The sequence below is a fragment of the Pinus tabuliformis genome, chromosome 1_1 (assembly GCF_031772625.1).
Source record: "Pinus tabuliformis cultivar Carrire ecotype Pingquan chromosome 1_1, CPIR1, whole genome shotgun sequence".
Classification (NCBI taxonomy): Eukaryota; Viridiplantae; Streptophyta; class Pinopsida; order Pinales; family Pinaceae; genus Pinus; species Pinus tabuliformis.
Window position 1 is genome coordinate 382,571,502 of NC_142297.1, and position 72,089 is coordinate 382,643,590.

Genomic DNA, 72,089 nt, shown 5'->3' on the forward strand with positions numbered 1-72,089 from the left:
GCTTGGGGCATGAAAGCACTCAATGATCTAGGCTCAGAAGGATTAGATGGGGGGCCATAGTAAGCACCAAGTAAAGAGGAATATTTATAGACTCCTAGAGAAATAGACGAGACAATCTTATTTTCATCCATGGAAGAAATGTTGGTCTGAGGCAAAGTCTAGGATTTTGGATCGTAATACGTCAATTGATCGATGGTGACGATCTTTCCATTGTGGGGAAAGCACATCTTATAGTGAACTATAGATGCGACAGCTGACATGGCATAAGTATAACTACAACCCAAAAGGATGTTATAGTCAAGGGGAGCATCAATGACTTTGATGTCAATATAGATAGTCTTGCCAACAACTATGACTAGGAAGTTGCGATATAAGCCAAGGGGTTGTGAGGGGTGACCATCCCATGCATGCAAAGTGATGGTGGACGGAGATAGGTCAAGGGAACCAAGTTTTTTCAAAACACTAGCAGCCATCACGCAGGTGGATGCGCCTTCGCCAATGATACACCACCGGACAGTGGAATTTTTAATGGAGACTAGAATTTGGAAAGCAACAGATGAAGGTAAGGGAGGGTTATCCGACCTGTCAATGTGAAAGACAATCATCTGATCATCTTGAGGATCCATCGCAGCTATAGAAGATATTGGATCTTTCGCTATGATGGGAAAATATAGACAACTTCGAGTGTTGACATGGCAACAGGAGACTGTGCCAAGTCATCTACTATGCTATATGTATGGGTGGATTTGGCTGAAGCAGCATTTCAATGTAATGAACCTTTGGGGATCTTGGGTATGACCTCAACCTTAGGTTGAGGGATCTATAAGGTATTGTTGGGTGTCAATAGAGGCTCAGTAGACCCTTTGGGTTGGGACTTAGTCGCAGACTTAGTAGGTGTCGTGTCATAGTGATGCAATCGAGTCTGGAGGTTGAATTTTTTGGTGTTGACCTCATCAAAATTCATCATCAGAATCTAATAATCATGGTGACCAGACAGAGGAGATGGTTGAGCATCCTGACCTTCTGAAGGCTAGACAGCTATATAACCTTGGTGGGGAAAAGGGTTGGTAAGCACAGCGGGTTGAGGTGAAGCAGGAGGAGGAGGAGGAGTGGAGGATTGTGATCCTTGAGAAGATGCTTGAGCTTCCCATGCTTAGCACATATGAGGAAATAGGGGAATCTCATGAGTAGAATGACCATAGACTCCACAACAAGCACAAGGTTTGTTTGTACGAAGAATCTTGTTCTTTTTGGGATGACCACCCTATTGCTGGGTTTCGGGGTTAGGTGGAGGATGCTAAGGGGCATTGTGTGTAGCACCCTCATTGCCTTGATTACCTTGAGGTTTTTGGTTCCTATTAGCCTTCCCCTTGTTCCATTTCTTAGAATTCATGGGATTGGGACCACCTTATTGACCATAAACTTGTCCTTGTCGAGGAGGTGCTTGCTGCAATAGAGGGGGAAGAAGGCATGGGTGTTGGGGTGCTAGTGTCAAAAGAGGTGGAGCATTAGGTTGTGACTAGAGATAATAGGGAGATGGGGCAACATTCATATAAGGAGGAGTAACAACTCACTGAAGAATCTGTTCATGCAAAGGAGGATATGGATATGGTGTGTTAGGACTTAGATAAGGAGTGCACTAAGGAGGATTTGGGGAGGGATAATTGTACATGGAGTTGGTCCCTCCCTGGGGGTGACCATAATTCATCTGAGGTGGAGCATATGTCTAAGGGTGTGATATGGTTCCAACTATGCCATCACCGACATGATATGCCCTTGCTGCATTAGTAGCACCAGGTTGAGGAAGATCCAAGATGATAGTGTAAACGTAACCTGACTGGGCATAATTTAGTTCAAATTTAGGAGCTAACGTGAGAAGCAACATCTCTCACAATGGGGGCCAACAGGGATCTAAGAAACCAGTACATATAGACTTGGTCTTTGAAGTCAGGTGCTTGACAGATGCTCCTCCTTCAACGTCATTCCTGAACATGGTCGGAAAGGCGAGTGGAAAATTTTTGATGGAATGAAGTCAAAAGTTCAATATCAGTATCATAACAGAGAGGTAACTAGAAATATGAAAGAAAGGTTCTGGAAAGGGTTGCTAAAGTGGAATGCATTGCCCTAGGTTGGTCGACATAAGAATTTGCAGCAACTCTGGTGAGCATGTGTTCGAACAACTAAAGACGAATGGAGTCATTAATAATAGAATTGGATGAACACCACATATGAAAGGAGTGAACATGATTGGTTGGGTCTTCTCCAAGATTACCCTCAAGCATCGGGATGTCTGAAGGGAGTTTTGTAGGAAATGGTGGCCATGTGGGATCGTGGAGAAGGGGATAATTAATAATATGGTTAAAATATGGGAGACTTAGACTAGCAACAAAAGGAAGTAAAGGAGTCGGAGTGACCAGACCAATTGAGGTTCTGCTAGTGGGGGTACCTTGGTTGGCATCGAGGTTTCTGCCCTAGGTTCCTGCACCTGCATTGGTGCCTGACATGATGGCAATATGAGGATGAGGGGATGCAAAATCAAAAGATTTACAAGATGAATTAGCAGAATAAGAATTAGAATCAAAATGATGACTCAATGGAGGACCGTGATGAGCACCAGTATATCAGCAAGGATGTTGCAACTCCTGGGGCTACTGATTTTACTTGATCGACCCGAGCTTCATACAAATTTGGAGGTGACATTGGTGTATATACAAATAGATGTAATTGTTCTACTCTTTGTCACTGCTAAGTTGGGCGATTTACCACCAATGTTTCTCAAACCATCCTTTTATTAACTAGAAGAAGTCTTATTACCAACTTGGAGAAGGGAAATTTACCCTAACTGGAAGAAAATAAATGTTGTATATTACATGAAGGAAATATTGAAAGAAATTCTTTCAAAATAACATGAAATCCTCTATCTACTTTCTACATACTTTTCTTACAAAACAACCCTACTCTAACACTTGTGAGGTTTTAACTATTCTAAGCATGAAATCTAATATAGAAAGTACTATTTGTTGTGTGCATGAATAAATATAAAATAACTTTTTTCCTTTTTATCTTTTTACTTGAAACATGGAAATGCTAATCTTGCTTGGTTCTTTGGTAGCGGAGGTAGGTGTGAAGGAAAAGGAGCAGAATGGTTCACATGGCTGGGAGTGAAAGTAGGGACCTAATACTGGATTTTAGTCATGATTTTTCTAAATTTAGGCTCAAAATAGGCTAGTACAGGTTTTCCTACATGATGCCTATAGGAAGTACTAGTTCACCTATAGGATCCCCTATTTTACTACAACAATAGGCCTAAAGCTTAGGGAGTGGTCTAGAAGGTGGGATAGAGCTAGGAAAAGTTGAATAAAGAGGGAATAGGGCATGGGAGTGGTAGGCACTTACCTAGAACTCAAGCCAAATATTTGAGATGGTTGGATTTAATCACCAGAGATGGCAAGTTTTCCTCATAAGGAAAGAATTCGAATTGAGACCTTAGTGACTTTTGGAAATCATGGGTGGATATGGATTAGCTGAGGATGACGATATGAGGTCTCCCTGCAATTTAGAAACTCTTGCAACAACAAACCTCAGTCTTGGCATTCATACATAAATTCATCAAAGAGAAGAAGGGCTTATTGAAATAGAGGAAGAAAAAGGAGTTGTCACCATTTACTTGTTAAGTTCATGCATGGAAGTGTGTGAAACCAATATGAAAGTGAGATGAGATCAGTGCAGAACCTAAGAGATTGGAAAATACCAATTGCAACTTATCTATGAGGCTGAAACATAATGACCTAATTAACTAGAAAACCCTAGATTACACAAAAAGCAAGAATTTTGTCTTTTTTGGCTGGATGAGAAGTGTTCCTCAAACCATGATCCCTGCAAGGGAGAAATGAGGTGAAAACCACCTAATGTTAGCCTTTTTATAATATCTTCTTATCACTACAATGCTACTATCATAACTATCCACAAATGGAAGAAAAGTAATTAATACTACGAATACCTACAAATTAACAACAACAAAATCATTTTATCTCTAACTATGATGATAACCGAAGCATACATATACAACAAGAGGAACCTATACTACTAGGGTTGGGCCCTAACCCAAGAGCTTCAGCCCTCTGAGTCAACTTAGTGTTGGATCAAGTGAATGCTGCTCATTTTCATTAAAGAAATCATAAATACATAACAGTGATTTGTTACAATGCTTCAACTCGAAAACTGCTTAGCTATCTTGAACAAGAAATCTGAATCCTAATGAGGCTCTAGGCCTCTTGATTTATACAACTAGAGTTACAAATGACTTCCTTAAATTTAGGGAGGCTTGGATCTATGTTATAGACATTTTTGTGCCTTACAGCATTGAGCATGAAATGTCCGTAATCCAAGGGATCCAAAGTCCCTAAAAGAGTTGTTCCTGCCCCTAAAGGAACAAGGTCAACCAATGACAGCTTCTCCCAGAAGTTCTCCACCAAAAACAACTCAAAAGTAGTCAATTCAGGATCAATTCAGAAGCTCTTCTAGGTACCTGCGTTGCAGTGCACCCCAGTACACTAGCTGGGTGTGTTGCAAAGCACCTAAAAGCACTACCAGGGTGCGCTGAGCGGGAAATGACAAATGGAAAACTCATTCAACGAGGTGGAAAGACCCTGGAAGCTTCCAGAATCTTCTCCAATGACACTTGCCTCAATGAATTCGACTAGTGATGAGTAAGAGGCTCTCAACCTCCAAGTGGAAGCAAGAACTGACAGAGAGAAGCCACAAGTCAAAACATAAGCTGACTCATCCTCTCTGCTTACATCTATATATGGATCTCTCACCCAGAGGTTCAAGGGGGCTGGAATTTTGTACTTTGCAGAGAATTGTTGTTGGTTTGAGATTGAGATTAGTACATTGGGTGATTTATGCTTTGTTGGGGGAGAGGAAGGGATTCCTTTGCTGGGAGGTAGATGTTGGATCGAAACTCACTTGGTTGTATCTCCTCTTGGACTTTCTTATTCTATCAATAAACTATTTGAGTTTCTCCTACATGCTGTGTACCAATGATGTTTTGTTATGCTTACATGTTTAGCTTAATCTGATCTTGAGCTTTTTATGAATGTATATCTATATCTTCGTTTAGTTTCTCTCTCTTATGATCTTGCAGGAATTCGGTGAAGCTGGGCCGGTGAAGGAGCAAGGAGCTGAGAGCCACTAAAGAGAGGAGTGATTGGATCAACAAACTAGCGGAAGACACAGGTTAGTTACATCCTTTCTCCTCATTTACATTTCATAAAGAAGAAATACTCGATTAGTTTTCCTTGTTTGTTGCTAAGGCACTATCACACCTTAGAGTGGGATAGGGGCATTCCGAATGGATACTTTTCCCAACAACAAATTGGCGACTCCGCTGGGGATCGTATCTTGTTAGTTTATTTGTGTTTCTATTGTTGTTCTTCTCATAAACTCAGGAGTGCCGAATCGAAATGCATTTGCCATTTTCAAATGAAAAGTAGAGATCTGCCACTCTAGTCCACTCACTGGACCTGTTTTTATGATCTGAACAGCTGATCCACAAGTTCTCTAACAGCCCTTTGTGATAGATCTTAGTCCTCCTTTAAATCATCCTCCTAATTGTACCTAATTGATAGCTTTTATCCGGCCAAAAACTGTAGATTAAACTGCAAACCATGACCCAGAACCCAGAAACAACTCTCGTTTCTGATTCAGCGCAGACTCTGTGAGGAGGTTTTGCATTTCAACGTAGGTCCCGTGAAGTCTACCTACGTTGAAGTTCAGTTTCTCTGTGCTGAGGGTGCGCTGATCAGCCTTTGCCTTGTGCAGCTGTGGTTCCCTGCTTCCTTTTGCTCAGTTTTATCTCTGTTTTTTGCAGCCTATTATCAGTCAGTGTACCTATCTGAAACCCCTTTTCTTTGCCTCAATTCCGCCTCAGTTGTATAAAAAAATTGTATTTGTTCTTTGTGTATTTGTTACATCATTTGGAGTTTCCCATTACAAAAGTAAACTAGTCATACTGTCGCCCTTAGATCTAGACCTGTCGTAAGTGTCGTTTTGATCTTAGGAGTAAGTTTGTTTGTTGTTGACAGTTGATTGCGCTTTTACTTTTGTCTTTTGGTTTGAATTTATGCATTTCTAGTGTCGAAACAAGTGTTTACTTCAAAATCATAAAGTGTCGTAATCGTCTTTTTGTTTTCAAAAAGAAACTTGTTTATGTTTTCACTTGAAATCGAATTCAAATTTGTACAATAGCTTTCTTTTTAGGCATCAATATTAAGAAAGTGAAAACAAATACATGCATATGTGCATTTGCATTTTGACAATTTGTATGTTGATTTAGGAAAAGTGCATTTACAGTGTGCTCTATGCTCTTTGAGAAAAGTTTGTGTCTTTCTTTTCCCCTTGTAGCTAGGATTTTCATTGTTGAAAAGATATAAAAGCTTGCTTATAATCTTTAGACTGCATTTAGGAATTGTATCATACATCTCGTGGTGATCCAAAAAGGCAAACTTCTAAGAAAGATCAACCTAAAATAAATTGAATGAACTTAACAACGCTTTGTAACTTAACGCACAACATAAAGGTCTAGGCTAGAGACGTGTTCCGGCGTCGTAAAACCTGGTGACTGTCGATCTCGCTGATGGTTGGGTGATTCCTCCTGAGAGACGATAAGTGCCAGTACGGATTGTGCTCCCACGTACCATCGAGTATATATTGGGAGACCCTTATAGGCATAAAACCTTTATCCTTAGGAAGCCGTGTCGGCCGCCCTACTGATCGCAATGCACTTAACACAGCATTCAGGAAGATTGACCGCCCGTACCTTAAAAAGTATTCTGCGGTTTTGCGAAAAGTTTGGCACACCATCTACCTAGAACTCCAGAGCAGTTCCTTTTGGCCTTTTTCAGACTCTATAATGGAAAAATTCCATCCAAGCATTTGTCACTTCAGGCTCGTTAAAACATCGAAGGCGACTAGAGTCATCTTTTTCTTTTTCTCGACTCTTTAAAACTGAAAAAGCAAGTTGTGTCTAAAGCGTCTAAAATTCATTTAATTCGGAAACATTTTTCCCCTTTTTGTATTTTGGTTGATCGAGTAATCCGCAATCGTGGGAGAAAGTCAATTGAAACCCCATCGTTCGCGGAGCCTTACGAGTCGACCGTCTTTGTCTCCGGAATCGAAAACAGTACGGACAAAGCGGACTCGTTTAACCGGTTCGAAATCTACTATCAAAGTTAGAACAAGTGTTCCAACAACATATGAGATTCCGGTTACTCCAAACATTTCTGGAAACCCTACCTCTACATAAGAAGTTCAACAGCCACAGAGGGACAGTGATACTGATCCTAGTCTGAGAGCAAACACTTGTGTTACTGAACTAGTTCCATCTGTAACCGGTTCAGAGAGTCTTGTTCCTCAAACATCTGTTGCTGTTGATTCAACCCCTTCTTCGGCACCAGAAATATTTTACGGACCTGACGGTCTTCCCCTTCCACCTGGTTTGATTGTGATAGAAGAAATTGTAGAAGATCCGCAAGCAAGTACTCCAACACATTTTGGAGTCGGGGTCACTCTATTTCCTTCGACATCAGAAGTTAGTCTACCACCAGTGGAAGTTCCTGTAGAATCGCTAGGTAATCTTTTGGATAGACTCAAAATGTCTGAACAACCGTCAACATCTAGGACTGTGTCGACTGACACAGCGACAGCAGAACTCCCTGTCGTCACTCCGACAATGTTTGCCGACATACCATCTGTCCCGACTAGCTCACAACCGCTAGAAGGAGTCCATCCAGGGACTATTTCGACAGTATGGCCCGTTCCCGTTTGTTCCTCCGGAATAATATCCGGAAACTCTTATGTTGAGACTCGCCAAATTGATCCATTTGGAGGTCAATTTGGGCAATCCAGTCCCCAAGGGCAGACAATCCCCTTGAGTTCTGGATTGCCACCATATGGGGGGCAGTATGCCCTTTCATTACCCCCTCTGGGAGGATATCCATACGGGAGTTCACAACAGTATTCAGGTTATACTAGAGTTACATCAAGTGGTTGGGTACCTATACTACCCCAACAACCAAGAGTTGTGTATTCTATGCAACAATGTGTACCTATGTCGAACATCCCGACAACACCAGCTATTGTAACAGTGTCACAAGTTCAAACACTGCCTATTGTATGTCAACCTCAGATTTCTCAGGTTTTAGTGCAACAGCCCATTGACCCTGTGACTCAACCACAATCGCCAACTGGTGGGACAACACAGGTCCAAACGGGTACAATTACCCCACATCTTGGTCCAACGGTTAGTATAGCGCAACAGAGCATGGATTCACAACCGTGGCTGGTGCAATACCAACAACCACAATTCCAACAAGTGTACCAAGGTTCTGAGCAGCAGATCTTTGCGAACAGTGGACAACCGTACATTCAAAACGGTCAAAATCAACCACTTTATGGTGGTCATGTCCACCAACCGTATCAGTCATACCAGCATCAATTACATTATGTTGGTATGCAAAGGCCAACTGCTCAGGCAATTCCATCGTATCCTGGGTATGCTTCACCTAACCTGAATCAACAGTTACCATTCGTGGCAACTTTACAGTTGCCCGATCTACACCGGTTAACAAACGATCCAATTGCTTACGCCCCTTGGTGGCCAATGATTAATCACAAACTTCCTTCAAATATTCCTAAATTTAATGGAAATCCAGGTGAGGACCCATCGAATCATGCGATGACATTTCATCTATGGTGTTCATCAAACACCCTAAACGATGATTCGATAAGGCTTCGCCTTTTTCAGAGGACGTTAACGGGTCCAGCGGAAAAATGGTATATTGAATTGCCTAGATCTTCGTTCGACAATTTCAGCACCTTAGCCACGACTTTCTTAACCCATTTTCAATTACCGATAAGGTATGAAACGGGAACGAAAATCTTAACCAACTTCAAACAGACAACGGCCACTCACATATCTGATCATATACATGAGTGGCGACGTCGTCGTAGGATGGTAAAAACGTACGTTCCTGATCAGCTATTAGCTGAATGGTTTATCAAGTCGTTACTTCCTGCCATAACAGAAGATGTGGCGAAGGGGGGAGTCGTAACGGAAGAGCAAGTTATCGCTCGTGCGCAATATCTAGACTTGGTCTATACTCAGTCTGGCACGCTCTACGACAAAATACCCGACGCCCCTAGACTGGAATTCTCAATTCCTCCTCCTCCTAAATCAAACAATGACTCTCACGCCGGCGATGGCGTGATTGGCACGACAAACGCGAAATCAACAAAGGCTGTCTCCAAGAAAGCCCGTAAGATTTCAGATCAAAATGCAAAAGACGAAATTCTTGCTTCGGAAGTAAATGCCGTATCAGCAGATAAGGGCAAAGAAACCAAACAACCAGGAAGCAATAAGAAGCAAAGCAAAGGGAAGAAGAAGAAACAGGGTGAGTCATCTCCTGAAAAAACTTCTTCAAACCCTCCTAGAAATAGGAAACCACCCTCAACGGGATGTCACATATGTGATGAGGATCATTGGACCTCACAATGTCCATACAAAACTGAGCTTAAAGGATTCTTTAAGAGTTCGCAAACCTCAGCTATGTTAACTGATCCATTTCCAAATCCAGGCACAAATCTGGTTGATAGTGGAAATGCTTCCCCGTCGCAAGTGCTAATGTTGTCGATTTCGAAGCAACAAAATGATGCTTTGATTTCGACAAGAAACAAAGATTACGGGAATCCGCAGCTGTCGAACGACAAAGGTAAAGATCAACCGAGTAGTTCGACAACAACTTCGACAGAAGTTGTACCACCCATCATTCCTGAATTAACAATAAAACTACCAAAGGGAGTAGTACACAAGTTGACATTTAATCCTCGCGCCAGAGCAGCGCAGCATTATAACATAGTGGAAGATTTGGCCCAATCGCCATCCGCTATGTCGACTCTTGAAGTACTACAAAATTTCCCATCCCAAAGGCAGGCTTTGTTATCAGCCATTGGTGGGGTTGATCCTAAAGATTCCAATCTTGTATCCTTTGACCACAAAGGATACGATCCTCAGTTACCAGCTCAACTAGCTTTCCTTATCCAAGTGAAAGCCCTCAACAAAACTGTTCATCGAACAATTATTGATGAGGGGGCATCTACATGTATTATGTCGATGAGTTGCTGGAAAACTTTAGGATCTCCAACCTTGTCGTGATCCTCGACAACATTAAAAGCATTCGACGGAAGGACATATACCCCATATGGTATCCTAAATAACTTGAAGGTTGAACTAGGGGGAAAAACAGTAGAAATAGATGTTGAAGTCATCGATGGGAATCTTGATTACAACATCCTACTAGGAAGACCATGGATATATGCGATGGCAGCTGTTGTGTCGACCTATTTTAGAAATATTGCATTTCCCTTTCGAGGAGGGATTACAATCGTCGATCAACAAAACTTCCTCCCTAATGGTTCTCAAGTTACAGGAAGCATTCCCATGATCCATGGAAGCTCTCATTCGCTTCAGAATATCAGAGTAGGCCTACTAAAAGATCCTATATTAATGGGAACTTTCTCTCTTCCACCTCCAATCAACTTGGCGGAAGTAGCGTTAATAGGTACCTGCAATATGATATCTTCCACGAAGATCTCAAAAGACGATATCAACGTGGATCATGCAATGGTTTTGCCCCCAAGCCCAATAGAAATATTGTAGCAATCAATGTTTCTGGCATGGGAGGCGAACCCAAATCAACGCTCATCAAGCATTTGGGTAGATAGGTCTAGAGAATATGGTACCCCTTTAGATCCTTGGTCGAGAGTGCATGGAACCGACGAAGGAATTCTACAATCAATGTTGATTGAAGGGACACCATGGAATGATTGCCACCATCGTTCCCTTCTTCCAGAATATGAAGAAGATACTCAAGATGACCTTTATCACCCTACAGTTTTTGAATTCCTATCAAATACTGTAAATACGGTGGATTCCGAGCGAAACTTATCCAATATTGAAGAGACTATAGCCATAAATATCTCGACTAAAACAAATGTTGTAGAGAATATTTATGTCGGCAAAGGTTGTGCTCCTTCAGAACTGGAAATATATAACGCTCTTTTTCGCGAGTTCAGAGATGTCTTTGCTTGGTCATATGATGAAATGCCAGGCATTGACTCGAGTATCGTTGAACATGAAATTAAGATGTATCCAGATGTCAAACCAGTACGACAACGGCTCAGGCAGGTGCACCCCAAGAAAGCCGCTGCCATTAAGGCAGAAGTTGAAAAACTTCTCCATGTTGGTTTCATCTACCCGGTTCCTCTAACCGATTGGGTATCGAATATTGTCCCTGTTATGAAGAAACAAGGGACAATTAGAGTGTGTGTCGATTATAGGGATGTAAACCAAGCTTGTCCAAAAGACAACTACCCTACACCCTTCATCGACCAGATAATTGATGAATGCGCCGGATGTGAAATTTTTTCATTCATGGATGGATTTTCCGGGTATAATCAAATAAATATCCGCCCACAGGACCAGTCAAAGACTGCATTCATTTGTCCGTGGGGCACATTCGCATATCGAAAATTACCCTTTGGTTTAAAGAACACAGGGGCGACGTTTCAGAGGGCAATGAATTATGCCTTCCATGACATCAAGAACATCGTTCAACCATACCTCGACGACCTTCCAGCTCATTCGCGAAAGCGGACTGATCATCCGCAACATTTAAGAGCGATATTTCTACGTTTCCGACACTACAAGATACGACTCAATCCGCACAAATGTGTATTTTGCGTCAGTTCTGGTCGTTTACTTGGATTTGTAGTCTCCAAGGATGGGATTCGTCTCGACCCTTGCAAGGTCCAGGCAATCATCAATTTCCCTCCACCTTCGAATTTGCTTCAGATTCAGAAACTCCAAGGGAAAGCAAACTTTCTGAGGAGGTTCATTCCAAATTACGCCGAACTTGCTAAAGGTTATACACGTCTTTTGGAAAAGGAGGTACCCTTCATCTGGGATCAGGTTGCGCAAGTTTCCTTTGATGCTTTAAAGAATTCATTAATAAAAGCATCATTAATGTACGCACCCGATTATCAAAGAGACTTTAACCTGTATCTGGCTGCAGCAGATACGACCATCGCAATGGTTTTAGTTCAAGAAGTCGATGGAATTGAACACCCTATATATTATTTAAGTAAAAACTTAAATGATACAGAAAATAAATATCCTTATGTTGAAAAACTAGTGCTTGCAGCTGTTCAAGCGATACAAAGGTTTCGACACTATGTCCTCTTTCGGAAAACTACCATTTTGTCTGATTGAAACCCCATGACTTATATATTGTCGCGACAGTTGCTGGGGGAAAATATTCAAAATGGATAGCAATCCTTCAAGAGTTTGATCTGGAATTCGTAAAATCCAAATCAAAGAAAGCTCTAGTTTTTGCAGAATTATTATGCGATCTCCCATCGTCGTCCAACGATGAAACATCCGAAGAATCAATCGTGGACGAGAATTTGTTTCTGATATCCACAAGCAATGAGTGGTATGGAGATATAATAATTTATCTCCAAACCCAAAAGTTTAGGCCTAACACCTCTCACTCCGAACAGAAACGTATACGATACCAAGCAAAAGACTACATGATCGTCGGTGATACACTTTACCATCGTGGTATCGATACAATTTTGAGAAGGTGCCTCACCCATGAGGAGGCCGAGAAAGCCCTGAATGAGTGTCATTCAGGAGCTTGTGGGGGGCATCAATCTGGTTATGCTACGGCACAAAAAATATTACGAGCAGGATACTTCTGGCCGACAATGTTCAAGGATTGCATAACCGCAGTCAGAAGTTGCCATGCTTGTCAAGTTTTTGATAGCAAAACTAGAAGACCACCCGCACCTCTACAGCCAATAGTTGTTGTTGGGTCGTTCGCCAAATGGGGCATCGATTTCATGACATGTAACCCCACCTCGATCGGGGGGCATGGGTATATTATAGTCGCCGTTGACTATTTTACCAAATGGGCCGAGGCGATGCCTACATTAGATAACACTGGTGAAACAGCTGCCCTTTTCTTTTTCAATCATGTAGTCGCCAGATTCGGCGTACCACAGGCTATAGTTACGGATCATGGATCGCATTTTCACAATCACATGATGGTTGAATTAGCTGCCAAGCTAGGGCTATCTCACGACAGCTCTACCCCGTATTATCCGCAAGCCAACGGACAAGTTGAAGCGATCAACAACGTCCTGAAGCGTATGTTGCAAAGGATGATCGGAGTTCACAAAAGAAGGTGGCACCTAATCCTGTACTCAGCCTTGTGGGCTTACCGAACATCGGTAAAGAATGCAACCAGGTTCACACCCTTCCAACTGGTATATGGCCTAGAAGCAGTCTTACCAGTCTAGTGTGAAATCTCGTCTCTTAAACTCGCAATTGATCTCCTCCCCGGAACTTCAGAAGAAGCGGCCCGTTTCTTGGAATTAATCCAATTGGATGAAACCCGTCGTGATGCCGCTTTGGCTAACGAAGCCCATAAGAAACGAGTCAAGGCGCAGTTCGAAAAAAGTGTCAAACCCCGTGTCTTCTCAGAAGGTGACTTGGTCTTGCTTTACGACCAAGAATCCGATAAATTGGGAGCAGGTAAATTTAATTCTTTATGGATGGGCCCCTATATTGTTAAACGAGTGTTAGCGAAAGGAGCCTACGAGTTAATGGATTATGATGGAATGCCACTGGCGCAACCCCGTAATGGGTTGTACCTCAAGCGTTACTATGCTTAAATAGTAACCAATATGCTTTTGTTGTATTTTGTTTTCGCTAAAGTGGTTGTTTGGTCGAGTAATCCACCTTTTTACATTTATTGCAGATGTCAAACCTTATGGAGACATGTGTTGGATATGCCGACGGAGCGAGTCGTAGTTTGCGGAACCTGTCCTCCGCAGCCTGGGCCGTTTCTGATCCAAGTGGCGAGTTAGTAAGTTTCAGAGGTGTATGTATTGGACAATCAACGAATAAGATCGCTGAGTATAGCGCGTTGATAGAACTGCTCTCTGATGCCATTACCCACGGTATACGCCGACTAATCGTCATGCTAGACTCACAACTCATAATACTACAACTCAATGGTATATATTCCGTCCGAAATCCAGCCATTTATCACATGTTCCTAAGGGTTAAGATTTTGGAAAGACAATTTGATTTAATTCAATACCAACATATTTCCGGAAACTTAAACACATTAACCGACTCATTAGAAAACTATGTGTTAGACATACATTTGCGACATTTATAAAAAGAAACACATCATCAATGTTGTACATGTGGATCACATAACTCAACCAGAATAAAACCTCGAAAATCAAAATATATATATATATAAGATGTTTATGGTTTACATATAATGTTCTGTAACCAAGACAAAATCGGTTACATGACCCAAAAACTGAAAATGCTAGGGGGCACCCTATTCTAGTGATGCTCGTGATAGCACGTCACAGCCTGTGCGATCATGCATAAGAGAAGAGTCCATCGTCTAGGCACACCAGTAGTATGCCGCTGCAACTGTAAAGGTAACTCGTCGATCCTCACATCTGGAATACCGAGAGTAAGGCTCTCAACCTGCTCCTGCACAGCTGTAAGGGTCTCGGCCACATCAAGGTCACGAAGGATAACCCTCCCGGCGGCCTCTCTTGCTGGGGCAGCGGCTGGCACTCTCAGGCAAACTACTGGACGAACAGGACCAACATCCGCATGCACACATGAGTTTGATTAAAGTCTTGATAGAATAAAGCACAAGGACATTATGAATAAAAATAGTAAACAGTGATATGGTCGAAGATTTTACCAATAGCGCCCCACTGCTCGTCGTCCGGCAGTACTAAATCCGGATCACCCCGGAAGTCCATGCCAACATATGGATAATTGGAATAGACCATCTCCTGATGCTCAAACCACCTGAAGAAGGTATCAGAAAAAGAAATCTGAGATTGACCAGCATGCCTAGACATGTGGTCAACCCATCTCTGCATGCGTGGTTCAGTAGGAGAAGGCAAGTCGAGTGCGATGTACTGTGGCTGCATCAGTGGTATCTTCTCCAAAGCAAAGGCGGTCAAAATAGAACGGAACCCGTACTTCATCTAAAGAAGTACTACATCACACCAGTTGAATATTTTCAGTTGGAGGCACTCCAAGGCATGCTGCATATAGGATCTGTTGGCTACATGAAGAGATGCACTACCGGCCATCCTACCAATAGTGTACAGGATAGACCTAAGGGACCTGTCAGCAACCTCATGGATAATGATCTTGCCGTCTTTACTCGGCTGAGATCCTTCCCTGTAGTACTGGCGGACATAATCTCTCACAAGGTCACTCCCTCAGGCCGAACCTGACAAAGAGATGGGGGCACCCCGCCTCGACAAGCCAGTCAAGAAGTAAATGTCTACTGCAGTCAAGGGGATAGATTTGCCCCTAATCTGGAAAACTTGGTTGATAGGATCCCAAGCATCAAGAAAATACTGCAGTAGGTTGATTTGCTGTCTCATGCTAGAGCTGCGGAAGAACTTCAGCAAACCGCAGTTCCGCAGTGCGTTCACAGTAACTGGATCATGTAGGGAAATCGTGTCCTCTTCTTCATGTTCTCGTTCTTGCCATGTAAGGGTCATTTTGCTCCAATATCTCTGAGATGAGTTAGATCCTGGTTTTGATGAGAAACAGGAAAAAAATTTCATCAAAAACTGTGCAACAAAATCCTTTTCTGCGCCCAACACACCTGCACAGTGTTCCACCTGCATTGAAGGTCAAACTGCCTTCATGCTGCTTGACATTCAGCACAGGTTTCGAGTGCACAAGGTGCGCTGATGGAAGAGCGACCCCATCAAACCCCAGGGGCTCAGAAAAACAGGAAATCAAGCACAGAATGCAGAAAGGAAACCATGAAATAAAAGAGCTCAGGTTTAGCTCCTACCTGGTCCAGATGGCGCCGAGAATCGTCCACAGAATCTCCCGAAATCAGCTGATGAAAATCAAGGGGGAAGAGGCACCTCCAAAGCTCCAACAAACCAAGTTCAAATGAAATGGTAAAATGAGAGGTAAAAACACTTTTTAATTGCTTTTTACGTAGTTCAAAGTGAAATATTAGGGTTTTAATCTCATTTTCAAGCAAATGTTATTCATTTCTAACTAGTTTGATGCAGCAATTGAGGGTACAGTACTATCTTTGAAAAGAGCAAAGCTAGTTATGGTAAAAAATCAAAATTAGACCATGTTATCGAGCAGTTTTAGCGTATAGTTCATGCTCGTTAAAAAATAAACATAAAATCGAGCAGTTTTAGCGTATAGTTCATGCTCGTTAAAAAATAAACATAAAATCGAGCAGTTTTAGCACATAGTTCATGCTCGTTAAAAAATAAACATAAGATCAAGCAAGTGTTTCAACCCGTGTTTAAGCTCGTTAAAAAATGAACTATCCTCCGGTAAATAACCACCGTGAATGTAACATTATCAACCATTAAAAGCCTTGGTCGTGTTTGCACCGTCACCTCCACTTTTCCATTGGCCGATCATTCACCTCCATTTGATTGTTTACCCATTTTGAGGAACAGCTGCGAAGAGTGATTTCACTAGCCATCCTTGTGACACTGCTGTGATTGGAAAATTCCAACCCTTACCTGGAATCAGCTGCTAACCCGTTTTATCACTCGTTCCTCAAAAGACGAGTCTTCTTTAAGCTCTTTTCATCTGACTTGTAAAACATGAAACGATTGCCGAGTTTTGGCCTTCCAGCTCGTTAAAGCGACCGGAAGTGCTATCCCTCCTCTAGATTTTAATATTTTTGGACCTAAGGGATTATTGCACAAAAAGATCGAGCGCTTGTTTTGTTCGGCTCGTTAAAACTATCGAAAACTCATCCCTTCTGTATTGTTTTATACTTTTTCGGACTTAAGGGATTAGATGATGAAAAAGGAACTTTGGAGTTATCTTTACGTACCTTTTCAGACTCTCTAAAAATGAAAAGGGACCGAGTTATCTTTGTCGTTAAACTCATTAAAAAACATTAATAGCGACAAAATTGTCTTTAGACGAGAACGAGTTTCACTATCGCTAGGCTCGTTAAAACATAGCGATGGGTTTTCCCAAAGGGAAAATTATAGAACAAGCATATGTTATCCTCCTCAAGCTTGACAAAAATAAAGAGGTACTGGTCAGCAATGACTGGGGAAAAATTGGGAAGAAACTCAAAGAACTTTATTGGTAGCAAGTCGCTCTTGAACATGACACTTCCACTCCATGCCTGAGTCGGGTTGGGTTGTTTCATTCACCGGTCACATCACCATGGTCTCGCCATACCATCCACCTTTGGGGTAAATGATACCAATCCATCACATAAGTGTCGCCGATATGTTCAAGAGAAGTCATCCAGAGAAGTCAACCGTGTCCCATCCACTACCATACATTATCCTTCATTCTTTCATGACCGCCACCCTGAACCATATATCATCATATTGTTTTCACCTCCATCAAAGTAATTTGCTCCATTCCATGTCACTGATGTGGGATACATTAAGGCCCTCCTTTGACGGATCGCTTCTTGTCGACATCAGCTCATTATCCAAGAAGTTGATCTAGGAACAGCCCCTTCAGTACTTTGAAACTTGCATGCCTCAATGGCAAGTTTCTCACTTCCGGCGACAGGTATACATCAATGACCTTTGACCGAAAGATTTTGCATGGTGTTTGACGCCAATCCTTTTTTCACACCACGTGAATTGTACTGCAGTACCTTGAGGGTTATTATCATTATCGGTGATTCCTCTCACGCTTGTTAACGGTTTACATCATTGACTGATAATCAAGCGATGTCTTTCCATGTTCGACTTCAGAACGTTTCTCACATGGATCGACTTGTACTTAGAGTGAAGATCGGACGAGATTGAAGACCCCAGATCTAGTTTCATCCATCCGGGCTGCGATATATATTCAGGAAAATTAAAGACATTGACATGTACAGCATTGCAGCACAGATAATCATCCTACCAAAAGGATGATGATTTCATCAAAATCATCAGTCTACCATCAGACGATTGTCTGTCCTATGTACATAAAATGAATTTATAAAGCTGAGCATGGGAATGCCCGCCTCAGCTAGATCATGAAAACAGTATGAAAAATAATGTATTGTATTGTATCTTATTACAGGTCTCCTCCCAGCATTGAAAGAACTTCAGATCCTCCTAATAAAGCATTTCACCCGATAAACGGCCTCACACTTTAGGGGGCAACTATTATAGACATTTTTGTGCCTTACAGAATTGAGCATGAAATGTCCATAATCCAAGGGATCCAAAGTCCCTAAAAGAGTTGTTCTTGCCCCTAAAGGAACAAGGTCAACCAATGAAAACTTCTCCTAGAAGTTCTCCACCAAAAACAACTCAAAAGCAGTCAATTCAGGATCAATTCAGAAGCTCTTCTAGCTACCTGTGTTGCAGTGCACCCCAGTACACTAGCTGGGTGCATTGCAACGCACCTAAAAGCACTACCAGGGTGCGCTGAGCGGGAAATGACAAATGGAAAACTCATTCAACGAGGTGGAAAGACCCTGGAAGCTTCCAGAATCTTCTCCAATGACACTTGCCTCAATGAATTCGACTAGTGATGAGTAAGAGGCTCTCAACCTCCAAGTGGAAGCAAGAACTGACAGAGAGAAGCCACAAGTCAAAACATAAGCTGACTCATCCTCTCTACTTACATCTATATATGGATCTCTCACCCAGAGGTTCAAGGGGGCTGGAATTTTGTACTTTGCAGAGAATTGCTGTTGGTTTGAGATTGAGATTAGTACATTGGGTGATTTATGCTTTGTTGGGGGAGAGGAAGGGATTCCTTTGCTGGGAGGTAGATGCTGGATCGGAACTCGCTTGGTTGTATCTCCTCTTGGACTTTCTTATTCTATCAATAAACTATTTGAGTTTCTCCTACATGTTGTGTACCAATGATGTTTTGTTATGCTTACATGTTTAACTTAATCTGATCTTGAGCTTTTTATGAATGTATATCTATATCTTCGTGTAGTTTCTCTCTCTTGTGATCTTGCAGGAATTCGGTGAAGCTGGGCCGGTGAAGGAGCAAGGAGCTGAGAGCCACTGAAGAGAGGAGTGATTGGATCAACAAACTAGCGGAAGACACAGGTTAGTTACATCCTTTCTCCTCATTTACATTTCATAAAGAAGAAGTACTCGATTAGTTTTCCTTGTTTGTTGCTAAGGCACTATCACACCTTAGAGTGGGATAGGGGCATTCCGAATGGATACTTTTCCCAACAACAATCTAGTCTTGAGATCAACTAGTTTTCAACTTTCACTAGCTTGGATGCTAATGAAATTCATGACTCAACTGCTTGCAACTCCGAGCTAATGAGATTTGATTGAGGAATCTTCAAGTGAGTGAGGAGTTAAGAAGGGAGATCATGTCTCCTAGAATTCCTCTTTCTTTTCTCCATCTGAGTACCTTCACTTTAATTAGCAAAAATTTGCTCCAAAACCTGCAATCAATGCAAATCAGACCACTAAACTTGACATCTCATATTTACTCTCCTCATTAAGCAAAACATAATTAAAACATGTAAAGAATGATGAGAAAAGTTTATTTTAGTAAGATAGAGGTGCATTAAGGTCCATAAAATTTACCCATTGATGAGCCTCATCATCACCCCTCTACTAAAAATGTTTCTTATTCTTTGAGAAACTCAATATATGTCCATGTTCTTCATTGATTTGGTGGCCTCCCTGCAATCCCAAGCTCCTGTTGTAGTCTCCTCTTCTTGTGGATAAAACCCTGCATTCCTCTCTATTTCTTCCCATTTCTTCCTTTCTTCTTCTTCCTTTCTCCCCTCTAACATACCTAAAATCAATGGTGGGTTGAGTTTCAATCCAATCCAGTTGACTTTGAGTCTCTGTAATGTTTTATTATACATTCGGACTCTCTCTAGTGCATCCCTCATTCTATAAGGAGAATGATATTCTTTGATGTTTAGTTTGTAGGGTAAGGTGTTCCATCTCCTTTGGCAGGGTTGTTCGCTCTCATCTCCTAGCAATCTTAGCATGTCATAAAAATGAGTGACTTCTTGTTCTTTTACAGCCAAGTATGGTGGTTCAAGCTTGGGATCATTTGTAATGAGGATGTGAGTGTTGATGAAAACCATTAAGTTACATTGTTCTTCTCTGATGAAAAGGGGTTCTACTTCTTCTCTTTCAAATACCCTTTTCATTTCTGCAGCTCTTGTTTCCTCATGACTCATCCAAGATGCCAAATCAATTAGTTCTAAGTCCTCTAACTTTGGATTGCGATGCCACACATTTGAATCTATCAGAGCTAAATTGTGTAGGTAGACCTCAAATATCTTTGCTCTATCCTCCAGGGTGCTTTGATCACAGAGGTCAATGAATTGCCTGTAGTCTTGGAAACGCATAGTTCCTCTTTGAGCTAGGGTTTTTATCTAAAATTGTAGCCATTGTTCTTTGATGTATAAGTCATATGACTTTGCTAGAATCCTCGATTGAATTGTCTGCATGGATAAACTTGCCATAGTTGCCAATTGGCCTTTCTTTTCATGTAGCTTCTTTCTTAGCCATGTGTTCTTAGCCTCTAATTTGGATTTCATGATTCTTTCCCTGTCCCTTATGATACTTTATTCTCTGCCCATTTCTGGTAGCTCCTCTTCCATGTGGCCTACATCTTGCACCCCTTTTGATTTAGCAATTTGCATCCATCGATGTGTCCTTTCTCTTCCCTTTTCAACTTCAAAGAATAGAGGAATGTAAAATTTTTGTGGTATCACCCTACCTCCTTGAATGAATCTATAGTAAGAGCTAAGGTTTGGCTGTGGGCTAGGCTCCTTCAGATCCTGGGCCTCTTCCTCTATTTTTTCTTCAGTAATTTCTTCCTCTTTTCCTTTCCTTTGCCCTTGCAACCTTTCCTGATCTTCTTTTTGTGTTTCCTGTAGCTTTGATAATGTTTCTTGTAGGACTGTTTCTTCTTCCTGTAGGTCTGACTGTGTTTCCTATAGGATACATTTCCCTTTTGTTGAGGTTGACCTGGTGACAGGTCTCCTAACATAGGTGATTGGTGACTTAGGAGAAGCTTGTTTTCATGTTTCTTTTCCTTCCTTATTCCCTAGAGGGACTACTTTCTCTTGTTGTTTTGGTGAGTCCTCTATGACAATTGGAGTTTTAGTAGGGGTTTGAGGTCTCCCTTGTTTAATCTGGATGCTCTCCCTTGTCTTGAAGCAAAGTGGAGTTTTCCTCTGTCCCTTTCCCTTTGATTTGACATGTGTACTTAAGGAAGTTAGAATAGTTGTTTCCTCCTTCTTTGTAGGCTCTAGAGACACCCTTGGTGATTCTCCTTCTTCCCTGCTCTATTTTTCAGAATTTTTTTCATCCTCTTTTTCATCCTCTCTTTCATATTCTTCTTCATCCTCTTTTTCTTCTTCTTCTTCTTCTTCATCCTCTTCTTCTTCTTCTTCTTCTTCTTCTTCATCCTCTTTTTCTTCTTCTTTATGATCCCTTGTTTCTTCTTCTTTTTCATCCTCTATTTCTTCTTCTCCCTCACTAAAAGTAGGGCTTCTGTCATACTCAATGGATCGAATTGCCCCATCTTCCCGCATGTCTGCAAATGTTGACCATGCAATAGGGATTCTTAAATTGTGTAGAGCATCTTCCAAGATGAGTTTGATCAACCCATGATGTGCTAGCTGTTGATGTTTTCCTTCTTCTACCTTGATGCTCATGTCTATTATTGATTGTAAAAGAAAATAAGGTACACTAAGCCTATTATGAGGAGGTGTCTCCTCTCCAAATCTTAGCTCATGGAGGAGTCTAAAGTGGTACCCATACACTACACTATATCTACCTTCATAGGAAATATACTTGATGATGTGGTAACTTACCTAATTCCAACGATATGGAATGATTTCCCTTCTAAACCCATTTTTTGCCTTCGATTGGTTCTTCTCCTTCCAAGAAAAATAAATTCATTGCAAGAGTGTTGTTAGTCTTGTCCTCTTTTCTCCATTGCAATCCTTGGGGGAGTGTAGTTATCCTACTAATACTCTCAAGGGTAATTTATATTGACAAACCCTTCACTACAACAATGGCAATGGCTCTAGTGAGAGGTATGAGTGACATTAAAAATTCTCTAGCCACATCATCATCGTATCCCCTTAGTAGATCAAAGAACCTCACACATTGATGCCTTTTGAAGATTTATACCATAGCGGGATGCTGGTGTTGTTGTGGGGAAAAATGCCTATGCAGGACGATCCTATCCACCTAATGTGTGACAGTGCCTTAGCAACAAACAGAGACAGCTATTCTAGCATTCTTCCTTTATGAATTAAGAATGAAGAGAGAGATAGATGGACTAACCGGTGTCTTCCGTTTGTCCGTCGATCCAGCTTCTCTTCTCTTGGAGAGCTCCCAGCTACTTGCTTTCTCACTCGCCCAGCTTCAAGAGGTTTCTGCAAGATCACAAGAGAAGAACACTACACAAGACATGGATTCATATTCATAACTAGTTCAAGATTAGAAATAAACCAAATACACTAATGCAATCATACATCAAGAATACACCAGCATATAGGAGAAACCAAGATAGCTTTATTGATGAATAACAAGGTTCAGGAAGAGATACAACCCAGAGGGCTCCAATCCAGCATCTCCTTCCCAGCAAATGGAATTCCTATCTTCACCCCCTTCAAAGCATTATGCACCCAATAGTTCCAGTCTCAAACCAACAACAATTCTTTGCAATAACAAAATTCCAGCCTCTAGATCTCATGGAGGAGAGATCCATATATAGATGTTTGGAGAGAGGATGAGACAGCTTGAGATCTGACTAGTGTCCTCTCCCTCTGTCAGTTCTTGAGTCCACTTGGAGGTTCTTGCTTCCACTTGGAGATTTGGAACCTCTTACTCATCACCAGTCGAATTCCCTGAGGCAAGTGTCATTTTGGAAGCTTCCTGGGTTTTGACACCTTGAGAAATGAGCCTGCCACTTGTCCATTCTCGTTCAGCGCAGGTAGCTAGTGTTCCAGTTGACATTCAACGCAGGTAGCTAGTGTTGGCTTTGACATTCAGCGCAAACAGCTAGTGTAGCCACTGAAATGATCCTGATTTGACTTGTTTTGAGTAGTTTTTGGTGGAGAACTTCTGTGAATTGCTGTGGTTTGTTAGCCTTGTTCCTCTAGGGGTAGGAACAACATGTTTAGAGACTTTGGATCCCTTAGATTATGGACATTTCATGCTCAATGTTGTAAGGCACAAAAATGTCTATAACAGTTGCCCCCTAAAGTATGAGGCTGTTTATCGGGTGAAATGCTTTATCAGGGGGATCTGAAGTTCATCTAATGCTGGGAGGAGACCTGTAATAAGATACAATACAATACATTATTTTTCATACTGCTTTCATGATCTAGGTGAGGCGGGCATTCCCATGCTCAGCTTTATAAATTCATTTTTCTGTACATAGAACAGACAATCGTCTGATGGTAGACTGATAATTTTGATGAAATTATCATCCTTTTAGTAGGATGATTATCTGCTGCAATGATGTACATGTCAATGTCTTTATCTTTCCTGAATATATGTCGCAGCCCGGATGGATGAAACTAGATCCAGTGTCTTCAAACTCGTTCGATCTTCACTCTAAGTACAAGTCGATCCATGTGAGAATTGTTCTGAAGTCGAACATGGAAAGACATCGCTTGATTACCGGTCAATGAGGTAAACCATTAACAAGCGCGAGAGGAATCACCGATAATGATAATGACCCTCAAGGTACTGCAGTACAATTCACGTGGTGTGAATAAAGGACTTGGCGTCGAACACCACGCAAAATCTTTCGGTCGGAGGTCATTGATGTATACCTGTCGCCGGAAGTGAGAAACTTGCCATTGAGGCATGCAAGCTTCAAAGTACTGAAGGGGTTGTTCCTAGATCAACTTCTTGGATAATGAGCTGATGTCGACAAGAAGTGATCCGTCAAAGGAGGGCCTTAATGAATCCCACATCAGTGACACGGAATGGAGCTAATGATTTTAATGGAGGTGAAAACGATCTGTGACATATGATTCAGGGTGGCGGTCATGAAAGGATGAAGGATAATGTATGGCAGTGGATGGGACACGGTTGACTTTTCTGAACGACTTCTCTTGAACATGTGGCGACACTAATGCGATGGATCGGTAGCATTACCCCAAATATGGATGGTATGGCGAGACCATGGATGTGACCGGTGAATGAAACAACCCAACCTGATTGTGGTACGGAGGAAAAGTGTCATGTTCAAGAGCGACTTGCTACCATCAAAGTTTTCTTTAGTTTCTCCCAATTTTTCCCCAGTCATTGCTGACCAGTACCTCTTTATTTTTGTCAAGCTTGAGGAGGATAACATATGATTGTTCTATAACCTGCCCTTCGGGCAAGCCCATCGCTATGTTTTAACGAGCCTAGCGATAGTGAAACTCGTTCTCGTCTAAAGACAAGTTTGTCGCTATTTAATGATTTTAACGAGTCTAACGACAAGGATAACTCAGTCCTTTTCATTTTTAGAGAGTCTGAAAAGGTACATAAAGTTAACTCCGAAAGTCCTTTTTCGTCATCTAATCCCTTAAGTCCGAAAAAGTATAAAACAATACAGAAGGGATGAGTTTTCGATAGTTTTAACGAGCCGAATAAAACAAACGCTCGATCGTTTTGTGCAATAATCCCTCAGGTCCAAAAAGATTAAAATCTAGAGGAGGGATAGCTCTTTCGGTCGCTTTAACGAGCTGGAAGGCCAAAACTCGGCAATCTTTTCATATTTTACGAGTCAGATGAAAAAGAGCTTAAAGAAGGCTCGTCTTTTGAGGAACGAGTGATAAACAGGGTTAGCAGCTGATTCCAGGTACAGGTTGGAATTTTCCAATCACGGCAGTGTCACAAGGATGGCTTAGGTGAAATCACTCTTCGCAGCTGTTCCTCAAAATGGGTAAACAAACATATGGAGGTGAACGATCGGCCAATGGAAAAGTGGAGGTGACGGTGCAAACACGACCAAGGCTTTAATGGCTGATGATATTACATTCACAGTGGTTATTTACCGGGATAGTTCATTTTTTAACGAGCTTAAACGCGGGTGGAAACATTTGCTCGATCTTATGTTTATTTTTTAACGAGCATGAACTATGTGCTAAAACAGCTCGGATCTTGTGCTTATTTTTTAACGAGCATGAACTGTGTGCTAAAACTGCTCGACTCTTGCGTTTATTTTTTAACGAGCATGAACTGTGTGCTAAAACTGCTCGATGATAAGCTTGCATGCCCCCAGCATAATAACGCAAATCGAGGTGCATGCCCCCCAAGCTTCATTGCATTCAACTTGGTGGTTGGAATGAAGGTTTACCTTTGAGATTTGGAAACGAGATTGTTTCATTTTTTAATGAGGTTGACACAGTAAACGAACTATCCTCATGACTCCTTGTTTCATTTTTTAACGAGGTTGACACGATATTAGAACCGTCCTCGGAGCCCACTATATTTACAGTATTTGATAGAAAATCGAAAACTGAAGGATGATAAAGGTCATCTTGAGTATCTTCTCCACAATCCAAGAGAAGGGAACGATGGTGGGAATCATTCCATGGTGCCCCGTCAATTACCATTGATTGTACAATTCCTTCGTCGGTTCCATGCACTCGCGACCAAGGATCTGAAGGGGTACCATATTCTCTAGACCTATCTACCCAAATGCTTGATGAGCATTGATTTGGGGTTGCCCCCCAGGCCAAGAAAATTGATTGCTACAATAATTCTAAAATGGCGATGATCCATGCTGACAAAATGTTCAGGAATCTTTGGAATCCAGAGGATTTCATATTGTAGGTTTCCACTGTGGCCACTTCCACATTACTCGCAGGCGGTAAGGCAAAAGTACCCATTAAGGCAGGGTCTTTTAGGAGACCTACTCCAATATTTTGAAGCGAATGATTGCTTCCATGGATCGTTGGAGTGCTTCCCGTAACTTGTGAACTGTCGGGGAGGAAAGTTTGTTGGTCGATGACTGTAATTCCTCCTTGAAAGGGAAATGCAATCTTCCTGAAGTAGGTCGACACAACTACGGCCATGGCATATATCCAGGGCCTTCCCAGTAGGATGTTGTAATCGAGGTTTCCATCAATTACTTCAACATCAATTTCTACTGTTTTGCCCCCTAGTTCAACTTGCAAGTTACTTAAAATCCCGTATGGAGTGTATGATCGTCCATCAAATGCTTTTAATGTCGTTGACGATCTTGACAAGGGTGGTGAGCCTAAATTTTTCTAGCAACTCATCGACATAATAGATGTAGATGCCCCCTCATCAATAATTGTTCGATGAACAGTTTTGTTGAGGGCTTTCACTTGAATAAGGAAAGCTAGTTGAGCTGGTAACTGAGGGTCGTATCCTTTATGATCAAAGGCCACAAGATTGGAATCCATTGGGTCAATCCCACCTATTGCTGATAATAAAGCTTGCTCTTGGGGGAGGCAATTTTGCGGTACCTCAAGTGTCGACATAGCGGACGGCGATTGGGCCATATCCTCTATTATATTATAATTCTGTGCTATTTTTGCACGAGGATTAAATGTCGATTTGTGCACTACTCCCTTTGGCGCCTTTATCATTCGTTCAGGAATGATGGGTGGCACAACTTTGGTCAAAGTTATTGTCGAACTACTAGGTTGATCATTAGCCTTGTTATTCGACACCTGTGGATTCCCGTAATCTTTATTCCTTGCCAAAGCATCATTTTGCTACTTTGAGATAGACAACATAAGCACTTGGGATCGGGGAGCATTTTGATTAGCAACTAGTTTGGTTTCCGGGCTTGGAAACGGATCAGTCAATACTGCTGGGGTTTTTGAACTCTTAAAGAGTTTCTTAACTTTAGCTATATGTGGACAATCTCTCGTCCAATGATCCTCATTGCATATATGACACCCTGTAGGGGGTTTCCTTTTTCTCCCTTCCTTTTTCTTCTTGCCCCCTGGTTGCTTCAGTTGTTTGCCCTTGTCGGTCGACACGGCATTTACTTCCGAGGCAAGAAGTTCCGCATTTGCATTTTGACTAGAAATATTATAGGCCTTTTTAGATGTAGCCTTTGTCGATTTCCTGTCTGTCATGCCAATCACGCCATCGCCGGCGTGAGAGTCATTGTTTGATTGAGGAGGAGGAGGAATTGAGAATTCCGGTCTAGGGGCGTCAGGTATTTTGTCGTAGAGCGTGCCAGACTGAGTATAGACCAAGTCTAGATATTGCGCACGAGCGATAACTTGCTCTTCCGTTACGACTCCCCCCTTTGCCACATCTTCCGTTATGGTAGGAAGTAACGACTTGATAAACCATTCAGCTAATAGCTGATCGGGAACGTACGTTTTTACCATCCTACGACGACGTCGCCACTCATGTATATGATCAGATATGTGAGTGGCCGTTGTCTGTTTGAAGTTGGTTAGGAGTTCCGTTCCCGTTTCATACCTTATCGGTAATTGAAAATGGGTTAAGAAAGTCGTGGCTAAGGTACTGAAGTTGTCGAACGAAGCTCTAGGCAACTCAATATACCATTTTGTCGCTGGACCCGTTAACGTCCTCTGAAAAAGGCGAAGCCTTATCGAATCATTGTTTAGGGTGTTTGACGAACACCATAGATGAAATGTCATCACGTGATTTGATGGATCTTCACCCGGATTTCCATTAAATTTAGGAATGTCCGAAGGAAGTTTGTGAGGAATTGCTGGCCACCAAGGGGCGTAAGCAATTGGATCATTTGTTAATCGGTGTAAATTGGGTAACTCTAAAGTTGCCACGAATGGTAACTGTTGATTCAGGTTAGGTGAAGCATACCCATGATATGATGGGATCGCCTGAGCAGTTGGCCTTTGCATACCAGCATAATGTAATTGATGTTGGTATGACTGATACGGTTGGTGGACTTGACCACTGTAAAGCGGTTGGTTTTGACCGTTTTGAATATACGGTTGTCCACTGTTCGCAAAGATCTGCTGCTCAGAGCCTTGGTACACTTGCTGGAATTGTGGTTGTTGGTATTGCACCAGCCATGGTTGTGAGGCCATGTTCTGTTGTGCTATACTAACCGTTGGACCAAGGTGTGGGGTAATTGTACCCATTTGGACCTGTGTCGCCCCACCAGTAGGCGATTGTGGTTGAGTCACAGGGTCAAGGGGCTGTTGCATTACAACCTGAGAAATCTGAGGTTGGCATACAACAGGCAACGTTTGAACTTGCGACACTGTCACAATAGCCGGTGTGGTCGGGATGTTCGACATAGGTACACATTGTTGCATAGAATACACAACCCTTGGTTGTTGAGGTAGCATAGGTACCCAACCACTTGATGTAACTCCAGTATAACCTGAATACTGTTGTGAACTCCCGTATGGATATCCTCCCGGAGGGGGTAATGAAAGGGCATACTGCCCCCCATACGGTAGCAATCCGGAACTCAAGGGGATTGTTTGTCCTTGGGGACTGGATTGCCCAAATTGACCTCCAAATGGATCAATCTGGCGAGTCTCAACATAAGAGTTGCCGGATATTATTCCTGAGGAACAAACTGGAACTGACCACACTGTCGAAATAGTCCCTGGGTGGACTCCTTCTAGCTGTTGTGAGCTAGTCGGGACAGATGGTGTGCCGGCAAACATTGTCGGAGTGACGGCAGGGAGTTCTGCTGTCGCTGTATCATTCGACACAGTCCTAGATGTTGTCGGTTGCTCAGACATTTTGAGTCTATCCAAGAGATTACCTAGCGATTCTACAGGAACTTCCACTTGTGGTAGACTAACTTCTGATGAAGGAAATAGAGTGACCCCGACTCCAAACTGTGTTGGAGTACTTGCTTGCGGATCCTCTACAATTTCCTCTATCGCAATCAAACCAGGTGGAAGAGGAAGACCGTCAGGTCTGTAAAATATTTCTGGTGCCGAAGAAGGGGTTGAATCGACAGCGACAGTTGTCTGAGGAGCAAGACTCTCTGAATCGGTCACAGATGGAACTGGTTCAGTAACGCAAGTATTTGCCCCCAGTCTAGGATCAGTGTTACTGTCCCTCTGCGGCTGTTGAACTTCTTCTATAGAGGCAGTGTTTCCAGAAATGTTTGGAGTAACCGGAATCTCAGATGTTGTTGGAACACTTGTTCTAACTTTGATAGGAGATTTTGAACCGGTTAAATGAGTTCGCTTTGTTCGTACTGTTTTCGATTCCGGAGACAAAGACGGTTGACTCGTAAGCCTCCGCGAACGACGGGGTTTCAATTGACTTTCTTCCACGATTGCGGATTACTCGATCAACCAAAATACAAAAGGGGAAATTGTGTTTCCGAATTAAATGAATTTTTTAGACGCTTTTAGACACAACTTGCTTTTTCACTTTTAAAGAGTCGAGAAAAAGCTAAAGATGACTCTATTCTCCTTCGATGTTTTAACGAGCCCGAAGTGACAAATGCTCGGATGGACTTTTTCTGTTATAGAGTCTGAAAAAGGCCAAAAGGAACTGCTCTGGAGTTCTAGGCAGAGGGTGTGCCAAACTTTTCGCAAAACTGCAGAATACTTTTTAGGGTACGGGTGGTCGATCTTCCTAAATGCTGTGTTCAGTGCATTGCGATCAGTAGGGCGGCCAACACGGCTTCCTAAGGATAAAGGTTTTATGCCTATAGGGGTCTCCCAATATATACGCGACGGTACGTGGGAGCACAATCCGTACTGGCGCTATCGTCCCTCAGGAGGAATCACCCACCATCCATGAGATCGATAGTCACCAGGCTTAACGACGCCGGAACACGTCTCTAGCCTAGACCTCTATGTTGTGCGTTATGTTGCAAAGCGTTGTTAAGTTCATTCAATTTATTTCAGGTTGATCTTTTTAAAGTTTGCCTTTCAAGGTTCACCACGAGATGTATTATACAAATTCCTAAATGCAGTCTAAAGATGATAAGCAAGCTTTATATCTTTTCAACTTTGAAAATCCTAGCTACTAAGGGAAAAGAAAGACACCATCTTTTCTCAAAGAGCAATCAGCACACTCTAATGCACTTTTCCTAAATCTAACATGCAAACTTATCAAAATGCAAATGCACAATGCAGGTGTTTGTTTTCCGCTTTCTTAGTATTGATGTCTACAAAGAAAGCTTTTTGTACAACTTTGAATTTGCTTTTAAATGATCAATACAAACAAGTTTACTTTTTCGAAATCAGAGAGGGTAGAAGAGATTACAACACTTAACGATTTTCGAAATGAAGACTTGTTTTGACACTTAAAAGAGACAAATTCAAACCAATAAGCAAAAGTAAATGTACAATTAATCTGCAAACAGCCAATGAACTCTCTTCTAAGATCACAATCAACAGATCTGAATCAAGGGCTACAGGATGACTATTTCACTCATGCAAAGGAAAACTGTAAATGACGCCACAAACACATAAAAACACTCACAGTCTTTTTGTACAAAAGGAGGCGGAATGTAAGCAGAGAAAAGGAATTATCAGACTGGTACCTATGCTAGTTACAGGCTGCAAAAATCAGAGATCAAAACAAGGCAAAACAGAGCAGAGAACCCCAGCTGCACAAGGGCAAACTGGTTCAGCGCAACCTCAACACAGGGGTTTTGACATTCAGCACAGGTAGCCTTCACGGGGCCTGCGTTGAAATGCAGAATCCCTTCACTGGGTCTGCGCTGAAGGAGAAACTCTCGTTTCTCACAGGTTCTGGGTCACAGATTGCTATTTAATTCACTGTTTTAGGCCAAATAAAAGCAACAAGCAAGGTACAATCAAAGGGATGCTTTGAGGGGGTACTAAGATCTATCACAAGGATCATCAAATCATTTGTGAGTCCATTGTTCAGGTCATAGACAAGTCCAGTGATTGGATCAAGGCAGCAACTGTCTACTTTGCATCCGGGAAAAGCAGATGCAGTTCGATTGTTGTTGTCAAGTCTATGAAGTAAACAATGATAGAAACACAAATAAAATGACTAAACAGATCTCCCCAGCAGAGTCGCCAATTTGTTGTGGGGAAAAATGCCTATGCAAGACGATCCTATCCACCTAAGGTGTGACAGTGCCTTAGCAACAAACAGAGACAGCTATTCTAGAATTCTTCCTTTATGAATGAAGAATGAAGAGAGAGATAGATGGACTAACCGGTGTCTTCCGTTTGTCCCTCGATCCAGCTTCTCTTCTCTTGGAGAGCTCCCAGCTACTTGCTTTCTCACTCGCCCAGCTTCAAGAGGTTTCTGCAAGATCACAAGAGAAGAACACTACACAAGACATGGATTCATATTCATAACTAGTTCAGGATTAGAAATAAACCAAATACACTAATGCAATCATACATCAAGAATACACCAGCATATAGGAGAAACCAACATAGCTTTATTGATGAATAACAAGGTTCAGGAAGAGATACAACCCAGAGGGCTCCAATCCAGCATCTCCTTCCCAGCAAATGGAATTCCTATCTTCACCCCCTTCAAAGCATTAAGCACCCAATAGTTCCAGTCTCAAACCAACATCAATTCTTTGCAATAACAAAATTCCAGCCTCTAGATCTCATGGAGGAGAGATTCATATATAGATGTTTGGAGAGAGGATGAGTCAGCTTGAGATCTGACTAGTGTCCTCTCCCTCTGTCAGTTCTTGAGTCCACTTGGAGGTTCTTACTTCCACTTGGAGATTTGGAACCTCTTACTCATCACCAGTCGAATTCCCTGAGGAAAGTGTCATTTTGGAAGCTTCCTGGGTTTTGACACCTTGAGAAATGAGCCTGCCACTTGTCCATTCTCGTTCAGCGCAGGTAGCTAGTGTTCCAGTTGACATTCAACGTAGGTAGCCAGTGTTGGCTTTGACATTCAGCGCAAACAGCTAGTGTAGCCACTGAAATGATCCTGATTTGACTTGTTTTGAGTAGTTTTTGGTGGAGAACTTCTGTGAATTGCTGTGGTTTGTTAGCCTTGTTCCTCTAGGGGTAGGAACAACATGTTTAGAGACTTTGGATCCCTTAGATTATGGACATTTCATGCTCAATGCTGTAAGGCACAAAAATGTCTATAACAGGTGTATTTTGGCTATGTTGGTGGTATTTATTTTGTTGAAACCTCTTGTCATATTTTCTGGTAATTCTTGTTTGAGTGAGGTTTGGGTGGCTATAGTTTAAGAAATCTAGTAGGTGATGAGGTTTCTAACTTTATCCTTCATTAACCTTCATAGAATTCTCTCTACCTTTATTTGTAGCAAAAATACTCAAAAGAAAGTAGGATTTCTTATTTTTAGATGAAAATATAGAACATATGGTACCTACCTCCCTTTTCTATGCTTTGGTGATGATAACTCTTTAATTGATTGCCCTCAGTGTCCACTTACAACTTTGTGTGTTAGGTCACTATACTACTAGTGTAAACCCTTATTGTTCTTAGTGCACCCCCCTTATTGTATTATTGTGCCCATATAGTCCCCATGTTGTTATTATTGTAACCCATAGAAGCCCACTATTGTTATTGTTGTGCCCCTACAATATTATTGTTATGTAGGCTCTGATTGTATTGGGACCACTTAGACTCCTATATATAAAGAAGAGGTCTTGTCATTTGTATCATCGAAGAATTGTTCATTTGTGTAATGTAAATGAGGTTTCCCCCTCGAAAAGGCTGATTTCTAAGGTGTTGATCTATCTTTTATATCTTTTGTGAGATGGTTTCATAACATTTGGTATCAAAGCTTTGGATTCTAGGTTTCGCTGCTCCAAACAGGCCATCCTGGAATTCTTTTCTATAACGTTTTCTCTACCATGTTTTAGAAGCTAAAAAAAAAACCCATTTGAGATGAAATCGATCTGAACCTCGGGTCCAAAAGTCAGATCTTGTTTCGCTATATTTTTGGATATATGATCCGCGGAAGTTAGGATTTTTGCAGACTCTCGAATTACATTCAAAACAGGTGGCCTTGGGAAAACCGTCATAACTTTCTCTGCGAGCATCAGATAAAATTTCATAAGAAATTACAGAAGTAGGACGGACTATATTTTATGTGTATACTTTTTAGATCCGAAGGTTGAAATAGTGACACATGGCATGTCGTACAAGTTCATTGTACTAAAAAATTATAAAATCAGGTCATCTTGGGATATTAGGCATAACTCTTTCTTGGAGAATCCAATTTTGATCATACTGGTGGCATTCTAAAGAGGAATCGAAGGGCTACAATAAGAAGAAATTTCACACCTTGGAGATCTACAATTACAGATATACAACAGATTCAATATCGAGGTTCTACAAAGTGAAAAAATGGTTTGTAGTCTTTTTAAAATTTTGCATAAGTTTGGGTTGAAAAATTAGTTTGAAGTTCAAAGGACATAATGAAACATAATTATTATTAATTGATGCCCTGAAGAAAGAAAATGGGAACACCTAGTAAGCAACCTGAAATTTCTAGCATGACTCATGAAGAAGAGGAAGAAATCCAACATGATATATCAATATTATGAGACCAAGTGAAACAAATTTCACTCTCACAAAAGGTAATAGAAGCTAACATTAATGGTTTAAAGAAAGGAATGGAAGCTAAGATAAATGGTGTGGAAGCTAAGGTGAATGGCATCGAAGTTAATATGGAAGGAATGGAAGCTAAGATGGATGGTATGAAAGAAAACATTGAAGATTGGAAGAAAGACATGGAAGGTTGGAAGGAAGGTTTGACAAAGTTGCTACAAGAAAGGCTTCCTAATGGCGAAAAGGTAGTAGAGGAAACTCATAATGAGAACAAAAGAAATGTTGATCATGATTCGAAGAATGACAACATTGAATATTTGAAGAAAGACATGGAAGGTTTCAAGGAAGGTTTGAAAAAGTTTCTATGACAAAGGATTCTTAATGGAAAAAAAGCAGTATAGGAAACTCATGATGAGAACAAAAGAAATGTTAATCATGATTTCATAGCCTCTAATGTTGGAAGAAAGACCCACCACGTTCCAAAGATTGATATGAGGAAGTTTGATGGAAAGGATCCCATAACATGGATACTACAGATGGAGAAATATTTTGATCTACATGATGTGCAATTGTTACAAAAGGTACGTATTGCATCTTTATATTTAGAACCGAATCAATTTATGGTATAGAGGGATTTGTTCTCGTAAACCACTTGTCAGTTGGTCAATTTTCACAAAGGAAATGATAGCACATTATGACGATACAAAGAGAAACACCTTCTTTAGCTAATTGATAAATCTCAAACAAAAGGGTTTAATGGCAGAGCACATTGTGGACTCCCAAAAATTGAATATAAGGGTAAATGATATTCCAGAGAAACAAAGGATTGATGTTTTCATAGGGTATTTGAAGGATAAAATTCAACATGAGGTTCATCTCTAGGAACCTCATTCATTGGAGAAGGCATTCAGGTTGGCAAGGAAAATGGAAAGCAAAATTATGGCAACAAGGAAACCTACCACTCATAACTATAAAAATGGAAGTATTGTTTCCCATATCCTTCCACAACCTACAAGGTTGATACCACAAAAATTGGAAGAAAAAAGAGAAAAAGGGCTTTGTTACAGTTCTAATAGAAAATACACTAAAGGTCATAAGTGTGTTGAGAATAAATCTTTTACATAGATTGTGAAGAGGAGGAAGAAAACGAACAAGAAACATCAAAAGAAGAGGATATACACCAAGAACAAACCCTAGAGAAAGAAGAAATGAATCCAACCATATCTTGTAATTTATTGGCCAAAATTACAACTCCTCAAACTATCAAGATAGAAGGACATATCAAGAAGAAAAAGGTAATAGTGTTGATTGATTCAGGCAGTACCCATAATTTTATTCACTGTAAGATAGCCAAGGAATTGAATTGCTTCCTATATCCAGTACCAGATTTTCAAGTGGTGGTTGCAAGTGGAGGAACCATAAATTTCTCTAGAAAGTGCCATAATATCAAGCTATCGATGGGAGAATATCAATTGAATAGCCCAATGCTTTCCATTCCAATGGGTGGTTTTGATGTTGTAATAGGAGTCCAATGGCTACAATCCTTGGGTACAATAGCTTTTAATATTCAAGAAATTCTCATGAAATGTTTTTCGTAAGGAAAGGAAGTTGAATTAATGGGTATCGCATGGAAACTGGGAAAGATAATCAGCTCTAACGGAATGAAAAATATTCTAAAGAAAAGAAAATGAGACGTAATTGCACAATTATGTTCACTAGAGGTTCCCACATCAAAATCATCTATTTCTCCAGATCTCCAAAAAGTCTTGGACAATCATTCCAAGGTTTTTGAGACTCCTAAAGGCCTCCCACCTATTCGTGATCATGATCATGCTATTCATTTGATTCCAGGAAGTGTTCCTCCAAATATCAGACCTCACCTAATAGGAAGATAATTAAAGGTAAAAAAGGATCATGATAGTCTAAAATACTTTTTAGAAAAAAATTATCTTCAAAAGAATAGTAAAAATGGGTCACAAAGTTGTTGGGTTATGACTTTGAAACCATCTACAAAAAGGGGAGAAAAATGTTGTTGCAGATGCACTCTCAAGAAAGGATGAGGATATGGAAGCATTGTTTTGTGCCATTTCTATTATCCAACTACATTGGATAAATGAAGCAAGGGATGAATGGAACAATGACGAAGAAGTGTATGAACTTATTCAAAAGTTGCTGAAGATCCCAGTTCAAACAATATTTCTAGAACTTGATGAAGAAGGACAAATCATATTGAAACCTGAATTAGTCACAGAAATAAGAAATCGACAACTACGAAATCAATCAATTTCAAAGTATCTCATAAAGTGGAAGAACTTACTCGCTGAAGATTCAACATGGGGGGATGAGAATTTTATACAGGAGCATCTAGAACTACTCAAGCATTGAGGACAACACCTTTTGAAGGAGAGGGGCACGTTAGGTCCATATACTACTACTGTAAAGCCTTACTGTTATTAGTGCAGCCCCCTTATTGTATTATTGTGCCCATATAGTCTCCATGTTGTTATTATTGTACCCCATAGAAGCCCACTATTGTTATTTTTGTGCCCCTACAATATTATTGTTATGTAGGCTCTGATTGTATTGGAACCACTTAAAATCATATATATAGAAAGTAGGTCTTGTCATTTGTATCATCCAAAAATTGTTCATTTCTGTAATGTAAATGAGGTTGTCCCCTCAAAGAGGTTGATTTCTAAGGCATTGGTTTATCTTCTCTATGTTTTCTGAGCTGGTTTCATAACACTGTGTGGTAATTCTCTTTGTATCATGTAGATTTCCTGTAGTTTCCTGTAGGTCCTCTTGTTTGTTGTAGATGTTGACTTCTTCCTGTAGCTTGCCACTATAGGTATGCCAAGAGTAAATTTTTCTTTCAATGACTCCTCGAAGTTGCCTCTGCCTGCAGATTTTAGAAATAACTAATACTTTGCATTGGATTCAATGATTAGTCCTATTTGTGGATAATTTTGTCAGGCGATGTGTTGGCTGGCCGAGTATGAATACCTTATTTTGGACCATTTGTCCCACTACAAGTTCATCATATCACCTTTCCTTGAAATCATGTCCCACTTTTATTCTCCGTAGCTTAAACACTTTTTTGATTCATTGCCCTCTTGCTTTTTATGTGACCTTGCCACGTGTGGAGTTGACTAACCCTTTCTCTTCTCGTTATTTGATCGAGGGTGGCCAAGTTAACAGGCCACTTCTCTTATAAAATAAACTTCTTGCCTCATTCCTACATTTTAGTCATATTCGTACCTATGAGGGAGTGTTGGTGAGATAACATATATGTTGGTCCTTTGCTTTGTTGATGCATGCTAGGCATTGTTGTTAATTCATTGTTCTTTGACCTAGATGCATATTCTTTAACTATGTTTTGTATTCTTCTTTTGTTGATGTGTTGCTCCCTTGATGATGTACAGGTGTTGGTTTTTGTTGCTGCTGATCTCTGGAGGAGGTTCTTCATTCCTGTAGTCCTTATGTTGATCATGGGTTGAAGTTGTTGTCATGTTTTTTGTGGAGTAGGATCCTACAAGAATTCCTATAGGATGGGTTTTGTGTCACCATTTTTCCACTCAACTACCCTTCATATACTTTTTCAAGGCCTCTTGAAGTATTACAGGGAATCCTATAGAAAACACATAATTGCTTAGAATTGGAATCTAGAGATAAGTATGGATGGAAGAAGATGGGGATTATGGAGGAGATGAGATGGATGAAGGAAAACATAGGTTGTGCTAGGGCCTATTGTCCTCTGTCCCCCATGCTCATTATCTTCTTGCAAACCTCCAAGTAGTATTGTAGGCCTAGGTGGCCTCCACCAATCTGTCTGCCCAATCCTCTCTATTGTTGCTAATTACCTTGGTCAAAATGCCTTCCAATGCTCGGTTGGTTACTTCCACTTGCCCATTATAATGTGGGTTGTAAGGAATGGATTTTCTATGATTGATCTTATGTTGTCTTAATAGATTTTAAATCATGTGAGATGAAAATTGACTTCCTTGATCAGTGACCAACTCTCTAGGGTATCCAAACATGTAAAACCATTCTCCCTTAAGAATTCAACCACCTTTCCTTCTATTTCTACCTTGATAGCATTGGCTTCAGCCCATTTTGTTAAGTAGTTGTTGCACACAATGATGTACTTCTCTTGTCTGGATGGAGGGTCAATGGGCCCGATGAAATCCATGCCCCACTTTTGAAATGGCTCGAAAGTCACTTGAGGTTGTAGGGGAATTTCATCCTTGCGGGTAGGATTCCCCATCCTTTGGCACCGATCACACTCGCTGGTATACCTTTTTACATCTTGGTGGAGAGTGGGCCAGTAATAGCCATCTTGTAGTACCTTGAATGTTGTTTTTTTGGCTGGAATGTGACCTCCACAAGGCCCATCATGATAGGCAAGAAGGATGTCAAAGACTTCCTCCTCCCTGACACATCTTCTCAAAATTTTATCTAGACCTATCCTGAAGAGATTTCTCCAAATCCAAGTGAATGGGGTGATTTTTCTTATGATTATGCTCTTTTCCTTGTAGGACAAATTTGGAGGGAACTGTGTAGATACTAAGTAGTTCTGTATGTTAGCAAACCATGGAGAGAGAACTAAAATGGAGAATAAATGTTCATCTAGTAGTTGATCATCAACCATTCCTTCCCCCCCCACAGGCAAAGTCAATTTGAATAAAAAAATCTGCAACTACATTCTCCTTGACAGGCTTATCAATAATAGTTAGATCAAATTGTCGCAATGAAATTAACCATCTAATAATTTTGGCATTTACATCAGGTTTGTTCGTCAAGTATTTAATTGCAGCATGGTCAGTATGTACAAATGTCTATTAACCAGTAATGTAATTTCTAAATTCATTCAATGAATGTACAATAGCTAGGAGCTCTTTTATAGTTACTGTGTAGTTTAACTCGGCTTTCGACATATTCTTACTGATGAAGTAAATGGCATAAGGTAACTTGTCATCTTGTCCTTTAGGGTTTCCAAGGCCTCTTGCCAGCTTTCTGACCATAAAAATTTGGAGTCCTTGGTCAATCACCCATATAAGGGAGAAGCTAACTTACTGAAATATTTTATAAATCTCCTACAATATCCGGATAACCCTAAAAAACTCCTGACATACCTCTACTTCTGTGGATTCGGGACCATTTTGATGATGGCTATCTTATTTGGGTCTAGTTGCAGTCCTTCTTAGGATATTGAGTGAACTAGAACAGTCCCTGCAATCATAACGAACTCACATTTTTTGTTACTAAAGGATAATTTTATTCCAATGCATTTATTTAACACCTTTCCCAAGTTGGAGAGAGCCTGCTAGAAATCACACCCATAGCATGTCAAATCATCCATATAAATTTCTACTGCATAATGTACTACCTCTGGAAAGATACTCTAGACTTCTCTCTAGAAAGTGGCAGGGGCATTGCATAGACCAAAAGGAAGGACCCTATAAGTAAAAGTACCCCAAGGATAGGTGAAGGTGGTTGTATCTTGGTCCTCTGGGCTGATCTAGATTTTCTTGTACCCACTGAATCCATCTAGGAAAGAGAAGAACTTATTTTCTGCCAGACAATCTAATACTTGGTCAATGAAAGGGAGAGGAAAATGGTCCTTCTTTGTGGCTTTGTTGATGTCTTGGTAACTCACACAAATCCTCCACTTTCCAATTTTCTTTGGAACCAGTTGTTAGCCTCCTACTGCAGCAGGTTAATCATCTTTCATGATCAACATTTTTACATGCCAAATATGTCGTACTATGCATGCTGCAATGCTCCATATTTGCTACAGATGGCTAAAGAAGTGTCCATGAGAGTGTGCTAGTCTCAGTGCCACTGCTGTGTTCCAATTTTGATAAGCAATTCATTTTTGGTTTGAGGCAGTTTTTCAGTTGGAGGACTTCAAGCGAGGCATGTCTAACTTCCCCTTCTTCCTCTTTTCCCAAATCACTCACTAACTTCCCCTAAAAGAGGTCAAGATCTGCTTGATACCTCTTAGTTTCATCATTCTCCATATCATTTGCCTTGATGAAGATCTGCTTCACTCCCGAAATGTACACACTTCTTCTATGAGTCATTTCCCCCATTGATAGCCTAAGACATCATACTTAGCGCTTTTTCTCATCATTTTCATATTAACTATTAACTTTACTATGTAGCTCCCTATCTATTTCCCCTTCCCCTACTAAAACTATGTATATTACTCTCCTATATACTTATCCCCTCCCCCTGGTTGAAAGATAACCTTATACATCCTCGGGAATTGCTAAGTTTATCTGAAACTTAGCAAGAGCCCTCAATCACCCCCCTAACTATCTTCCAAATGCATAAGGACTCATTCCTTTGCATAATTCTCCTTCACATGTTTGAAAATCACCCCTTTTACCTTGGTTTGCCTTTAGAAGGCATGAAACCCCTTTTTCCCACTAAACCCCTCTCAAAACCACATCACTTTCCTCCTAAGTGCCTTTGGACTCCTTCCAAGGCATAAGAATACCCAAACCATGTAAAAACCTTCAAAAACTTGAAAAATCCTCCTTTTCGGGCCATCGGACCCCTTCCCATGCCCTAGAGATCCATTCAAAGCACTTTCATCACCCCTCCGAATTCATTTACCTTTGCATTTTAATAAAATGCATGCTCCGATGAGAAAAGGCTCTATTTGTTCCCCCTCCAATGCGATTTCACTATCGGGAGGGGAAAGTGGCATGTAACAAACATATTTGGCATTTCTCCGAAGGCAGGTGCCCTCCCTTCGACGCGATATTGCTGTCGGAGGTCGGGCGATAAAATGTGTTAACTCTAAGGTGCATTGCCAAAAGCCCCAGGCCAGACCCGATTTCAAATAATAAAGGGCCTATATAGCTTTTCGGGTCCGATGGTGTTTCAGCGATTCTATGTGGACGCTCCCATATCCCCGCCGATAGCGAAATGCGACTTAGCGCCGACCGTCGGATCACCCTCCCAGATCAACGGCCCATGTTTGATCGGCGGTCACCCCTTGTGTTTGGCTCCGACCAGCGGAGCCAAAATATTATAAGGGCGAGTTTATAAGGTTTTCGGGTCCGTAAGGGCCCCGTGCGCAGCGAAAATGGTGGCTCCGATATTCTGGAACCGATAATTTATACAGGGCAGTTTTGAAAGGGATTTCGGATCCGTTGGACCCGTTTCAAATGTAAATCCGCCGATATGATGGGTTTCGATGGTTCGGACCCGATCTCCATTAAAAATGGGCACAAAGGCATTTCGGGTCCGCAAGCTATATCGCTCCATCGGAAGTTTTATGTGTTGGGACCAATGGTCCGCCCCGATGCGATTTAGCGTCGGCCGTCAGATCGCCCTCCCAGATCAACGGTCATGATTTGTTCGCGGCTCTCCCCATGTCCTACTGGCGAAGCTGAAATATTATATAGCTTGGCATATAGGGATTTCGGGTCCGAAAGGCCCTTTGTGCAGCTGAGTGGGACTGCTCCGATATGGCGGAGCCGAAATAACATTAAAGCATGGTATATTAGCATTTCGGGTCCGCAAACCAAATTTTTGTAAATCCGCCGATATGACATCGCCGATGGGCCGGACCCGAAATCCATCAAGAAGGAGCCTATAGCATTTCGGGTCCGCGGCATTTCGGAGGCATTGTGTTTTGGGACTGCCAGTTCGCCGATATGCGATTTAGCGCCAACCGTTGGATTGGCCCGTGCCGGATCCAACGGCCAGAATTTAAGGTTTTGAACAGTGTTCGCTAAAAGCACCATTTTTGTTAAAAATCATGTTTTTGATGCGTTCTGCGTATTAAGAGAAGAAGGCAGTATTTCAGTGTTATTCATGCGGTGCCCACGCCCGCCCATGGTATAAAGGAAATGATGGTTTCCTTAACCATTTTGAGATCGCTCCAAACCCTGTTTTTGCTCCAGGGGGCCAGTATCGGCCTCGGCACAGTCGGCAACACTTTTTCCTCCTGTTTGCACCATTTTTCAAAGTTTAAAGCTAGTTTTGATCGGCCAGAGCGCCAATAGCATTCCAAAGGCCACGAGAACCTTTGCAGCAGTTAATTTTGCATTAAAGGGCAGAAAAGGGGCGATTTGACAGCGTAAAGTGTATCAGAGGAAAGAGAAGGCTCAAGTGCATGTCAAAGGGTATCGGGAAAGCGACAGACAGTATCAGTATTGCGGTTCAAAGTAGATGAAGGCAGAAAGGCCCCAGTAGTTATAGCAAAGCGTCATTGAGCTGTAATGGCTCACCAACTTGCTGTTTTTTTCGTTTAAGGCAACAGGACCACTTGAAAGCAGATTAAAGGATTTCAATGCAGATTTATGAGAAGTGCAATGGTCCCAGTCACATTTTGGAGCAGCGCTGCTTCCTTAATTGCGCAGTTATCACGCAAAGGATAGCACGTGGCTCAAGGTACTCTTTCAGTCCATTTTTGAAGTTGCAGGACCATGTGCAGCCCTAAAGAACCATTTTGATAAGGTTGCTCCCTCATGCGCAATTGTTTTAAGTTATTTCATGCATTTATTTCCAGCATAGATTAGGATCAAAGACATTGACTACACAGATCTCTTTTGATCTGTTTTCAGAGATATTTTTGAGATATTTTTCCCCTTGACAGCTGTTCAAGGGAAGTATGTAGCTATTTTTCTTTATATACCACCCTCTGCACAGTTTTAAGGGTTGGTTGGTTAAGATACTCCAAGAGAGACTCGCACTGTATATCTAATATTTTCTATAATCAAAGACTGCTTACAAGCTTGGAGAATGGACTGTTTGATGTGTTGTTAATGGTTCCAAAGAGTGAATGATGGAATTCTTGTGCTGCTATATGAATCAATAAGTGTTCCTAACCTCTGTTATTTCAATTTCATATATGCTCAAGTCACATAACAAAGGATTGGTTTAGAATTTGCTTAGCTGCACTCTATGCTCAGTTTCTGTGGCTTCTTAATGTTTTCCTCTTGATTTAGGCATAAATATGAATTCTTTTATGGCTCATGTTTGATCTATTTCACATATGAATGACTGTTATCTAAGAACTCTTAGCTGCTCTTAGATAGAGCTCATTCATCTTCCCTCTGCTAACCTGATTGAGAGATTCTTTGTTGCCTCTCATTCCTTAGCCTTCAATCCATCTCCATTCAGCTTGAGTATTGTTTCATGAGCATCTACCTTGCTCCTCATTCCTCTTGTGACCAAGAAAACACACCAGCAGTCTTACTCCATGACTCCATGCCCAATGGTTTGAAACTTACCACACTATGCTTTGCCTCTCTACTTGAAAGCATCATCCTTCCCACCAAAACTTAAACAAAACCCCTGAACTCAATAACTAGCCTAAAATCATCATCAACAAAGCTAAATCAGAAAGAGAGAGCCCTCTCTGATTGCAGGTAGGCTAGGACCTGCAATCCAAAGATTGGTTTGTGGTTACCTCGGCCGTATCCTTTAAAGGAGCTTAAGGACAACCTGAGTGATAACATAATGGCGACTTCGCTGGGGACAAATATCGTTTTCTGGAGAAAGTGCTCCTTTTCTTAAGAACTTTTTCATGTTTATTTCTGATCTTTGATGGTGGACAGAGATCAGGCACTTCAAAGTTAAGTCATCCACCTAGCGACTCCACATCATTTTCAATCAAGACTCCACTGGAGGAACGAACCTGAAAGATAAAATCTTTAAGTTTCCTCTGAAACAGTTCAGCAAAGCTATATTCCAACTCCTATTATTTCCTCTTCCATCCCCGCTATTCCAGCCGTTCTGTTTCTTCCTGTTGTTCCATTTTTCCCGGCAATATATGGATGAATCTCCCAATCTATTATATGAGGATAATTGCTCTCCTTCTTTCAGTTGTCTGCGCAAATATCACCAATATGATGAAGATTATGCGCCCAATGTCCAAATCTGCCTTGCAGAGGAGTCAGAGCCTATTTTGGCAGAAAGCACAGTTTAGGATCAGCAGCCTGAACCCAGTGGTCAGCTTGCCTATTTTAGCTATGAAGAGGAGGTGGAAAAAGCAGAGAATTTTGATTTCAGCGAAGGAGCTTTGCCTTTTTGTTTTGAATCTTTTCAGTTTATCAAGGATAATTATCATGCAGTTTGTAACCAAGTATCATCAAGTGTTGATATTGGCCATCTAGAGGAGAGTCAAATCCTTGCTCCTGATGCATTACCTCTAGATTTGCAGCCCCAGAGTGCCATTGAATGTCAGATTGAAGAAGAAGACTCGGAAGCAGCAGCATGTCATCAAGAAGTCCCAGATGATTCTCTGCCACTTTATTTTGAATCATCTGAGTTATTTAAAGAAAAGGAGGAGCAGCAAGTGCAAATCTGTCAAGTGCCATCTGACCCTTTTTATAATGAGTTGCAAGTATCGCTCCAAGTTTTGTGCAATCCATTAGATGGCAGGCTGAGTGATGAAATAAGTCAGTTCTCTTCTCCATTAGCAGGCTGCAAGGCTTAGTATCAAAATGTTGATGGTTTCCACATTCCAAGGCATGATAACGATCCTAAACCTTTGTACAGTTGTTTATTTCAGCTCAGCACTATTCTATATATGTTGCAGGACCCTTTTGTACAGTCTTTAGGTTCAACGAAGGAGATCAGTAGCTTCTTGATCTTCCCAAAGATTAACAAAGCCACATCAGATTGCAAGATCTCAGTTGGTCTCACCAGCAAGCACAAGCAACAAAGCCCACTCATGTTTTTATTGCTTAAGTGGCTGCATTGGCTATTTCACTTCACCTAATAGCAAAGTAAGTGCTGGTTAGGGTAGGTAGGTTGGTAGGATCAATAAGGCAGCCAGCTAAGGGAATTTTGCAGAGCACAGCAACAATTGAATACAAGGCAGTCTGACCTGCTGTTCTTGGCTTTTCACAAGGAAAAGCCATCCCCAAGTGGAGCCACTGTTAGCCTCCTGCTGCAGCAGGTTAATCATCTTTCATGATCGACATTTTTACATGCCAAATATGTCGTACTATGCATGCTGCAATGCTCCATATTTGCTACAGATGGCTAAAGAAGTGTCCATGAGAGTGTGCTAGTCTCAGTGCCACTGCTGTGTTCCAATTTTGATAAGCAATTCATTTTTGGTTTGAGGCAGTTTTTCAGTTGGAGGACTTCAAGCGAGGCATGTCTAACTTCCCCTTCTTCCTCTTTTCCCAAATCACTCACTAACTTCCCCTAAAAGAGGTCAAGATCTGCTTGATACCTCTTAGTTTCATCATTCTCCATATCATTTGCCTTGATGAAGATCTGCTTCACTCAAGAAATGTACACACTTCTTCTATGAGTCATTTTCCCCCATTGATAGCCTAAGACATCATACTTAGCGCTTTTTCTCATCATTGTCATATTAACTATTAACTTTACTATGTAGCTCCCTATCTATTTCCCCTTCCCCTACTAAAACTATGTATATTACTCCCCTATATACTTATCCCCTCCCCCTGGTTGAAAGATAACCTTATACATCCTCGGGAATTGCTAAGTTTATCTGAAACTTAGCAAGAGCCCTCAATCACCCCCCTAACTATCTTCCAAATGCATAAGGACTCATTCCTTTGCATAATTCTCCTTCACATGTTTAAAAATCACCCCTTTTACCTTGGTTTGCCTTTAGAAGGCATGAAACCCCTTTTGCCCACTAAACCCCTCTCAAAACCACATCACTTTCCTCCTAAGTGCCTTTGGAATCCTTCCAAGGCATAAGAATACCCAAACCATGTAAAAACCTTCAAAAACTTGAAAAATCCTCCTTTTCAGGCCATTGGACCCCTTCTGATGCCCTAGAGATCCATTCAAAGCACTTTCATCACCCCTCCGAATTCATTTACCTTTGCATTTTAATAAAATGCATGCTCCGATGAGAAAAGGCTCTATTTGTTCCCCCTCCGATGTGATTTCGCTATCGGGAGGGGAAAGTGGCATGTAACAAACATATTTGGCATTTCTCCGAAGGCAGGTGCCCTCCCTCCGACGCGATATCACTGTCGGAGGTCGGGCGATAAAATGTGTTAACTCTATGGTGCATTGCCGAAAGCCCCGGGCCGGACCCGATTTCAAATAATAAAGGGCCTATATAGCTTTTCGGGTCTGATGGTGTTTCGGCGATTCTATGTGGACGCTCCCATATCCCCGCCGATAGCGAAATGCGAATTAGCGCTGACCGTCGGATCGCCCTCCCAGATCAACGGCCCATGTTTGATCGGCGGTCACCCCTTGTGTTTGGCTCCGACCAGTGGAGCCGAAATATTATAAGGGCAATTTTATGAGGTTTTCGGGTCCGTAAGGGCCCCGTGCGCAGCGAAAAGGGTGGCTCCGATATTCCGGAGCCGATAATTTATAAAGGGCAGTTTTGAAAGGGATTTCGGGTCCGTTGGACCCGTTTCAAATGTAAATCTGCCGATATGATGGGTTCCGATGGTTCGGACCCGATCTCCATTAAAAATGGGCACAAAGGCATTTCGGGTCCGCAAGCTATATCGCTCCATCGGAAGTTTTATGTGTTGGGACCAATGGTCCGCCCCGATGCGATTTAGCGCCGGCCGTCGGATCGCCCTCCCAGATCAACGGTCATGATTTGTTCGCGGCTCTCCCCATGTCCTACTGGCGGAGCCGAAATATTATATAGCTCGGCATATAGGGATTTCGGGTCCGAAAGGCCCTTTGTGCAGCTGAGCGGGACTGCTCCGATATGGCGGAGCCAAAATAACATTAAATCATGGTATATTAACATTTCGGGTCCGCAAACCAAATTTTTGTAAATTCGCCGATATGAAATCGCAGATGGACCGGACCAGAAATCCATCAAGAAGGAGCCTATAGCATTTCGGGTCCGCGGCATTTCAGAGGCATTGTGTTTTGGGACCGCCGGTTCGCCAATATGTGATTTAGTGCCAGCCGTTGGATCGGCCCGCGCCGGATCCAACAGCCAGAATTTAAGGTTTTGAACAGTGTTCGATAAAAGCACCATTTTTGTTAAAAATCATGTTTTTGATGCGTTCTGCGTATTAAGAGAAGAAGGGAGTATTTCAGTGTTATTCATGTGGTGCCTGCGCCCGCCCATGGTATAAAGGAAATGATGGTTTCCTTAACCATTTTGAGATCACTCTAAACCCTGTTTTTGCTCCAGGGGGCCAGTATCGGCCTCGGCACAGTCGGCAACACTTTTTCCTCCTGTTTGCACCATTTTTCAAAGTTTAAAGCTAGCTTTGATCAGCCAGAGCGCCGATAGCATTCCAAAGGCGATGGGAACCTTTGCAGCAGTTAATTTTGCATTAAAGGGGAGAAAAGGGGCGATTTGACAGCATGAAGTGTATCAGAGGAAAGAGAGGGCTCAAGTGCATGTCAAAGGGTATCGGGAAAGCGACAGACAGTATCAGTATTGTTGTTCAATGTAGATGAAGGCAGAAAGGCCCCAGTAGTTATAGCAAAGTTTCATTGAGCTGTAATGGCTCACCAACTTGCAGTTTTTGCCGTTTAAGGCAACAGGACCACTTGAAAGCAGATTAAAGGATTTCAATGCAGATTTATGAGAAGTGCAATGGTCCCAGTCACATTTTGGAGCAGCGCTGCTTCCTTAATTGCGCAGTTATCACGCAGAGGATAGCACGTGGCTCAAGGCACTCTTTCAGTCCATTTTTGAAGTTGCAGGACCATGTGCAGCCCTAAAGAACCATTTTGATAAGGTTGCTCCCTCATGCACAATTGTTTTAAGTTATTTCATGCATTTATTTCTAGCATAGATTAGGATCAAAGACATTGACTACACAGATCTCTTTTGATCTGTTTTCAGAGATATTTTTGAGATATTTTTCCCCTTGACAGCTATTCAAGGGAAGTCTGTAGCTATTTTTCTTTATATACCACCCTCTGCACAGTTTTAAGGGTTGGTTGGTTAAGATACTCCAAGAGAGACTCGCACTATATATCTAATATTTTCTATAATCAAAGACTGCTTACAAGCTTGGAGAATGGACTGTTTGATGTGTTGTTAATGGTTCCAAAGAGTGAATGATGGAATTCGTGTGCTGCTATATGAATCAATAAGTGTTCCTAACCTCTGTTATTTCAATTTCATATATGCTCAAGTCACAGAACAAAGGATTGGTTTAGAATTTGCTTAGCTGCACTCTATGCTCAGTTTCTGTGGCTTCTTAATGTTTTCCTCTTGATATAGGCATAAATATGAATTCTTTTATGGCTCATGTTTGATCTATTTCACATATGAATGACTGTTATCTAAGAACTCTTAGCTGCTCTTAGATAGAGCTCATTCATCTTCCCTCTGCTAACCTGATTGAGAGATTCTTTGTTGCCTCTCATTCCTTAGCCTTCAATCCATCTCCATTCAGCTTGAGTATTGTTTCATGAGCAGCTACCTTGCTCCTCATTCCTCTTGTGACCAAGAAAACGCACCAGCAGTCTTACTCCATGACTCCATGCCCAATGGTTTGAAACTTACCACACTATGCTTTGCCTCTCTACTTGAAAGCATCATCCTTCCCACCAAAACTTAAACAAAACCCCTGAACTCAATAACTAGCCTAAAATCATCATCAACAAAGCTAAATCAGAAAGAGAGAGCCCTCTCTGATTGCAGGTAGGCTAGGACCTGCAATCCAAAGATTGGTTTGTGGTTACCTCGGTCGTATCCTTTAAAGGAGCTTAAGGACAACCTAAGTGATAACACCAGTATTAGAGGAGACACCCACTTATTGTCTGAGATAGGGTAAATGAATCCTATATCCAACAACTTTTGTAGTTCTTCTTTGACTATATCCTTGAGAGCTGGATTCATTCTCCTTTGGGGTTGGCGAACTGGATTGAAACCTTCCTTGATCATTGGTTCCCTTCACTACTTCCTCTTGAGACATGGTGTTGGGAGTTTGATTTTGGAGGATGTGTTCAATCAAATCATCTTCATCAAGTTGTCCTCCTCTTATGGTAGTTTCTAGGGTATATATTTGGGAGGAATAGACTTCATATTATTCCTCCTCTTATAGCCATAAAGGTAAGTCATGTTATAGGCATGGCTGAGTTGGAGGGTATAGCACCAATTGTTTGGATATATGACCATTTTTTATAGCATATTTCCAGCCTTGTAACTTATGTAGGCATCAACAGTGGCCAACCAAGGCCTCCAAAGGATGAGAGGATATACATTGAATTTGGTCTTAAGCTGGAGAACTAAGAAGTCAGTAGGGTATTCCAAGGAATCAATGGAGACCATCACATCATCAACAATCCCCTCAGAGGCTACTATGGATCATTTTGCAAGCTCCAAGACTATCGTGGTCTTCCTTAATAATCCCTAGAGATTCATCTTGAGCATAGTTTGCTATTCATTACATTGATGGCAGCCCCAAGATAAATCAAGATATTGGGGAAAATCGTGCCATTAATGTGTACATCTACTACAAGGCTCCTAGGATCAAAATACTTTGGGCAAATTAGCTGCCCCAACATTAAGTCGGAAAATTGTCCAAGGACATTAATGGTAGGGGTGTCTCTCTTATGCCTTGCTGGATGTTTGAAACACCTCTCTTTGACCAGCTTGTTGTAAATGGGGACATCTTTGATATCTTGGAGAAGAGGAATTTTGACACATAGATTCTTCAACTAACACAAAATTTTAGTCTCTTCTAGGCTGTGATGAACTAGATGGGTTAACCTTTTAGGAAAGTGGGGTGGATTCATTCTAGGCACACTTTCCTCTCTTTGCTCCTTACTCTCCCTAGGTGGAGATGGAGGTTGGTTTTCCTGGAGCACTCTCCCAAACCTAAGGTTAATCTCACGGATTTCCACAGCATAGGCAGGGTAAGATGTTTCTCCAATGTAGACCTTTTGTGCTTGTATGTTGTTCAGGTTTCGGTTTGGTTGGGCAGACATCTGAGGTTGTTTAGGTGGAGCAAGGTGTAGGAGCTATGGTTGATATGGAGGTGAAGGGAATAAAGCTAGGGCTTGGTTGTATGAGGGACTCCACCACTAGGGTGGTGCATTCCACTGAGGTTGTGGAGGAGTATATGGAAGAATGGTTGGTTGGCCTATTAGGAATGGTATTGAGGTGTAAAAGACCACGGAGAAGGTGTAGACCAGGAAGGATTATCAGGGGGGAACCAAGGGGGAATGGATGTATTTTGATTACGGTTGTAATATGAATAGGATGACCCTTACATGCCCTAATGGTATGGTCGAGGTCCATGAGGCCTCCTTTGATTAATGTAGTAAAGTTGTTCAATCACCCCTTCAGTTCCCTAATACATAACTTTTAATCCAGGTTGAGAAGGGCACTTCTCTGTGGAGTGGTTTTCCTCACATACTGAGCATATTTCGATAAGGCTCAATGGACACTCATTACTAGGGTGCCTCCTTGGGCATCTAGGGCAGAAGATTGCTAATGCTCTCTCTACTTCCTCCTACCTCATTTTGATTTTCATAGTGTCTATTTGCAAAGAAAGGGTTTGTAGCATTTCACTCCTAAAGTCTTCCAACATGTTCTCGATTTCACTTCTTATCGATGTAGTGGAAGAGGATGAATTGGCCGTTACTTGACTAGCCCTACGCTTCTTTCTAGCTGCCCTAGAATGATTCTTGAAAACTATATTGATATCATCATATGGTAACTAGTAGATGTCCCCTCCTGATAACAGGTTTAGGGTATCTAGAAGATGTTCCTTGATCCCCCTCAGAAGGACTAACTTAAGTGACTCAAGATCAAGTGTGCACCTAGCCCTTTTATAGCTGAGCTCGAATCTTTCCTTATAATCCTCTAAGTACCCATCATGTCCCAAGGTCATTCTAAAAAAATCCTCTTTCATATCTTTGGACCTGCAGTAGTCACTATACTTCTTGTTGAAAGCTTGTTGCATCTAAGCCCAAGTGGTGATATTATCCCTAAGTAAACTCATGAACCAACGCAGGGTTGCATCCTTGAGAGTGGATCTAAATAATTTGAACTTCTGGTCATCAAAGGTGTAATCATAAGTTCTATAGATGACAACAAATTCAAACAAAAAAGTATCTCGATCTTCTGAGGTCAGGCCATGCAAGTGAGAAAGAACAGAGGGGTTTATGTTTTTCATCTTGGTGGTGGGCTCCAGTATTGTAGCAATAATGCTACAACTCCTGGAGCTTCCTTCTCTTATTTTATCAACCCGGTAGTTCGTAACAAACTTGGAAGCGACGGTGCTGTATGCACAAGTACTAGCTCTTGCCGCAACTGTCACTTGGTCAGCTGGCACAAGTTTGCTAGGGCTCAAGCCAACTTCTATGAGCTCTTAGAAGAAGCTTTTTAACCGATGAACGAAGGCTAACTCAAAGGAAATTAACCTGCGGCAGAAAGGAACTGAAAGCCAACAAGAAACACGAACCCTAGCAAACTCTAATTCTACCAGCTAGTCCTACTGATGCAAAGGTGGGAATGAAAACTACTGAAAGAGATGCCATCACTTCTAGGAAGGTGAGATGCATGTGTCTAGACTACTTTGATCTGAAGAGAACATATTTTTGTATTTTTGTTCAAGTTGTTGGAATTATTATGCATGTGCTTCCAACTGGATCTTTACTGTGCAGGGGTAGATCAAGGGGGGAAATGCTTGGAAGAGGTCAGGAAGGCTCAGAGAAGGTCTAAGGAGTCCCTAACATCCTTTAAGAGAGTTTCACAAAGTTTTGATGCCAAGAAACCATGTTTATGAGCTTCTACAGGAAGTCTGCAGGGGTTCTACAGGATGTTCGGAATTTCTACAGGAAGTTCAGTAATTCCTACAGGATGTTCTATAATCGGATTTTAGGTGGTGGGTGAGTGGAAGAGGCTGCATGGATGGATAGGGAGGTAGGAGGGGAGTTTGTAATGACTCAGCGACAGAGAGATGAGATGAAGAGGGGGTGTACAAAGCTAGGTTGTCTTAAAGAGGGCAGAGGGAATGGAAGGCCGAAGAAGGTAGAATAACGAGGTGTAGAGCTCTAACAAGGGTCTCTTTCACCTCTGGTTATGCTACATTAATAAGTCAATCCGGGAACTCTCTTTTATTGCAAAGAGTAGCTCAATCCGAGGCTATTCGTCAGAGTAATGCTTCGTAGTACAGTGTCTAGAAAATACAAGAGTAAATGGATGCTAAACTATAACTAATTTGCTTTTAAAAGAAAGGAACCACACCAAACGATTTATCAGTCAAGGGTGCGGAAGCAATAACCCATCCCTCTAGAAACTGATGAAGGAAAAATAGAGCATGGACCAAAGATCTGGGAGCTAAGCAGCGACTTGCTGACTCACTATAGCTTTAGACCTTCTCTCACACAGAAACAGTAAATGCAAGGAAATGGAACAGCAGAAAGTAAAATGGAACAGCAAATGGAAAATGGAACAACAAATCTGAAATGGAACAACAGTAAATGGAACGGCAATAAATGGAATAGCAACTCAGTAAACTAGATCTCGCGAGTTAGAACTGAACTCTCATTCCGCAATCAAATAACAATCGTCAAAAGCAATTCCAATGAACCTTACTTTATGAGGCGATATTCACAAATGAATTATAGAACAGCATTTATCATATATACACAACACACTTATTATAGCAATCTGATGATTCCAGAGAATATGACTATGCTTCCAGATAGAATAATATTACTTTCGGATTTCCGCGAATAAGAGTTCAAATGAATCCAATAGCAATATTTAATATGAAGGCTCTGTAACAGAAACAGTTGGCTTAAATAGTGAACATGCAATCAACTCTGAAGAGATTCATTTACACGATATAGAGTTACTTACATAAATCTCCCGAATGAAACCATTAATGAATTAGTCGTAACAGAGCATGGAACAGCGTATGACAAACACATCAGATTACCAACTCTATAAACAATCCACACAGAAACCAAATTATAATGATACAAAAGCAAGTGTCCCTCGGAGCCGGGCCCTTAGCTTCCAAGGATACACCGCCTTAGATTACTCCAGACGCAGAGATGAAATAAAGAACCAGGTCTTTAGTATTAATGCATCAACAAAAGTACAGCAAAACAAGTCTTAACGAGACTCGATGATCAAAGTTCAAACTGAGACTTAAATTTACATATATGAAAAAAAGGTCTCTCGAGCTTAACACTGCTGCCCCTTTTTATAAGAGAAATGGCGGAGGTATCTAGGTAGCAAAAATAAGCAAGACAACGATCCCTCAGGATCAAAGATCCTGAGGGATTCGCCAAGCCGTTACTCCTTGACTTTCCTTTCCCTGCTTCGTCGAATCGATAATTCTTCTTTCTTTCTCGGGTCGTTCTGCTTCGATCTGCTTGATCTCGTTCGCATCCGGTTCCCTCCCAAAGGGACAGCAGTTACTCTTCCTTTGTCTTTTCCTCTTAAACAGTAATCCTTCGTTTCCACCCTTTTCTGCATGAAAAAGATAACAATTATCAGTGATTGCGTTTTCATACTAATTCTCACATATTCTACTAAAAATGCTTTATCTCTTTAAGTTCATTATGCGGAAAGGGTTACAATTGCTACCGAAAAGTTACTAAATTGTTTGTCAAAAACATACCTTTCCAGAGCTCCACACACCCCCCTGCTTACCCTATTTCATGCCCTCATGAAAACATTATAGTTGATATGCAAAGCAATAAGAGAGTAGGCCGGAGAGGGAATCGCGTGTGGAGACCTACAACCGTGATGAGAAACCAAATCATCAAAAAACGTATTTGTTTGACCTTCAGGCATTTCATACAAGGCCTGGTATCCGGGTGCAGGGTGCCAAATGATTGGACTACGAAATCGATACCCTAACCAGGATGGCCCTGCTTGCAAAATTCGCTCGCCATAAAGGTTCAAACAGCTGGCTGCCAGCTCAAAATTTTGATATCTGAATGGTTCCCTGAGCCAGATGTTTGGGTTCGAAATCTGATATCGGAATTTTGCAGCATCGGTAGAAAGGTCTTTAATAGTCAGAAAATATTCCATGTTTTGTCTGATTAAGTCCTCATGCATGGGTCCTAATGTCTCCATAACACCCGGGGTTCTCATAAGGTTCCTATGTCCTCTCCATAACCGTACTGGGTCTCTAGGCTCGGCTCTCACCCACAAGTCTAGGCTATTTTCTTGTCTCTGGAAAGTGGTATAAGCCCTGAGCCATTTTAGCTGATTAACCCCGAAGGAAACAAAGGCTTGCAATTGTATGTCCCCAACGAAAGGGCCAGGATTTATATCAGTTTCCTAGTCTAGCACGAGGTTATGCAAGTAAATTTCACATAATAATCTTTGGACCTTAATTCCATAATGCTTGCAACAATCTATGAAATCATTAAGGGTATTCATTTGTATAGGGGCACCTGCCCTGACAGCTTTTATCTTTAATCGTAAATATCGTTCAAGAAAAAATAAAGCATAGTTTTTAGCAGGGGCCCTACAAGCTAGAACGTCATTATACAAGGAACACACAGTGTCCATTTGTCTAACAACAATATCTAATCGACGAGTTACCTTTGCAACCTTTTCCTGCTCCTTTTGCCAGCCTTCGAAGGCTTGGCTCTCGGACTGACTAATATTCCGAAGTTGCTGCTGCAACTCTTCATATTTCTCCCGGGGGACTGTTTGTTCCTTCAATCGTTCAGTTTCCTGTTGAGCTTCCTTCATCATTTTATGCAAGGTTCTTGTTTTTGGATCCTTTTTCCATAAGGCCGTAGAGGCCGGGAGTTTTACCTGAACCTTTTTGTTATGCTGCTTAGAATTCAGAACCCGGATCACCCCTGAGGGCGGTGCCTCTGTTTGGATCTCCTTATTCTCCTTTTCTTTCTTGACATGAACAAAAGGTTGTTGTGGTTCCTCTGCTAATGGAACGGCAGTCTGTTCTTCAGTAGCAATTGGAACAGCAATTTGTCCCTCAGTGGCCATTGGAACAGCAGTTTGTTCCTCAGCGTCATTTGGAACAGCTGCAGGTCTTCTAATCGGGTTTCAACCAACAGTGCGAGTGTAAGTCCCTCGACTTCTTGTTCGACGGGATTCTGCTGTAGCGGTCCTCTTCCTCTTCTGTGTGGTCCTTTGTATCCTCAGACTAGCTTTCAAAATGCGAATTTTCTGTCGGAGTCGGGCTATAGTGCTCAGTAGCCTCTACTGTTTAGTCTTCAATTTCTTGATTTCCCTTGTCTCGGCAGAGGGTTTGGGCCTGGCCCTTAAATCTGCCCCTATGTCCAGCATTTCTTCCGGTGCTTCGGGAACAGATTGTTCCCGGCGGGTATCCCTTATTTCTTCCTCATGAACGGGTGGATTTTCTTCTCCTTGGTTCTCTGCATGTGAATTCTTGGGTATCTCTTCCTCTGGCGGTCCATCGGGAGGACCTGCTGGGCTGGAGGGTTGGCCATATTCCCCCAAACTGGCCAGAATTGCGACCAATTCTTCTTCGCCCACAAGGTCTCGCAGCGGGCTACTTTCTGGCTGTATTACTTCCTCCTCCCGATTGTCCTGTTCAGTGACTGCCTTGGAGTGTTCAGCTTCGGAGTGCATTTCTCCTTCCTTTCCTCCTTCTCCGGCTTGTTCAGCCTCGTCCCCAAATTGTCCAGCATTTTCATCAGAAGGTATTTCTTCTGGTTCTGGAGGTTCATCTGTAATCTCAATTGGTTGGCTGGTGTTCCGAATATTTTCCAGCCTCCCTCGTATTCGAGCTAGCCGAATTGATTTCCTTGGTTTTTCTGGCTGTTCAGGTGTATAGGCAACAAGTTTTTCTACGATCACTTCTCTACGTTTTTCTGGTCGCTCCGGTGTTTCTGAAGAATGCTTTCGTTTCGGAGCGACACGTTTTCCAGCTGCCACTTCTTTGCGTTTCTCTGATTGTTCTGTCGTGCTGGAGGAAGTTTTAGGTTTTGGGGGTGGTGCAATCAATCCCCCCTCAATCACTGCAATGAGCTCCTCCCAGCTTCTCTGCTGTTGAGTGAGACTATGGCTCACTATCAATCGAATCAATCCATGGTGGCTAACAACTACATCTACGTGCTGGGCCATTTTCAGGCTTCGGGCCGCATCATGCAATAGCGAATTTAAAAGTGCAGGCATATTTATAGAACATTTTTCTTTTAAAACAGCTAAGAGTTTAAGATGGCGAGGTCTTACCACGTCCTTCCTTCCTTCGCAAGTAATGTAGCTCTGTACTACCTTTGCTAGTTCGGTCTAGGGTTCTCCTAACGTAGCTGGCAGAACTCCCTTCCCTTTCACTGTCAAGCTTTGGCCTTCATCCTGAAAAATCTCTATAATCTTCTGCAGTCTTTCTTTCTTCAGCGTCCATACAGGTCCGGTGGCTGGTAGGCCTGAAACTTCTGCAATTACATCGTCAATGACCAGTATCTGTCTTTCTCTTACTGTGGAGTAGTCTTCCTGCAAGTTTTGCAGAAATTCCAACACCACTGTCTCGTTTGGTTCTTGTAGGCGATTGAAATAATTCAGCCATCCAGCCTTTTCCAGGATCTCCCGAGCAGCAGGAGAGGCTGTCAATTCCTGGGGCTCGCTTCGGACTGCCTTACCTCCCATGGTTCTACTAAGAATTTTTAATGGAACAGCAACTGTCTGAGCTGTTTTGGGATGCAGAGAAGGTGATTGTCGCGAAAAAAAAACAGAGCATGCAGCAAAAATGGATTGCGGATGGCAACTTTGCGTAAAATAGAACTATCATACCGTTAAACCATGCCATTCCTTCGTACACTATCTACCCCGAATGGTGTGGTGACACGTACCCTGTGGAGTAATGAGATTACCTTCCCCCCCCCCCCCACGATGTGATAGGCTGCCCCAGCCGTCAAATAGAGGAGCAGTAGCCATCGCGTTACCAGTCATAAAGAACAGCATATAAAATCACGCCATGTTTTGGATAGACAACTAAATACCAAAATCGAGGCAAAAAGGTGGATCGTGTTTTACATAAGAGCTTTCATAATATGGTGCGAGGGCGGGGGATGGGACGTCTGTCACTCGTACGAAGTCCCGAGGGGTCATTGTCAGTTCCTTTGCCATGATTGGTAGTAATGAGTATTCATGCGATATGTTAATCAGCGAATAAAATATGAATTATTCATAGAATAGAAGAAATAAAGAGGTATTAATATTATCCCTGTTGGTGTAACCATTTATGACTTCGATACCATTAACACAGCTCTGCTGCCAACAGGTGTCCATAACCTTGGCAGAGTTGTTTATTTCACCCCCGGAACCATAATCCTGTATGTGTATAAAAATATTTCGTCAAAATACAGGTCATTATGCTGGCTTGGTAACCAGGTAGCCATAATGCCATTCACCAGGAAGGCGCGAAACGTGGGCAGGTCAGCTCGTGATGAGACCCCCTGTTCCAAGGTCTGCTTAGTTAGTGTACCTTTGGACCATATCCCTGGTATGGTGGCCATGCTGGGAATGCCACTTCGTATCCAACCTGATGATCATGGTAGGCTGGCTCTTGATGAGACCCCCTATCCTGCATTTGACAATAAATCACATTCGTCATCATTTTTTTTCTCTTTTTTTTTTTTCTTTTGTTTTTTTTCAATACTTTTTCTTATATATTTACACATAAGGGTGGTTCAACACTCCTTAAGAGTGGGAATGGCGGAAGAAGTCTTATCATCCCAACAGGAAAATATAAATCCTCTGTTCTTATTCTTATGTAATAATCAAAATTTTTTTTTAAGGAAATCGCCATGATAAAGATAACCAACCAGGGCAATGGGAATAAGTCAATGACAACGGGGATGAGAAGTAAGTATGTCCCCCCTCTTGTCCTCTTATCAATACTAGGCTCTATAAAGATAGCGATTTTATGATATCCTGACTTCGGCATGTTGTAATTGATGTTCATTGCATAAGTGTATAGCTGTATCTTAAAGACTGGAGAGACGATGGGTGAAAAAGCATCCTCAATTATGAATCATCACTGAGACAAAGATATGACTATGGTGTTCCTTTTGAAAGAGAAGGATCCATGCAAGCAAATAGTTGGGAAGCCGTTCTCCTAAGATCATGAGTGCTGTCTAAAAAATTGTCAATTGTTGTTCCTTTTGGAAAGGAACAGCAAAACCTCGCAAATGCCGTCCCTTTTTGAAAAGGAACAGCAAAAACTCACCACTACTGTTCCTTTGAAAAGGAACAACAAAACTCAAAACGTTGTTCCTTTAGAAAGGAACGGCAAAACTCAAAACAACAAAACTCGAAATGTTGTTCCTTTTTTTGAAAAAGGAACAACGAAAACTCGAAATGCTGTTCCTTTTGAAAAAGGAACAGCAAAACTCGAAGTGCTGTTCCTTTTGGAAAAGGAACAGCAAAAACTCAGAATGTTGTTCCTTTTGGAAAAAGGAATAGCAAAAACTCGGAATGTTGTTCCTTTTGGAAAAAGGAATAGCAAAAACACGAAATGCTGTTCCTTTTGAAAAAGGAACAGCAAAAACACAATAATGCAAAAAAAACACGAAAACAAGCAACTGCTGTTCCTTTTGAAAAGGAATAGAAAATATCCACATCTGTTGTTCCTTTTGGAAAAAAAAGGAACAACAAAGACACAAAAGCAAACCATTGTTGTTCCTTCTGGAAAAGGAACAACAAAAACTCAAAAATGTTGTTCCGTTTGAAAAAAAAGGAACAGCAAAAACACACTGACTGTAAAGAGCAATCTTAAGAAAGAGAGATCAAACAAATATTAAAAACGTATATACAAGAACTTATGTACAAGTCAAAAGAATGAGTTCCTTACTGAATTGTAGGTGAGGAAGATTTTACTTCCTCTCCTAAAATTTTCATGTCAGCATCTTGACGTAGCTGATCACAGAAGGATTCCCGAGTGAGTGGCCTGCGATAGAGACGAACTCGATGGCCATTTACCTTGAATGCATATCCAGAACCATCGATTGTAATGAGAGTAAGGGTCCCATTATCATGTACTTTCTGGATTTCATATGGCCCCAGCCATCGAGTCTGCAGTTTCCCCGGGAAATCCTGAAATCGAGAGTCATATAACAGAGCCCAGTCCCCTTCGTGAAAGACTTTGTTTTTGATAAGTGCATCATGCCATTTAGCTCGCTGCTGTTGAATAAGTGCTGTATTCTGTAATGCAGAGAGCCTTCTTTCATCCAATTCATTAATCTACTGTAGTCGATTGATTTGTGCCTCACTTAAATCTAGGCCAACTTCCTGTGCAGTTCGTAGGGTTTGGATTTCAAATTCTATGGGGAAAATAGGTTGTTTCCCAAACACTAATTGATAGGGTGAATAACCAGTGGTACTTCTCCAGGTGGTTCTATAGGCCCAGAGTGCTTCAGGTAGTCGGGCGGCCCAATCACGCCTGTGTGAAGCAAAGGTTTTTGTTAAAATTGATTCTATTACCTTATTGCTGCTCTCTACTTGCCCATTCGCCTGTGGGTGATATGGGGTAGTAATTTTGTGCTGGACGTGATAGTTGTTAAGTGTTGCAGCTAATTTGTTTCCGACAAATTGAGATCCTCCATCTGTAATTATTTCTCTCGGAAGGCCATATCGTACAAACAAATGAAATAGGAACTGAACTACCGAATCTTCTGTAGCTCTAGGTAACGCTTCCCCTTCAACCCATTTAGTAACATATTCTGTGGCTACCAAGATATATGTTCTCTGATTTGATGATGGGTTGATGGGTCCAACGAAGTCAAGAGCCCACCGTTCAAATGGTTCAATAACCAATTGTGGCCTCAGAGGCATCTCGTCGGCTTGACCAGGTCGTCCTGCTCGCTGGCAACTGTCACAGGTTTGAACGAATTTCTTCGCATCCTTAAAAATTGTAGGCCAGTAGTATCCTGTCTACAGTACCTTATGTGCTGTTCTTTTTTCTGCAAAGTGTCCCCCGCATGGTCCGTCATGACAGGCTTTTAAGATGTCAAAAATTTCATCTTCTCGAATACATCTCCTGATTTGCATGTCTGCCCCTGTGTGGAACAAATAGCCCCCAATCCATGAAAATCGAGTGCTCTTCTGAACAATCTGCTTACGTTCATTAGGGGTTAAGTGCTTTGGTAGTTTACCTGCTGCAAGGTAATTGGCAACATCAGCATACCAGGGTGTTTGAGCAGCAATAGCAAACAGGTGTTCATCCGGAAATTGGTCTTCTACTGCTGCTGCTTCAATTGGTTTTGGTATCCGTGAGAGAAAATCAGCTACAAGGTTCTCCTTGTCGGGTCTATCTTTGATTGTGATATCAAATTCCTGCAATAAGATCGACCATCATGTTACTCTGGCATTTGTAATAGGCTTATTTGCTAAATATTTAATAGCAGAATGATCTGTATATAAAACAACGTGATAGCCTGTGATATAATGTCTAAATTTATTGACAGCATGTATTACAGCAAGGAATTATTTTTCGGTGACAGTGTAATTTAATTCAGCAGGGGTTAAATTTTTGATGATATCATAAATAGCATAAGGTTTTTTATCCTCCTCCTCTCCAAGGACTGCACCGATTGCTGTGGCTGAGGCATCAGATGAGATTTGGAATGGTAAATTCCAGTTTGGTCCTCGAAGGACTGGAGTTGTTGATACGAGTTTCTTTAAATCCTGGAAAGCACGGTCACATTTTCTGTCCATATGAAATCAACATTACCCGTTAGTGCATATAGAGGTGCAGCAATGTGTGAATAATGTTCTATAAATCGTCTGTAATACCCAGAAAATCCAAGAAAGCTGCGTACCTCCGTCTGACTAGTGGGGGTGGGGATAAGCAAAAGAATCTAAATTTTAGCCGGATCTACCTGAATGTCGGCTGCTGAGACGTAGTGCCCTAGAATAAGCCCTTCTGTCATCATCATATATCACTTTTCATGGCTTAAACAAAGCCTGGTAGCAATGCAGCGCTGTAGGACTTTTTCTAGAGTGTCTAGAGCTGGATCAAAATCATCTCCATATGGTGTAAAGTCATCCATGTAGACTTCAATCCCATCATTTATTAAGTCTGCAAAGATGCTAAGAATGGCCCTTTTGAATGTGGCAGGGGCATTACATAGGCCAAAGGGTAGAACTCTATAAGCGAACGTTCCCCAAGGACAAGTAAAGGTAGTTTTGTCCTGGTCTTCAGGGGCAATCTGAATCTGATTGTATCCACTGAAGCCATCTAGGAAAGAAAAGAATTTCTTTCCTGCTAACGTGTCCAGTACTTGGTCTATGAATGGGAGGGGAAAATGGTCTTTTTGTGTGGCTTTGTTTAGCTCTCCATAATCCACACAAATCCTCCATTTCTCATTCTTCTTGGATACAACCACAAGTGGAGAGACCCACTTACTATCAGAAATAGGATAAATAAAATTAACATCTAAAAGCTTCTGAAGTTCTGCTTTCACAACATATTTTAGATGGGGGTCGAGTCTTCTTTGCGGTTGATGGAAAGGTCTTGCATCTTTTTCTATGTAAATATGGTGGGTGCACAATTGAGGATCAATCCCTTTCATATCAGGATAGTCCCATGCAAATGCTTCTTGATATTTTCGTAACAAATGGATGAGTTTAATTTCTTGGTCCGGTGTAAGGTTGGCATTAATGTTTAGTGTTTTTCCCGGTTTAATTTCCACTACTTTACTATTAGCAACAGAAGTCACAGGTATCGTTTGGTCATGTGTATCTTTCAAGGGGTCTTCTTCCAGTTCGTTCTCGAATGCAGCTTCTATCATAAAACACTGTGCATGAGGTCTAGATTCAGTTTGACTAACAAAGTTATTTATGGCATCATCTTCTGTTTGATCTTTAAAGTCTAGAGCCTTCTGTATAGTCAATGGTGATCCGATATTGTCAGTAAGGTATGATACAGGGTGCTGGTTAGTTTTTATCATTGCAAGACTTGGCTGTGCTGGAGGATATAGGACTAGATTTTTGATATTTGGTCCTTTGGTTATTGTCATATTCCCCTGCCGACAACCAATGTACGCATCGGCAGTGGCCAGCCAGGGTCTACCTAAAATTACAGGGTGTCCATCCAGTCGAGTTTTTGGATTAATTACCAGGAAGTCAGTCGGGTATTCCCAAGAATCTACAGAGACCATGACATCATATAGAGTTCCTTCTGGTCGTACTACAAATCGGTCAGCTAGTTCTAACAAAGTAGAAGTGGGTTCTACCGATGTAATCCCAAGCTTTTGGCACGTAGAAGTTGTCAAAATATTAATTGCAGCTCCTAAATCAACTAAAGCATTAGTCAAAGTCTGTCCATAGATTTGAACAGTTACTATTGGGTTTCCCGGATCTTCATATTTCATGGGTATTCCTGATAACAAGTCAGATAAAGTACCGACTACTTGGACTCTTGGGTTAGTGGTTGGATTCCTCCTTGATTTCTTTATGCACAATTCTTTTATAGTTTTTGCATATATAGGGATGTCTTGAATGTCTTGGAGGAATGGAATTATTATGTACAGATTTTGTAACTCCCCCAGAATGTCAAAGTCTGGTTGCTGTACAGGTCGTGGTATGACTAATCGTTCTGGGAAGGGAGGAGCAGGTGCATTTATTTGATGATGAGTCTGCTCCTTATTTACGTTCTCTTGTTGTAACTGTTGTTCTATTGGTAACTGATCTTCAACGTGCATTGTTTTATCTCCCTCTCTTTCTATTATTCGTCCAGATCTTAACTAAAGATCATTGCATTCCCTCATTTCAGGTCTGATTTCTGCTGATTCTATGATTTGGAGAGACTGGACCGGCCTATTATTAGGATTAGGATTAGGTTGGGCTGGGAGTTGCGGTCTCAGATTAGACTGGGGATTTTGTTGCAAAGCTGGCAGAGTCGGTTGAGGGAGCGGAATAGTTCCTGTTGGCTGATATGTCGATCTTGGCCAATTTGTCTGCCAGGGTGAACTTTGTGAAGTAGGGGGGGTCCATTGCGGAGGGTATGAGTTATTTTGCCAATATGGTGGAGTGTAAGGAAAATTTGGCCAACCAAATTGGCTTAGCTGATTCATCCATGGATTTGGAGAAGGAAATGGTTGTGATGATCAGTTCGGAAATGGGGATTGAGATTGATTTTGCCACATACTATATTGTGGAGGCTGAAAAGAAGAAGTCGGGTCTGAAAACATACCTGATTGCCTTGGTTGCCATTGGCAACGCTGGTTAACAAAGTATGCTGATTCTGGTTCTTCTTCTGCTTCCTTATATACTGCTTTCAATCCAGGAAGTGAGGGGCAACTTTCGGTAAGGTGATCTTTTGTACAGATGGCACATGTTTGAACTGTATCCAGCGGACATTCCTTATGGCTATGCTTTCTTCTACATCGGGGGCAGAAGATTGCCAAATTCTGTTCTGCCTCAATCTGCTTCTGTTTAGCCTGCACAATATCAAGTTGTGTAGTTAATGTCCCCAGAATATCAGTTTTAAAATTTTCTAATAAATTGCCAAGTTCTACACGTGTTACTCCTTCTGTTGGTACTTTTTTATCTCTGACGAACCGATCATATTCTGTTGGTTTTATCCTGGTTACCGGCCCTTTGGCTTTTTCGGGTTTGAATGGAGGTTTGATAAATTTTTCTGGCTTTTTCTGCTTAGTCATTCATTCTATAAACTACCAAATTCTATTCAACCCATCATTCTGCCAGGAAAGCGGACGGTGGAGCAGGGCTTTTACATGCTCCGTACGCGGGTTCTTACCTTCCATTTTTAAAATCCAACTCTCCCCTAGCAGACTCGTACACTACTCTGTAAAAGACAAATGGTTGTACTCTTTCCCCGGCAACGACACCAAAATGTAGAGCTGTAACAAGGGTCTCTTTCACCTCTGGTTATGCTACATTAATAAGTTAATCCGGGAACGCTTTGTTATTGCAAAGAGTAGCTCAATCCGAGGCTATTCGTCAGAGTAATGCTTCGTAGTACAGTGTCTAGAAAATACAAGAGTAAATGGATGCTAAACTATAACTAATTTGCTTTTAAAAGAAAGGAACCACACCAAACGATTTATCAGTCAAGGGTGCGGAAGCAATAACCCATCCCTCTAGAAACTGATGAAGGAAAAATAGAGCATGGACCAAAGATCTGGGAGCTAAGCAGCGACTTGCTGACTCACTACAGCTTTAGACCTTCTCTCACACAAAAACAGTAAATGCAAGGAAATGGAACAGCAGAAAGTAAAATGGAACAGCAAACGGAAATTGGAACAGCAAATCTGAAATGGAACAGCAGTAAATGGAACGGCAATAAATGGAACAGCAACTCAGTAAACTAGATCTCGCGAGTTAGAACTGAACTCTCATTCCGCAATCAAATAACAATCGTCAAAAGCAATTCCAATGAACCTTACTTTATGAGGCGATATTCACAAATGAATTATGGAACAGCATTTATCATATATATACAACACACTTATTATAGCAATCTGATGATTCCAGAGAATATGACTATGCTTCCAGATAGAATAATATTACTTTCGGATTTCCGCGAATAAGAGTTCAAATGAATCCAATAGCAATATTTAATATGAAGGCTCTGTAACAGAAACAGTTGGCTTAAATAGTGAACATGCAATCAACTCTGAAGAGATTCATTTACACGATACAGAGTTACTTACATAAATCTCCCGAATGAAACCATTAATGAATTAGTCGTAACAGAGCATGGAACAGCGTATGACAAACATGTCAGATTACCAACTATATAAACAATCCACACAGAAACCAAATTATAATGATACAAAAGCAAGTGTCCCTCGGAGCCGGGCCCTTAGCTTCCAAGGATACACCGCCTTAGATTACTCCAGATGCAGAGATGAAATAAAGAACCAGGTATTTAGTATTAATGCATCAACAAAAGTACGGCAAAACAAGTCTTAACCAGACTCGATGATCAAAGTTCAAACTGAGACTTAAATTTACATATATGAAAAAAAGGTCTCTCGAGCTTAACACTGCTGCCCCTTTTTATAAGAGAAATGGTGGAGGTATCTAGGTAGCAAAAATAAGCAAGACAGCGATCCCTCAGGATCAAAGATCCTGAGGGATTCGCCAAGCCGTTACTCCTTGACTTTTCTTTCCCTGCTTCGTCGAATCGATAATTCTTCTTTCTTTCTCGGTTCATTCTGCTTCGATCCGCTTGATCTCGTTCGCATCTGGTTCCCTCCCAAAGGGACAGCAGTTACTCTTCCTTTGTCTTTTCCTCTTAAACAGTAATCCTTCGTTTCCACCCTTTTCTACATGAAAAAGATAACAATTATCAGTGATTGCTTTTTCATACTAATTCTCACATATTCTACTAAAAATGCTTTATCTCTTTAAGTTCATTATGCAGAAAGGGTTACAATTGCTACCGAAAAGTTACTAAATTGTTTGTCGAAAACATACCTTTCCAGAGCTCCACACGACGGTAATAGAATAGTTGAGAGACAAGGGGTCTAATTTGGAGATGAGTAGTTGGCCTGGGCACGGCTTAGAAGGGCAAGAGAGTGAGGGAGTAGCGCTGCACAGTGTAAACGAAACAAATCATCCCCGTCCTGCGCATAACCGAAGTATTATTAACCTATTCTAACTATTTAATAAAACCAATGAACAACAACGTTATTTCTAAGGAGAATCATGCATGGTACTGAAACAAAGAAACATTCCAAGAGATCTGAACGCATGGACACTTCTACAACCAAAAATATTGCATCAAAGATTGCATGAACACGTAAACCAATGTTTTTGGTGGGTAGCACTGTTTGCAATTCCAGCCCCTAGAAAGAGGTGAAAATGAGTGTGCAAGCAACCCTTTTCCGAAACTTTTATCAACTCCAATCTCTTCAATTTATTCTAAACAGCTAAAGCAACTCTATCTTCTACCAATGTCCTACTTAACCACACCAAGAAATCTAACTCAGCAAACTGTGTTTGAATGCATGTAAAGGAAAAAAAACATTATGCTGAAAGAAAAGATAACGATACAGAAGAAGGAGGCCTTAGGCTCTCAGGTTGGGCCCAACCCCGAGAGCTATGGCTCCTTTAAGAACTCAGAACTGAACTCAAATCTGCCTGCTTTCCATTAAAATATAATAATCATAAGTCAAATAACATGCCAATAATGGCTACAAAAGAGCAAAACAGAGCTAGCAGCTCGTAGTCCAGAATGTGCAACAAGGTTTCAAAAGTCCTTTTCGAAGGCTAAAGCCTCATCATTTATACATCACGAGGCCCCAAGCTGGCCTCCTAAATCAGTGGGACTTGGCTGACCAAACTAGGAGTGAACTGCTGCTTCCTCAAAATCCGTTTGGCTGCCTTCTAGATCCGGTTGTGGTGGCTGTCAGAGCTCGGAGTTGGGGGTGAAAATCCCGAGGAAGGCCATTTAATGCTGTGGACAACCCTCCTACGAATCCTCAACCCCATCTTGGTTGTCTCCTAGCCCTCATCTGTGTGGTTTTGCTCCATTAAATGTCAAAAAACCTGAAATAAGCACGTGTTAGCCACCTAGGAATAGTGACTGCCCTTATTCGTACAAATGACATAAATATACTAAAAAATGATGCATAAGTTATGAAAAATGAAGGGTTGAGCAAGGGTAGTTAGGCCAAATGAGCCCAAAATGTTACCAAATTTGGGGCTCATCATCACCCCCAAGCTAAAATGATTGCTCATCGCTGAGCAACTAATCCAGCTCCTCGTCCTTCATTGCTTTCACCGCCACCCTCACATCCCAGGCCTCTGAAGTGGTCTCTTCCTCACTGTCATGGAACCCAGCCTTCCTTTCCACCTCTTCCCACTTCTTTTTCTCTTCTTTTTCTGTGCTGCCTTCCATCAATACTAACAGCAGAGGTGGGCTTAGCTTGAGGCCAATCCAGCTGGCTTGGAGGTTCTGTATGGACTTTTTGTAGAGGGGAACCCGTGCTAGAGCTTCCCTCATTCGAGTTGGAGTATGGTATTCTCTGATTTTAAGGCTGTGGGACAATGAGTTCCATCGGCGGGTGCAAGCATGAACACAGTTGTCCCCTAATAGTCGCTCCATATCCTCGAAATGTGCTATGGCCTGTGCCTGCTGATCCATGTATTTCAATAAAGTTTAAGGGTTGGTGGCTAAGTGTTGGTGGGCCGATATCAACGCAGTGGGATCCCCTGGCTCTGCTCTGATCAGCAGTGGCTCATGTAATTCTTGGTCCATGACCTCCTTGACTTATGCTGCCCTCTTTTCTTCATGGTTCAACCATGAGGCAAATGCCATCAATTGCATATCCCCTACAACTGTGTTGGGATCCCATGTAGTCACGTTAGGAAGGGCCAAATTATGGAGATAGAACTCCGAGAGTTTAGCCTTATCCTCTGATGAGCTGCTATTACATAACGCTGTGAACTGCTGGGGGTCTTGGAGTTGGGAGATACCCCTTTGTGCCAATGCATTTATCTGATATTGCAGCCACTGGTCTCGTAGGTACAGGCCATAAGATTTGGCCGGTTGTCTGCATTGTAAAGCATCCATGGCCCAACTGGCCATGCAAGCCAGTTGTGCCTCTTTTTGCTGCAACTGCTGTTTGAGAGCTTGTATCTCGATTTGTGCTTGCAGTTCCCCTTCTTGTAGATGCGAGGTTGGCTCCACAAGACCAACTGGCAGTCCTTCTCTACCTTGATGTTCTGCTGTAGTGTCCCCTAAGGATGTGCCCTTTTCCTTCTTCAACTCCTATAGCTGCAGTTTCAATTTCTCATTCTGTTCCTGTAGGAACACTCGCTGGAAGTTTGCCACGTGTTTGGCCATAGCTAATTCTTTTCGTGCCTCCTTGAGTTGTTCCTCCAAGGGGCCTATATCAGCCACTCCTTTTGATTTAGCTATTTTCATCCACGTGTGAGTTCTCACCCTTTCTTCCTCCAACGCGAAGAAAAGTGGCACAGTGAATTTCTGTGGTATAATTTTTCCAGCTTCTAAGAAGTTATAATATGAGCTCAAACTTGGTTGGGGACTAGGCTCCGGAATATGCTCTTTCTCTTCTTCTCTTGGTGGCTCTACTTCGTCTTCCCTAGGTGGTGACGAGGTTGCCTCTCCCTCCATCCTCTCTGTCTCCTTAAGCCGAGCCAAGGTTTCCTGTAGAGCGGCCTCAGCATCCTGTAGCCGGTCTTTCGCAGCCAACCTGTCCATTCTCTCTTTCCAAGTAGTTGTCTTCGGGCTCCCCCGCTCATAAGTGACTGATATTTTTGAGGGGGACCTCTCCCTGGGCGAAGTAGGGGCATCCTCTATAGTAATTGGGCTGCTGGATGGAGGCTGTGGCCTACCTGTTTTGATTCTCACACTTCTCCGGGCTTTAAAATATAGAGGGATCTCCCTCTTTCACTTTTCCTTCGGCTTAGGAGGTGTACTAAGGGCGGCCAGCACGGCTGCTGCCTCCCTTGCAAGAATTTCAGCTCTCTTTTCCTTTGGTTTTCCCTTCTCAGGGCTTCCTATAGAAGGCCCTGTATCAGCTGATTTCTGGCTTCCTGTAGAAGCCGTTTTTGGTTTTCCTATAGAAACAGGTGGCACCGTTTTAGCTTGTTTGACTACGAGTGCTTTGCTTTTTGACTTGGTTGGGGCTGCTGTCGAGGTGCCTTTACTGACGTGGACCTGCTCAGTCTTGTCCACCCTACTTTGTAACCTTTTCTCCCTGGGTGTCAATGTGGATTTGTCATCCTTCTCTTCGGCAACCTTTTTCTCTTGTTTCCCTTTTTGCTCTTTCTTCGGTGCTTTGGCCGTGGGTTCTTGGCCTTTCCCTTTCTTCTCTGTGCGTACTGACTCCTTTTCCTCGCTGCTGGAGGAGGTGAGCTCCTCGGTCAACATTTTGATATCTCCATCCTTAGTCAGATTTCGGAAGGCTTCCCACGAGAGAGGGACTTTGTATGTGTGGAGTGCATCCCCCACGAGGAGCTTAATGAGCCCATGATGAGCTACCTAGTCTGGTGTGCCCTCTCGTAATTTGGTGGCACATTCAGTCATAGACTGTAGGAGGAAGTAGGGAATACTTAGTTTGCTTTCTGCAGGTAGGTCCATCTGATGCCTCAATTCTGTGAGTAGTCGGAAATGGTACCCATAGACAATGCTGAACCGTCCTTCGCATGTGATGTATTTCATAATTTGGAGGCTGACCTCGCTCCAAAGTGGCTGTAAGCTAGCTCTATGAACCCCGTTCTTATCCTCTGAGAATTGCTCCTCTAGTGGGAAGAACTCCTTTTTAGCCTTTTGGCCTAATTTCCTCTCCTCCTTGTTCGACGGTACCCCCATTGGGAGCTCAGTGACTCTGCTGATGAACTGTGGGGTGAGTCTAAGACTCAAACCCCTGAAATTGACAGTGGCCAGCATTTTTGATTTTGGCTTCAGAGCTCACAAGAACTCCTCTGCCACCTCATCATCATAACCTTGAAGTTTGTCGCAGAACGACATCCATCGCGCACGAGTGAACAGTTCCACCACCTCAAGGTTCTCCCTTAGTTTCTTTGAGTCTGTCGGTTCCTTTCTGATGAATCCACCCGGCATGGTGAAAACCTGCTATGTTGGCCGGAGGTGGCGGGTGCGTATCAAAAGATGGCCTTTCAGATTTCTTTGGGACAGAGCGTAGAACTACGCCTCTGTCACGCACACAATTCGTGAAGATTATCTACAGATGAGCCTTGATAGGGGCTCAATTTGAAATCACATCCTGTAAAAAACCCCACATATACTTCGACGAAAATTCATGCAAAAGGAAGACGATGCTTGCAATTTTATGCTCAGACTGTAGTTTTACATTTTTGAAGACGTCGACTTCGCCACCCTTAAAACCAATTGCATGGGAGGAACAAGTTCAAGCTTACCTTTTCCAATTCGCCACCTTTGACGTGAAGGGACCAATTTTCCTCGTGGCAGTGAGCTTCCTGTAGCGTAGCTTTCCTGTAGAAGGAGCGCACGGGTTCTGGAGAGCACGGCAGTGGTGCTGTGCCTTCTGTGCCACTACCAGACGTTCGAACAAGCCGAAGACTTGGAGTAACGAGCTTCAGAGAAATTCGGACGCTCACTCGACTTCAAAACAGCTGATGATAAATGAGTGGAGTGGCGATCTAGCCGGTGGATTTGAATCCCTGCGGAATTCGTGGCGTGGGGGTGAGCTGTCCCTACCGGACCGTTGGACAACGTCACCTACTAATTTCACTGCAAGTCTCCCTGACTGCCGCATCATTCCCTGCAGCTCTGCCGCCACCATTTCCGTTCAATCGCCGCTTCTCCCCGACTGGACATTCCTCACGTGTCTATTACATGCTTTGCTTGCCACGACCACCACTTTCCAAATCAGACTAGACCATTTGAGTGGTCGTCGTGGCGAGTTGAATGGCCATTCGACTGCTCAACTAGTTCATTTCCATAATTGCAAACATTTCAGAGTATTATTCATGTAATTTGACGAAAAAAGGGTGAGGCACTTACCTGTGTGGCCGCGACATGATTTTCAGGTTTCAGGATGATGGTGATTAGGTTTGCTCGTTGCTGCTTCATGCACAGGCACGGGGGTTCCTCTTCGCAGGCTGCTGATGGTTATGACACTTATTACCAGGTTGCGGATGGTGCATGTGCCCGCTCTATGTGTTGCAGGCGTCTTGATGGTGTACACTCTCGCTGGCTGAACTGCTACGAGATTCCTGTAGGATTTCGTGTAGCAGTTTTTCCTCCTCGGGTGCATGCTGAACGGTGGTGAGGGCGACATCACAGTCATGATCGCAGGGCCCTCGGATGGCTTTGATAAGTATTGCATGGTATCTCTGCATCTTTTTCCCTTTTGAGAATCGCTTCCTCTGATAATTCAGTGTTCTGATTTGACTGTGCAGGTATTTCCATTGCATGGCAACTGGGGTGGTAGAAGGAGGTGACAGCAGTGCGTGATGGAGAAAATATTAACTTGCATGCCTCCGTGTTGGACCTCGGGCGTTAGATCTCCCCACACAATTAGTTCTGGGCCGTCCAAAACTCCTACAGGAAGTTTCCTGTAGAAATATAGAACTTCCTGTAGAAAGTCCTGTAGCTTCCTGTAGAAGACTAAACTGTGATCAAATCGTGCCCAGACCTTGGAGAAGATGAGTGTTTCCAGAGGGAGTGCTGGTGAGGTCACCTGGTAGCATAGTAGGGACCCTTGTCTTTGAGTTGAGGGCCTCTTTTCCTTCATAGAATACCTGCAACCTGCATGCATTGCCACATTATGAACTTGCTTTCCCTGTTTTTTTGTTTTTGTTTTTTTTTTTTTTTTTTTGAAAGACAGTAGGGGCACCTCCATGAGGTTTTCACCCTTACCATCTGCCTTGAGCGCCTCAAAGAGGTTTTCACCCCTACCATCTGCCTTGGGAGCCTCAGAAAGGTTTTCACCCAAGGATCTTTATATATCTATATATATATATATATATATATATATATATATATATATATATATATATATATATATATATATATATATATATATATATATATATATATATATCTTCAAGGTATGCCCAAAACAGAGGCAGAACCCTGATCTATGACCAGCACTGATTTTTCCACAGTTTTGATGAATTCTTGTCTTGAGAGAGGTTTCCTGTAGATCTTTAGTCGATGCCCATTGACAAGCATAGGGATGGCCTCCTCATCAATGGTCCGAATAAGAACAGATCCATTGTCATTACATTTTTCCACTGCATATGGTCCCATCCATCTGGTTCTCAGCTTCCCCTTGAAATCTTTATGCCTGGAATCATACAACAGTGCCCAATCTCCCGGCTGAAATTGCTTGTCATTGAGGTGTTGGTCATGCCACACCTTCCTCTGAAGTTGAACCACTTCTGAGTGAAGAAGGGCCTGCATTCAGTGCTCGTCCAATCCATTCAGCTGCAATAGCCTTTCTTGTTGGGCATGGCTAAGATCCAGGTCCAGCTGAGCTACCATCCTCAAGGTGTTGTATTCAAACTCAATTGACATCAAAGCTTTCTTCCCATAGACCAGCTCATAAGGTGTGAAGTCGGTTGTGGTCTTCCAAGTGGTGTTGTAAGCCCATGTGGCCTCAACCAGGCGATCTGCCCAATCTTTTCTACTGCTGCTCACCACCTTAGTCAAGATCCCTTCCAATGCTCTATTGGTGACTTCCACCTGCCCATTTGCTTGAGGATGATAGGGGGTGGAAGTCCTATGCTTGATTTTGTGAAGAGCTAGTAGGTCTTCAATTAAGTTGGAGGTGAACTGGCTTCCTTGATCGGTGACTAACTCTCTTGGGTAGCCAAATTTGTAGAAGATGTTTCCTCTTAAGAACTCGGCCACCTTTTCTTCTGTCGCTGCTTTGATTGCCTTGGTTTCTGCCCACTTTGTCAGGTAATCTGTGTACACAATGATGTAAGACCTTTGCCTCGAAGGAGGATTGATCGGATCCACAAAATCCATACCCCACTTCTCAAATGGCTCAAGAGTCACTTGAGGTTGGAGAGGCATTTCATCCCTTGCAGTCGGTTTCCCCATCCTTTGGCATCGGTCAAATTGGCTGATATATCCTCGGACATCTTGATGAAGCGTGGGCCAATAGTAGCCTGCCTGCAGGATTTTGAAGGCGGTCTGTTT